The 72,089-nt window shown below is 33.6% G+C and overlaps 2 protein-coding genes across 2 annotated transcripts; one reads left to right on the top strand and one right to left on the bottom strand.

Annotated features, from left to right (window-relative positions):
* Window positions 1–10,781: 10,781 nt before the first annotated feature.
* LOC123545510 (uncharacterized) lies at window positions 10,782–13,352 on the bottom strand. Its single transcript, XM_045331832.2, has 3 exons — window positions 13,160–13,352; window positions 12,399–12,512; window positions 10,782–11,166 (listed from the first exon to the last, which is right to left on the bottom strand). Exons 1-3 carry the CDS (start codon window positions 13,218–13,220, stop codon window positions 10,982–10,984), a joined length of 360 nt encoding a protein of 119 aa, XP_045187767.2. The 5' UTR covers window positions 13,221–13,352; the 3' UTR covers window positions 10,782–10,981.
* Window positions 13,353–23,304: 9,952 nt separating this feature from the next.
* Window positions 23,305–53,563, top strand: LOC123534924 (uncharacterized). The gene is made up of 14 exons (XM_053550163.1): window positions 23,305–23,464; window positions 35,841–35,983; window positions 37,714–37,800; window positions 39,485–39,605; window positions 39,935–40,094; window positions 42,025–42,103; window positions 44,099–44,218; window positions 44,687–44,892; window positions 45,164–45,240; window positions 48,397–48,520; window positions 49,999–50,151; window positions 51,043–51,199; window positions 51,685–51,873; window positions 52,327–53,563. The coding sequence occupies exons 1-14, from the start codon at window positions 23,377–23,379 to the stop codon at window positions 52,630–52,632; spliced, it is 2,010 nt and encodes a 669-aa protein (XP_053406138.1). The 5' UTR covers window positions 23,305–23,376; the 3' UTR covers window positions 52,633–53,563.
* Window positions 53,564–72,089: the final 18,526 nt, after the last annotated feature.

Below are 72,089 nucleotides of genomic sequence, written 5' to 3' on the forward strand. Positions count from 1 at the left end.
GTCTAGCTACATTTGAAAAGCGTTAGCATAAAAGAAGCGCTAAGTACTTCCGTTTTAAAAATCTGCACTCAGGTCGGGAGCAACCAGAAATGTTTGTGCTGTTTGTTTTTCTTAATTTCTAAGATATTAAAAATCAACAATACAGTCATTTCGCTAAGCCTTTCGGTCTCAGAGTAGCATGAATTTCGAAAGGATTAAATACGGTGAAAATTATGACATATGTATAGGGCAGACAGGACATTTATAAATTGATCAAATTAAAAACTGCCAACCGATTTCAATGATGGAAGTACCAAAATACATTTAAAACCTGCATTGTTGCTCCATTACAATCAAAATTAGATCTGAAATTGATTTGTCAATGAACAGAATGCATTTTGATGATTTGTCTTCTTTGTTTCAGTTGACTTTTGGGAAGTGAATATAACGTTTTGGCTGAGATGTCTAAAAATACCCTCGACATATCTGAAAAGAAATTAAAACTTTGTTAAGGCAGTTAAGACGAAAGTATATTTTGAATTGATTGGTAACTCATGTTAACCAAGTTATTGGGACTTAGTGAAGATACGGGTTTTCTTTATAAATATTTACGACCACCGTTTAGAAACAATTACAGCCTTCTGAAATGTCATAGAACATCCGCGTAATCGCTATGTGGTCTAAATAATGCATATCCGCCTGGGAAATCAGACCTACAGCAACTACAGGTGGCAGCATATATGTGAAACTAGTAATTACATCATTTAAATACTGAAAATGATTGAACACCAGGGACTTTAGTGATGGAACAATTCTGTGGAAAATGTAACTTTAATTGTCGTAGGACCCGTGTATACATTTTTTGTCTAAGACATAACGTTAAAAATTATTATTATATACAGATGTATCTCGGGTCGGACTGCAACAGGCATCTATTATATTTTTTCGTTCTATCAATTAATGTTACGGATGCGTTCTTATTTAATTTCAAGATCAACGCGTAACATAAACGGATGTTCAAAAATACGTATACTAGCTCTTCAATTTTGTCCTCGTTATTGCTCATTCACAAGAGAAATGGTTGACATTTTACATGGCTGAGCAGATAATATATACAATGGTACTGTCAAAGGCACTCGATTAACTCTAGGGCGTCGCCATCGTGGACGCATGCATATTCATTATGAATAGCCTCTATGTCAATGTGTGTTCATACGTTTTTAAGTTAATCTATTGTGAAATGCAAGTTATTAACCGCAGGCCGGCAAGGAACAATAATTCGTATAGAGTATTAACCCGTGTATATTTGTTAATATAGAATAGAAATTAACAGAAAATGAATAGACATGATAGACTCTGGTCTGAAATAGTCGCTGGACACGTGTTGCTTTTTAGCTGCTATTTACAAATGCTGAAGATCATTTTTGCAAATGCTTCCTTTAATTTAGTTTTTAACTGTCTATGTCTGTTTCTTGCATTATTCATCTTCTGACAGTGTGAAACTTCTGTTTGTCACAGCACAACTACCGCGCGCAATAATAACAACAACAACAACAACAACAACAACAAAATTGGAATTTTGTTTTAAAACAGCGACAGTCAGTAACTTCACAGCTGTGATAGGTATGATAAAATAATTTCATTGAAAAATACCTATTTCATTAACAAATTGATTACCGGACGGCTAGAAAATCCCTTGACGACATGAACATATTTATCATAAAATAAGATTGTTCTTAATTCAAATTGTCTTTAACTATCTTAAACAAAATGTACATTAATTTATTAAAAATTGTGTACGAAACCTGTATTAATGTAGTGCCAATTGCATGTATGTTAAACATTCACTTTGCAGATCTTTTTTAACCTTTGGCAAATTATTTCTTCGTTTAATTCATTTCTCCATTATATACTTTGTCACACATCCGTTTTACCTCGTTTACGGTTTGAATTCAGCCTAGAATTTTTATAGATATATATTGATATATTAGGCAAACAGGAAACGATAATTTAATTTATTCATTGTACTATAATTCCTGAACTAATCGATTACCGGACGCTTAGACAACCGTTAAAGGACAGGCAGTGCGTCCGGTTACCGGACGGCTAAAACGCAGACTAGGCGTCTGGTTACCGAACAGCTGGACACTTCCTTTATAGTAACTTTTGTTTGTAAAAATTGGCAGACAGTATCATAGCATGTGCATGTCACTAATAGCGAGCTCGAAGAGCAGGCCCGAAGGGCCTGCTCGAGAATCGAGCTTTACGGTAACGCAAGTATACTTCCACACTTGGTGATGGATTTGAAAAGTTTCGTCGGAAGTTCTTAAAAAGCGCACCCTTACGGATAGGTGCTCACAGGAAGTACTTCTTTCCGGAGTGAATACAGAACTTCATTCAATTGCTAAAAAATATTCATCACTCAACAATAATGAAAGAATGCTTTCCAGTTGTTTGAAAAAAAAATATTATTTTCATTTAAAAGATCAAGCATCGGCCAGAAAATGGAAAAAATGTCATTAATAAGCAGAAAGAAACGGGAACGCGGTAATGACGTCACCGTCACACCGGCTTCCCATAATTTTTGCAACTTATGATATTCACTGTTACAGGTATGGTGACACTAAATGTAGACTTTTTCAAGTGAATAGGTTCTCCTGAATTCTTGTGAGTAGGGAATAGTTTCTTTGTGACAAATAAATGATGCATAATATTTTTAGCTAAATCCGATTTCTTTGAGCTCGCTTTGAGGCTTTGCCTTATTTCATTTTACACTAACATGCAGATGTTGTGGATAAGGAGATGAACATTTGTTTCAAGATTATGACATTGCCCAGCTTTAATACACCGTCTTTCACCTTTCTCTTTTGTATTTTATCTGTGCTTTTCTTACAAAACGTTGTCTAATCTATGTAACTAAAATTATTATAATTCCGAGAATTAGGACTTTGTATCAGTATTTATTTTTACTCCTAGGTGCTATCCTCAGTAGGTATATAGACAATAGTTATTATTTGATACTTTCAGTGAAGAGGTATCGTGTGATTTTGTTTATTTGTGTCAGACATAAATAACACCGTTTCTTATCTTATGTTAGGATTCGTAATTATGGTCTATTTTAAAGTTATAGTAAACTGTTCTAATTTTTCTTCGAAATGAAGAAATCATATGTGACCTGAAATGAATTTGATTAAATGCACAGACATTAAAACACAATCATTCACGGTTAACCGACAAATGTTGAAACACATAAATATCGTAAACTTGTCGTTAAGATGACAAGTTAATAAGTAATTAGACCAACAGTTAGTTGTAGCGATCATGACTTACGTCAATGACGCTTTAACACTAAAATGTCGCTTCTAATTTATATTGCAAACACACTCCACAAACACTTCAAGATTAAAACATAACACACGTTTTTAAGTTGATGCCACGTTTGTATTACAGTCATAAAACAGTTTGGTCTTTATAATTGAGTTTTGAACTTCTATTGCGTTCAGACATCATACACAAGTCTGTAAAGGAGTGGTAACTGATTTATTATTCTATTTATATTTCTTGTCAATAACAAAACAGCATTCACAATTTTTCTTGTAAGAAATACCACGCACACGATCTTTATCAATGAAGGTAAAATGTTAGGAAGTATCTATTGTATAGTTATATACAGTGTGATGTATAAGTAGGAACGTATTTAATGCTCATTCGTCCATATACTTAATATTAACTGCTCACAAGAACACTTCTTCCAAATTCACTGTTAAAAAATATTTCTAGATATGTACTGTTCAATCAATATATCATATACACAACAGCATTGACAGAAAGTTGTTAATTACCTGTTACAAAGACCAATGTAAGTTTTCTTTAAATCGCTTGAATACAGTATGTTTTTAAGCGAACGTATTAGCATAGAAAATAAAGTGAATAATTGATATCAACATGTCATTACTAATTCTATTGTTTTATCGTAAATGAATAGAGTTCGGGAATATGGAATAACTTTTAAATTTTTTATATTTAGTCAATCATTTTATTCCGACGTTAGCAAGTAGTAATTTAATAGATTTTACATATTTCTAGACTGATTTGTCAGATACAGATATGCATATGTTAATTGTGTACCAGCTAATTTGAAAAAGGTGATGCACTCTTAAGTATTACGCAGAGTTATCACAAAACTGTAAGTGGTAATTACATAACTATGATTAAATCAATACATGTAGTTTACTTCTGTCCAACCGTTCGACGACAGGTCTATCTCTCCAGCTCTGTCTCTTGTACGCATTACTAACATATCCAGTATTGTTCAGGGTGCCTCCGTGGCAGAGTGATTTCAAACCACTTGCCCCTCACCGATGGGGGCTTGATCCTCCCTCGGGGCGCGGAATATTTCATGTGAGCAAACTATCCGGTCGGCTTACGATGAAATGATAATGATATAATGCATGCAGTGGCTCCTTGGGTCTTCCTCTACCATCAAAGCTGGAAAGTAGCAATATGACCTATAAATGTCCATGCGACGTTAAACCCAACGACACAAAAATAGTATTATCAAGATTATGCATGATCCTTTGTGATGAAACATCAACTATTTTGTCTGACAAGCATTTTTTCTTAACGTCATAATCTAACACATTTGTTTTGCTTATTTCTCAAACCAGATATAAAAATTGGTGACTGGGAATATGGACCATTCATCTTGCTTTGACTGCGAACATTGACAAAGCAATAGATAAACTGCAAATTGGCCATTTTGATCTCAAACAAGGATACATTGTATTATTTCTGATAAATTGTAAGGTAACGAAGACAATTCACTTTAGACGATAATCTTTTCTCAAGTTGACAATATTCATGCCATGCTCAGCCGCATATGGTATTTATATATATAAAAAAGTGTTTTCTGGTCATTAAACGACGATTATTGGTGCAAACTACTATTTCAGTGACTTGGCCTCCTTTAAAATAATGAAGTAACTAATCATAGAATATGGGTATTTCTGACACACTGACACAAATGAACAAAATCACATGTTGCTTTTGTTACGGATAGTGTAAGTTGTTCGCCATTATTATATCTGTCCATTGGGGACAACATCTGGGATTCAAAATGGTTACTGAAACGAAAGCATAGTAACTGTACCCAAATGAGTACTTATTTTCAGTTATTCACATGAAAGTAAAGAGATATGTATTAAAAGCAATAACAAAAAAGGGAAGGCGCCAGACGGTCTGAAAAGCTGAAGACATCTGACGTTTTGTAATTAAGGTTGATATTGATACCATGACATCAGTATATATGATTGCGTTAATGACATGCGCATCTGATACGGGTTACAAAGACAGAAAATAACAATATTCAAATTGACATGATAGACTAAACATCTTCATAGGAAGTGCTAGAAGGACAGATACTGTTTTTCCTTGTGTTTTAGGACATGTGCTAATGTTCACTTTTGGCCAAAAAAAAAAAATGACCTAAAGACTGAAAGTCTGTAAATTGTGTAAATTCCAACTTTTCTTTCATCAGAAGGTAGATCTATTGTTTTATCACCCTGCACGCAATATTTTACGATGTGTTCATTATCAATGAAAACGACGGGAATAAATGAAAATACTTTTAATATTACGGGTATGGGAAACCTTCAGTTTTTAACCGAATTTAGATACAAATCTGAACTTTTTAATAAGAAAAACCAATAAATCACCATAAATTCTGTAAAAATTTGTGGTCCTTGTATGTGCTCACTACTAAAAACATCCCTGCGTACCTAAGCATAGCAAATAGTGCTCTTTTTCTAAAAAAAAAAAAGTGATTTCATCTATATTCATGATATTCAGTGTCATAATGTTTTCTAAGTTAATAATAAATTTATTTCTAAAATAACTAAATTCACTATTATAGATAATAAACATTCTGGCAGCAAAGAATGTATATTCTTTCAAACTATAACCAATTTGAAAATGTTCCAAATTGCGTAGGCCATATCAGAGTTAAGGGAAGTTTGTCCTTTATTGAGTGAACTAGACCGGAATCAATATCGGAATAAAAAGTAAATAGAAATCTTTGTGACTAGATAAATAGATTAAAAAGACGGTATTGTCGGCAAATACAAACGACGGAATAGAACCAGCATGTAAACCTGCATTTTGTCCTAATCACCGTGTCACAGAAAATAGAGAGTACGTCGTTAGTCAGATATAAAACTGTTCATGACGAAATGTAATGTTATCATTTCGACAGGACTACTTTAAAATAAAATACGGCTTCCAAAGATTGATTCCATTTTTTTTTTCACGAAATGAGAACATGTTTTAAAAAAGTGAATATATTTTTCTTCGATTTTGATGCAATGTAGTAATTACTCAGTTTATGAATTTTTGCTCTTTAATGTCAGTGTTAAGATTGTTAGGTTTTAGATTGTTTAAACATATTCAAATTCCTAACAGAAGCGCTATACACAGTTATCATAATTATAATGTAATGCTAATCCATAAAATTATAACGTAATACATGTATAGATATGAAATTCAATTTATTGGAAGCTGATAAAGCGCAATAAATCCAGCCAATGGATATCTTCCGTTTATATTACAACATTAGAAACAGGCGTTATTATGCTTCAGTTTTAAACATTTTTCCGTGTAAATCTGTAGTATGTGAAAATTTCATCGAGACTCGTTATATTTAAATGAATATTCATTGATTGAAAGACGGTTACATAGTGACCTCCCTATTTGTTCTGTTGAGGCTCAGAAGATTTTCATGTCGAGTAAAGTTAGTATACATTGTAAGTCATTTATATACAGACTCATGCTTGCCATCATTCTTCATGAGTGTGTGTCTGTGTGTGGGTCTGTCTGTTTGTCAGTCTTCATGTTTACGGCATAATCACAATAAAGTGCGCACATATCATAAAAATATACCATTTTACGAAGAGGTAGGAAATGAAAATTATTTATAATTTTTATACTCTACAATGTCTTATGCATCAGGGCACGTAGTTGGAATAGCACAAATGTATCCACAAAGTATCGAAATTTTGACTTGTTTACACCTACTAACACAAGGGGTCGTGTCCTACACCATCAAAAGGCACTAGAGTATTTTATTCGTTTATTTCATAACAAATCATGGTGAAAATGACACTGGATTTTGTATATGAATAAATGACATCAAAGAAACACAAGTATTAAACAAAATATGTGTTTGAAATAAAAACTGAGATCATTTCATGTACCTGTACTTACGGACCAAGCTAAAATAATGTTACAATAACGTAAATTGTTTAAACATCATTTTCGAATGAAATTCATATGAGCAATATGTTCATGTGTACATTTATAGTTCTGAAAATTTACTTTTCTACCTTATATTACAACATGCTGCATGTCCACGGCTACCTATTTAAGTAACTTTAATATTTGCTAGTTGCCATTCTGACATATATTTCATAACGTTGCACGGTTGATTTGAACAACATTCATGGCAGAAACTACTTAGCGACTTGGTGTACAATTTATTTATAGCACCAGTTGACCTAACGCAGTTAATCTTCAGTATAACAACAACTGTTTTGATGTTTTTTTTATATTTTTGTCAACGTTTTTCTGGTCAATGAACATAAATTGTCTGCGTGATTAGCTACTTTGCTTGTTGTTTTCTGTGTAAAAGTCTACACTTAATTAATCTGCTGTTACAGAATTTCATTAGGTCTTCTGCACTGCCTTGCTACCAATGACAGCTTGGTAACAGGCACATTTCACAGTCGCCCCAAGTCCAACACACACAGATTTACCATGACTTGTTTCAAAAAAAATTAAATATGCTTATTGTTAGTTGCTCACTTTGAGCAAGAAGATGTTAATGAAACGGCTATCTAAAACCTGACTTGAGAACAGTTGTTTTTAGTTTCTCGTTAATAACTGTTTAATGCTTTTATGCATTGTGTTTTCGAACAACAAATTGTTTTTCTTATGTATTGACTATTATTTTGCTTTTATAATTAATAACTGCAATTTATTGTGTATATTTCTTAGTAATGATATTTATGTTTTTATAATTACAGTTCTGTCTATAACATTCAATTTTCAGTATTTTTAATAAAACAATATTTTTTTAATAATATTGATTAGGTAACAACCTTTAAAATGTCTATTTCATGCAACATTTTACCAAAATGTAATTTATGACATTGTAGGATGAAATGGGTAACTTATTAAAACATCTGACTTTGAGGGGCTGTGTCCTGCACGGGGCCGTTCCTACACAAACTACTTTGAATCTGCTTCATAACAGCTATACAAAACCAGAAAGTTAAAAGTTATGTAATTATCTTGGAAGTATTTTCACTGGTAAGAACAGTTCCGCGATATTTCGATTTGTTTTTTCATGTAATTTTTCATTTAGATACATTAAAGGTTGTTATGTTTATCATGATACAACTTACCATAATATGATTACAGGAATGCTAATGATATTTGGGTTTTGTACTGATAACCATCTTGGTTTTACAAAACAAACTTTCATATTGGCACAAATCTTATCGCTTTGCCATAGTTCCACTAGCCCAAAAAGGGGAAAAATATAAAAATACATTAATGTTATTGTCACTGCTGATAACTAGTTCATACTTTAATTCACAGTCAGAAATTACTTGGGATTTGCCAGCTTGTCGTTTGGCGCACTAATTATTATTTTTTTTAAAAAATTTGGAGTATCAAGGGAAATTCGTGTAAGACGATTACGAGTTTTTTATTAGTCAAACCATCTGGGTTGCTATTGTAGCTGTTATTGAAGTCGGGAGTCATGTTCAGAGTGCAATTGTTAAGAGTAGATGAATATAGATTGTAAAATAGTTTTTTAATAACTTTAATTGTCATCAAATTTTTGACTGCAACACACTGATCAAATATTTGTCCGAAACTGTTTACCTGACCCATGGAAAATATTACTTTTAGACCCTGATTTATGCCCATGGACCAAAATTTTAGTTCACATGCCGTTGATACAAATTGGGGCGAGTCAGGACGAAGTTTTAATGCTCATTAATCGCATCCTGTTAAAATAATGTCCAATTTTTTAAAATATATGGACAATGGTTTCCAAAGCTTTATACTTAAACATTGAAAAACTAGTTACACTGTAAATATAAATACTCAAACTTTACTGGAACAGGAAATCTTCGTGGGGGCCGTGTCCTACACGATTTTTGTGGACAGCCCAACTGCTGGTTTTAACACTAAATGGCTTAGTTATATGTGTCTATAGACTTTCAAAGCCATTGAAATTCTTCAACGTCGGTTTGTGTGCTACATTATAACACAATGCAAATTTTCATAAAGATTACATGTCAACCGATAGATACCACCATGTAAACGTCTTCATTGAGAGAAGGTTTGGTATACGCATCACATAATATGCCTTAAGCGCTGTATTTTTTTTATTCAGGTTTTTCCATATTCTGGTATTCCTGTGACAGAAACTGAATAACCAAAGACCAAAATTAGCATTGTTTTGACCAAGATTTACAATTTCAGTTTTAAACATTTATAAAAAGTCCCTGCATAACACAATTTTTTGGCAATTTTTAGTGGTATAAACACGTCATAAAACGCCTGAATGTTGACAGATTCACTCCCCGTTTGTCGTGTTGGTTAAGGAATTGCAGAAAAGTGTAATAAATCACTACAAAACTACTGTTCATCAAAAATACCGTATAACATGCTCAGTCACCAATGTGCGCACTTTATTGTGATACTGCCGTTAGGTATAGAGAAGGAGATAATTATTGTCTTTATGATAGTGAGATATACTAAAAGACAATCAGATTGACGGACGGAAAATAATAATGACAAACAGTTAGACCTTCAATCAAGCAAACATTTAGACAAGGTAATGCTGATCAGAAGGCAGAAAGTGGCAAAATATTTAAGGTAGACAGACAGAGACGGACAGACAGACAATCAGACAGATATACATACTAGTAATTTAAATATCCGAACAGGTTGACTGACAGACAAACAGACTGAGAGATAAGCAATAGGAAAGTGAATTTCAAATTGCCTGACAGAGAGAACAACATACATGTAGAAAGAAAGATAAATAATAAGACAGTCAGATACATGCAGGGACCTCCTCGACTGCGTGTTCAAGGTTTCTGACTTTAAGTCTATTGACCCTCACTGCGCTGTGGAATCCAGCTTGAATTCAATTTGAATTCTCACGAAAGGTAGGTGATTATACTCAGGAGACCATCTACGTATGCAAAATGCCCGGAGGAGTACCTGTGGTTTTCATCCATTCTGCGAATCTACGCAGAATTTATAAATGTGTCAGTGTTACGTTAAGCAAAAAAAGGGCAAAAAAATATTGAATGGACTCATGATCCAAGAAAATAATGCACATTTGAAAATTGATAAAATAATCACAAATCACCGATGTCTTACTTTTTCTTTATTGATATACATATTATTCAGTAGCACGTCAGATAATAAATATTGGATATTATCATAAGTCTTTTTGTTAATATAGCTGAATATATTAATATGCAAAAATATTATTGTAATTCATAAACGCAAGATGAAAATAAACATTTCATTTAAAAGGTGAATAAAGTCAGAAAGTAGTTTTAAATTATTTTTTCATCATATTGTTGTTATAATGCATTGACATTGTTGAATAAAAATAACTTTTATTACTTTCATTTAAATATTCAATATAATATAATTAAATAAAAACTCAAATCCCTTTTTTATAACTCTACAATATGTAAACGGAGACCCTATAAAAAACCCAATTTTTATTTCAGAGCATTGCTGGACATCTAAATACATTTAACCTGGCGTGTCTAATAGAAAACGGATTTTGGCATGGTATCTTCAGGCTGTGCATGGCTGGATAAGTCAAAGTGAATGTAACCAGATTGTTTTTCTTCTAATCTGCTTTATTGACCAAACTTGAAATTCAATAGTGTTTTTGTTATCACGTCGTGTTTCAAAACATCAGCTTCCTCGCTATAAACGCTGTCAAAATCAATAATATCTGGTGTATCTTCATCGTGCTTACTCCATTGCACTTGTCAGAAGTACACGTGCATATTTCATACTCGACGCCATCTTTAGTAACTTTGTTACATTCATCCTTCTTGCCTACGCCGCAGTTTCTTCCAGCATGTCCATCTTTAACATAGAACAATGTTTAATTAGATGCAGTTTTTTTTCATATCTGTTAAACAGTGCGCTCACGCATTCTAATCAGCGTGAAACTTGCCTGCCAATACTTTGTTAAGTTACCTTTTATTCTTTTCAACCATAAACGAACTTTAATCTATTGATGTTATTGTGTATATCGAAAATAGAATAATTATCTTAAACATGATTCTTTTGTTAGTATAGTAATATACTATAAGTGTGTGAAAGAATGTTGTAGATTTTGAGTGCGAAGTAAGATTGCGCAATATTTACGCAAAATAAATCCTACCTACATAATTGGTTCCGTTTCTATTTTTGAACGGAGTTGAGTTGACAATAATATTACATGGCAAATACGTGTAATGAAATTATCTGTGATTTTTTTAAGTTTGTATAAACGCTTTAAAAATTGTATTTTAACTTTTCCACTTTGTGTATAATACATCATATATCCCACCTATAGCGTAGAAGGTGTGCTTTCAGGACCAGTGCACAAATATATATATGCCACTTATAGATTTGAAGTTTTATCGAAAACGGCTAACGATTAAAGAGAAGATTCCCTGGTTTAGATTGTGTAGTTCTCAGGCAACGGAATGACGGTAGGACGGACGGAAAAGACAAAATTTATCCCCTAGTCATAGAAGACGTTATTCATCAGGCATAATTAAGTATAAAAAGCAATTGAAAACAAAGTAGCTACAAAGAAAGTCACGGTACACGCATTACATATAAAAACCTAATAACCTATTATCAAAACTTAAACAGAGTTATTTTTATGCAATATACACGAAATTTTCTTGACACAAGCATAAACGATAAATGAGCCGCGCCATGAGAAAACCAACATAATGGGTTTGCGACCAGCATGAATCAGGACCAGCTTGCGCATTCCGCTCATCTGGATTAGGATACAGCTGTTGTTTTAACGGCCATTTTCAATGTATAGAACCTTAGCGAACAGCATGGATCCTGACCAGACTGCTCAGATGTGCAGGCTGGTCTGGATCCAAGCTGGTCGCAAACCCACTATGTTGGTTTTCTCATGGCGCGGCTCAAATACATCCCATTTTATGCGATAATACCTTTCAGTACGAAAACGCTCAGAAACCAATTAAAAGAAATACAAATATACATTATGTGACATCCTTTGAATGTTCGAAGTAGGTGTAAAATTGCAAAATATAACATCCTATTGAAAGATGAAGTCATACTCTTACCTTTTGTTCCCTTAGTTTTCAAGCAGGATTCATGGCATGCAATTGTCGAAATTCCAGAAGACTTGAATGGGTCATTGCAGTTTTGGCACTTGTAACATTCCAGTCCGTTCACAGCTAATGGGAGTAAAAATAGACATGACGTTAAGGTAGCGCAACCGTAATGACAATCGGTAACTTCCGTGCTATTTCGGAATCATTTGGTCACAGAAAAGTGTCTTTTTTTCGTGGAAAACGCTGACTGGCGAAATCGTAATGTGAGAATACGTAAATGAACGGACAATGCCGATTGTAATTACTGGCCTACTTTCATGTCTCTGCAGATTCATGATTTAAATATATGTATTAAAGTCTTTATTACGCTTCATTTGTTATAACACCAAATAACCCGCAAATAAAATACATAAATTACACTGTTTCGAAACATGTATCGGGGAATCAATGACCGAATCACTTGCCCCTCGTCGCGAAAGGTGCCAAATCCCGAATGTGTCACGTGAAGAATAGACCGCCCGGCTAGTGGGAGTTCCTTATATCGAGACAAATTATTCAATCTAAGGTACATTTTAAATTATCGTACTGATTTTCTTCCGAGTCTTAATTATAATGAGTTAACTTAGAAATGAAGAATGGTATTATCATCCATTGTTATCATTATTCTAACATAAGAAATATTTATACATGCATATTGTCTCTTTAATTTTATGTGCACGTTATTAATTTTTATTAATGAAAATATTCTCTCAAAATTGAATTTTGCTTACCTATTCCAAGAAGATCGAACATACCAACAAGTGATAGCAACAAAATAACATGAGAAGCCATGATTTTAGGCAGTTGCAACAGGTCCAGATGCTGAGAATGAATGATATATCTTTTTTTCTGATAAATTGTCTAGATTTAACAAATTTAATGCAACTTTAATGCAATTATGGTTTCTATATTACAATAGAATTGAAGTGTTTCCGACCTCTTTATATTGAGTGTTTAACGTCCACTTCCGTTAATTCAATTGATAATTAATTGTTCTTCTCATATGAGACATCAGATAGACATATTGTCTCAGTATTGAAACATCGGGTATTTCCGTATTCTCCGTATAATACACTTCTTTTGTGTAGTAAAACGTTCGAGATGATCAGGAGCATATTGTCTTGTCCTTGACGTATAATTGCACGATGACAGGGATGACTAGTTAGTTTCAGTTTTTGTTTTCAGTTGTTCTATGAAATATTTTCGACAAATCGACCTTGGGCCGCTGTCACACAAATATATTTATATTATTATCTTATCACGGGTAATATTTAATCATACCTTTTAGTTATGTTATAATTGTAACATCAATTTTTAAATCGAAACGGTAAATGAATTATCTATTTTAGACCGTTCCAAAGATTTAAAATGTTTCACAAATCTGAAGAAGGGTAAATTACTAAGTGTTAGAGATTTTGTCAGTGTACCTGTAAATGAGCAGTTTTAATCACTAATTTGAAACGAGTAGATTAACATGTAGTTAGCAAATCAGTTAGAATAAAAAAAACGAATACTATAAACTGTTTTAATTTTTACCGATTTTCTAAACTTATAGGCCTACACGTACACGTCTTGAAATATCTGCCGATTAAAAATCTCAATCTGCTAACATCGGAATTCCGCCAAAAGAAATAGATGGCTCTTTTTAGTGTGACAGGTCACGCTTGCATTTCGTTACTCGTTCATGTGAAATACTAATTAGTCATTTCGGTGATTCATATTACATTGAAAGTAATTTTGCTTTCAGTTACTGCAATATTGCGTATTAAAAAGCAACGAAAGACATAAGTATGTGTAGCATTTGTTCTAATAAAAACTCCGAAGTATGAAAATTAAAATTGTGTTGTATAACAAAACTCCGAAGTATGAAAATTAAAATTGTGTTGTATATTAACAAAACTCCAAAGTACGAAAATTAAAATTGTGATGTATAACAAAACCCCGGAGTATGAAAATTAAAACTGTGTTGTAAAACAAACTACTTTAAACCTTAAAAGGTTTTAATAATCATTTAAACAGTTTAAGGATATTTGATTACTTAAAAAATCTATGTTCTAACTTCCAGAAGATAATAACGAAGGGAGTAATAATGAACTGTTGCAATTATAGGTAAAAAAGAAACCTTTTCAAGGTTATTACTACTTAACTGGCCTTTGGTCCACTTAAAATTTTATAACGGCCGTGTAAGATGATAAAGTGGATATTTGGTATTTTTCAGTAAGATTTAATTTGTTGTTTCAACTTGTACTTTTTAAAAAATGGAATTCTTAACAAAAAGCAAATAGTGCTGTCCGGAGACCTTTATTTATTGTCCAAGCTTAAACATGACTCGATGTACACACAGCTTTTAATCGCTGAAAAACAAATTACTGAATGTGTGCAATGCGAGATACAGTATCATTACTTTTATTTAAATAAAAGTCACTTCCAAAATAACTTGTATATTCAGATATAAAAAGAATAAGGTACAAGGGACACACAGACAAGACGGGTCAGATTTCAATACTTTTATTATAATACCGACGTTTCGACTATTCAATAGTCTTCATCAGGGTTCGATACGGTTCTGTGTTACATCTCTAAAGTATTCACAGTCAGCTTTTATATTCAGCTCAGTGTTTTGTAAAACAACTTCACATTCGATTTGCTCATGTCCTAACTTGATAATGTTACATTTTATCCTAAGTCCAAAAGATAAGGGCGAATAACACATTGATTTCCAAATCATATGAGCCGCGCCATGAGAAAACAAACATGGTGCGTTTGCGACCAGCATGGATCCAGACCAGTCTGCGCATCCGCGCAGTCTGGTCAGAATCCATGCTATTCGCTAATGGTTTCTCTAATTGCAATAGGCTTTGAAAGCGAACAGCATGGATCCTGACCAGAGAGTCTGGGTCCATGTTGGTCGCAAACGCACTATGCTGGTTTTCTCATGGCGCGCCTCATATGTCAAATTGTTTCATTCTATTAAATGACAGTATTATTTGTAGAGAGTATCTACCTAGAGATATATGTCTGTATGAGTATAGGTCTGTCAGGAGATACATATTTTTACGTTTGTAGCTACTAAGAACACAGCTTACAGTACAGAACACGAGGGGCGTACAATAAATATTGATACTCCCTGTATAGTTCCGTAATCGGGGGTTGCTTTTGAATGCGGTTTTCAGCACTAATAGAGCAATATATTGGGAACAAAATGCCATATGAATGATAAAAATCGGTAGATTCAAAATAAAAATACGATCATGCTAAGCATGATGAGACGACGTGTCATGCCTAAAATCGGACCCCTAGCTCAAAGGTCAAGGTCACAATTGGAGATCAAAGGTCAACAGGGCTTTTTTTCTTTTCCGGTCCATAACTCTGTCATCCATGAAGGAATTTTAATGTTTTTAGAAAAAATGTTTCCCATGATAAGACGACGTGTCAGGCATAAAATCGGACCCCTAGCTCAAAGGTCAAGGTCACAATTGGAGGTCAAAAGTCAACAGGTCTTTTTTTTCCTGTCCAGTCCATAACTCTGACATCCATGAAGGGATTTTAATATTACATTTTTTTTCCGTGATGAGACAATGTGTCATGTTTAAATCCCGGACCCTTGGCTCATAGGTCAAGGTCACAATGGGAGGTCATATGTCAACAGGGCATTTTTCCTGTTCGGTCCATTACTCTACAATTCATGAAGGGATTTTAATATTTCTCGGCACAAATGTTCCCATGATGAAACAACGTGTCAGTTGCAAAACCTGGACCCCCAACTCAGGGGTCAAGGTCACAATTGGAGATCAAACGTCAATAGGAATTTTTTTTCCTGTCCGTTCTATAACTTTGTCATGCAAAAAAGAATTTAAATATCAGTTTGCACAAATATTTCCCTGGATGAGACAACGTGCCATGCGCAAAACCCGGGCCTTTAGCTGCAAGGTCAAGGTCACACTTGGAAGTCAAACGCCAAAATGGCTTTTTTTTTCCTGACCAGTCTGTAACTTAATAATCCTTAAAAGTATTTTAATATTACTTGGCAAAATGTTCAACACCATGAGGTGGAGTGTCATGTAAAAGAAACAGGTCCCTAGGTCTAATGTCAAGGTCACACTTAGAGGCCAAATGTTAGATACAAGAATGATTTTGTCCGGAGCATTTCTTCTTCATGCATGGAGGGATTTTGATTTAACTTGGCACAAATGTTCACCACTATGAGACGGATTGTCATGCGCAAGAACCAGGTCCCTAGGTCTAAGGTCAAGGTCACACATATAGGTCAAAGGTCAAATTCAAGAATGACTTTGTGCGGAGCATTTCTTCTTCATGCATGCAGAGATTTTGATGTAACTTGGCACAAGTGTTCATCACCATGAGGCACCCTTGTTTTTAGAATTACGTCCCTTTGTTTCTACTATAAATGGATTATATTAACTTTTTTATTACTGACCGTAGGGATAAATCGAGACCACTTTTCTGTGGTAATACATGCATGTTACATCCGATGCTTAGGTGTATTTTGACCTATCTCTACCTGGTAAAGATTTTTTGTGGACTAATATTATATAGATTTTTTTTTTTTTGCATTTTATTATTTATTTTAAGGGTTGATTTCCCTTTATTGTTACTATAATTAACTTATATGATAACTTATAATCGGCCAAAAATTCCATATGAAAACAACTGTAGATTTTATATATCCAAATTTTAATCCAAGTGTTTTGTTTATATATCGTTGATACTGCAGGAGAGAAAATTAGGTGCATTCAAGGAGAGGACTTTGTTTTGCATGGCAATACTTCATTCACTTTTATCTGTGTTTCTAGAGACCACGGAGCCAATTTAATGTTATTCAGTGATAGTGATCCTGTTAAGCTGGTGATAGAGGGCGTAAGGGTGTTGCAAATTTCATTTCAATTCGTGAACAGACTCTATCAAACCGAGTATGCTTTTAGTTTGTTTGGTTCCTTTCTATGAGTCTTACAGAACTTTAAATAGATTTCATTTTCATTTCTTTAGATCTAAGACTGCTATTATTAGAGTTCTTTCTTTTATCACATCATTTCATATATTGTTCAGGGTTCGAACTATTGTCTTTAACGTTAAAGATTAATATTCTTTACGTCAGAGCTGAAAGAAATTCAGTAGCATTACACCTGTAACCTAAAAATGCAAAGACAATCTCCGGAATAGAGGAGAATAAGAATATCTCCTGCATGATGGAATATTCTTCGAAAATTGTAACTGACTAATATCTATATAACCTCTGGAGGGAATTTCAATCGAACACTACAAGATACTGTAAGAAATAGAATAATATGCTTGATCATGACATGCAGAGAAAAGCAGGAAGGCATTAGCAGTAATGTAATATGCCAGAGCATAAATCCCTATAGGACATAAACACCTTTATGTATCATTATCTCCATATTATATCCTGCCCACGTAATTGAATGGCTGCAAGTTACATGCATTCTATTTTACGAAATTACATTTTGTCTTCCTCTTGAACACTGTTTCGCATCCCTAGTGGTTTTGTTTTGCAGATAATTAACCTTCACAGCAGAAGAATTTAGTGCTGAATGTCACCCCGTACTTGCTATTATTCGGTTTGGTCCAATGTGATCATTAGATTCATTCTGTGTCTGTTAATTATAGATTCCACTATATAAGTCGTGAGAGATTGAGGCACTACATTTATAGGCAATTGTAAATGATTAATTGATCGTGTGCAGAGTTCAAGCTAACCCCGTTTATTTGTATATTCTTTGTGTTGTAAATACATTTGTTTTAAATAAAGGTATTACCGTAAGTGGGAGAAGTGGCTGGCAATACGTGTATTTTAACCGACATCTACCATGTCTTAGGTTATTGAACGATCAGTTGTAATGTCCTTATTTTCAACTTGCTCTTTGTCCATACAGTTTTATACTGCATCTGCTGTGCTGTGGTTTTTGAGTGTTAGCTGTGTATTCTTATACTGACTTTCTGTATTATAATGCAATGCTAAATAAAGCAATCCATGATTACAGTGTGTGTCCTTTGATGTGGTTAAGTTTGGTGTGCTCAAAACTTCTTAGAGTTTGCATTTTTTAAATTTTTGTTTTGAATGCAGGCAATCATACGTCATTAATAAATCATTTTTAATGTTTTAGGTTGTTAAATAATTATCAAACACATATAGCATCTTTGCTTATTGTAGATGTTGCGCTGGGAACCCAAGATAAGTTGAAAATGGATACAGCTAGGAGAGCTTTTCAGATATCCTGATATCTGTCAAAAGCAAAATTTGAAACGAAACATTCTATTTAAATCAAAGGAAATACTCATATTTAAGTGAAGTTATTATGAAATAAAAGTCCTCTCAAACAAATTATACATGCACGTATTAAATATTCAACATAATCCTCTGGTCGGATGTCTAAAACGATTTAGAATATTAGGTAATGCGCAGTTTGTAGACTAGTCTCAGACAGATGTATTGGTATCGGCCAATTCTGAACCAAACGACAAAGTTTATATCTCCATGTAGTGTTCAACATGATGGCAATTTTAGCTCCCCCTGTAGAAATGACAGAATGTTTTATTTTTTGTCCTCCAAAATATTGTAAATACACACAAAATAATTTTTGAACGTTTCTATTAATAATTTTACCCAAATCTTTATAAATTATTCAAAATGTAGCAAGAATACCGAACACCTTATCTTTTGTAGCGCAAAATGGACATCATTGACTTTTGCCCCTGTGTTTGATCTCAATTTGACCTTTGAAAGGCTACAGATCCTCCCATGAAACTTTCCCATTTTGATTAAGTTGACATTGTTAATAACATAATAAACATTATAAATTTAACAAAAAATATCATCAAATGTCCTTTCTTGGCCTCACCTTTGGAAATACTGGATATAACATGATGTTTTGTTTGTGGATTGAACAAACAACAAAATTCAATTACGTACGAAATGAAAGCGTCAGTATATTTCTTCTTTTATTTGTGGCCTAATTTTGCAGGTGTATTTATACCCACAATAAAGGTCCGGACGTATAACTAACTAATAAACCATTGTCTTACATGTATCCACCTTTTGATGGTCTAGTGTTGTTGTAAGCATAGGCAAGGAATCAATACGCACATTCTGTCGAAGATTATGTACCTATTCCCTTTTGTCATTAATTTGCGCAAACAGAAATTAAAGTGATTACTCAGCCTGCATTGTGAATCAAATAGTTATAAATCAGTAATATGTTTTATAACAATTAAAACAAAAGTTTTTAAACTATTCACAAAGAAATATGTAAATTGATAGAAATGTTACTTAATTTTCAGTTCATACCAATTTAGTCTGTTTATGTGCTGAATTTGATCCTTCGCCCCCAAAACAATATAACATTATTTATCAACCGCTGTTTTGTGAAACTTCAAACGTTATATAAATGATCTCTTGGTTTTAAAGTATATATGAAAATGAAAGGAGACAGAATGATTATAAAGGCATTTTTACCACCGAAATTATTTACATTTTTGGCATGAAAATTTTCTGTCCAAAGTTAAACTTTCATGGAAAATGTAGATGAATATGCAGTATTTTCTTGAGTACCTAGCAGGTATAGTATACAAATGTCCGCCCTTGTGCCAGGGATAGAAGGAAACAACTTGGCTAAACTAGCGTGCACTTCAGTGACGACACTATAGTACTGTCATGTTTGAGGTCGGGGCTTAGCACTTTATCACAAAAATATTTGGTTTTACCAACAATCTACCTATCTTGTCGACTAGAAGTTTGTTTTACCATACTGTGCCATATCACTGGATACTTAGATTATTCTCCAAAAGTTGTTATTTGTAAAGACATTATAGTAAAAAATAGCTGAACTACGTTAATCCTGGTTATGTTAAATGCCATCTATGGGGCGTTGCAAATGCATCAAAATGAAAATCTGTATAAGTTCTTTCAAAATGATGAGTTTGTTAAGGCGCTTAACTGTCCGAAAAGACTTAGTGTTACAGTAGCTCCTTTATGCAGTCCTTTTCTGGAGTTCACAGTGGCTTACGTTTTCTTATTTCTATTAGGAACATACTCTGTAGGCTGTTCTGTTAAATACATAGGTGATCTGCCAATGTTACAGTTTTACATGAAAGAAAATATCTTAAACTCAATCCTTGCTTTCACTAGCAACTAGGCTACTAGCAACCAATGTAAGTCAAACAATGCTTGTTTGGATCTGTCAAATTTCTTCCTGTTAGGGACATGTTTTGCACACTTGTTTTCAATACGTTGCATCTTACGCACCTCATCGTTATCAACACCATATAGAATGACATTGTAATAGCCGAGATGTGAAATAACTAGGGACAAATCTAAAATTTCAGTGGCTGCTTTGGTTATATATTTTCGGTAGGTAACTCAACATGGCTTTACGACATTTGCGATTTACTAGACCTTTTTAAAGTACATGGTTTCATAAAATAATGCACTATGATATCTAATTGTGCTTTCACGTTTGATATCATCACCAGCAACGTTAATCGAATTTCAAAAACATTTGTTCAATTGAGGTCTGCTACCAACCATAATGAATTCAGTTTTTCAAATGTTCGTTTCAAGTTTGTTTCTGTTCATCCAGTCATTGATTGTAACTGCGCATGTGAATCTTAGAGCATGCTTTTCTCGGGCGAGTCGGTGAGTGAGTAAGTGTGACAGAGCACCTTTCATGCGAATGCGTCTTCAAATTCAGGTATTGGACCCGTAATAGAGTGCCTCCTTTCTGAAGAGTATTCAGTTCCTACCATAAACCTACTTTGACTGCAATTTTCAGTGGTGGGGGTGTGTGTGTGTGGGGGGGGGGGGGGGGGGGGGGGGGGGGGGGGTAGGATTCAAGACTCACTGGGACAAATTTTTTTCCCATATTTTCCTTTTTTTCTTGTAAATTTTTACTTCTTTCAAGACATTATGGATGTATTGTACAAAAGTGGATTTTTTTTCGTTTTATAAGCGATTTTTTTTGCTGTTCAAAGTGAATTTACGTCTGAATCAGGAGGGGTAGAGTTAGACATCTTTAAAAATACTGAGTTACATGCGGTAAAAATTCTCTATTTTGCCTTCATTCTTTCGATTACATATTGTGGAAAAAATGCAGGACGGTTTTACTTCTGCCCCAAGCTTATTTTTGAATGAAGTGAGCAAAATTCAAAACAGACCCACAGGATTCGACCTTAATTTTTCAATGTTGGAGTTAGAATTCTGTCTCATTAAATCTGTTTACTTGAGGCACCATAGAAAAAATGATATTTACAGTTTTATTTTGTGTTTTATAATTGTTTAACAATAGTTTGATGTTTCTTTTATCATAATTAATGCTGTAATGAATTCTGTGCAAACGTTTTAGATAGTGGCCATCACATTGAAATTTGACTCTACTTGAGCTTGAGGAAATACCATGAATTATACAAAATTTACAAAAAAAACATGCACGGTAAAAGTTGTTTAAAATTTGCAACACAGTGTGAAAACATGGTCAACTTTAAGAATATACTAAGCAAATGACATTTTTTAAACATTACTTTTAGGGGTCCAATACCTTAAATCAATATTGGTTTTAAGATGATGATGATTCCATAATGATTCTTCATGGATGTACTTCCTATTCTAACAGTGGCAGTTATGAATTTCCGATTTGCAACACAGTGTGAAATATGGTCAACTTTAAGAATATACCAAGCAAATGACATTTTTTAAACATTACTTTTAGGGGTCCAATACCTTAAATCAATATTGGTTTTAAGATGATGATGATTCCATAATGATTCTTCATGGATGTATTTCCTATTCTAACAGTGGCAGTTACGAATTTCAGATAATCGTTTATACCGAGTCCAGAATATCTTTTTGTCAACATGCCCTGCTTAATATAATTATACATGTACATGTATATTTATAATGTTAACGTTCAGCTATCCCAAACATCGGACAAATATCTTTTAAAATGATGGCAGATTTTGAAGCATGAACAATGTCGCAATTATAAAGATTCTGCCTTGTATATGTACATTTGTAGCAGCATACATTTTAAAATAATAAACAAAGTAAATAAACATGCATATTTTCATTGATATGCCCTTTGTGCACTCATATTTTAATTTATACCCCGTTCAATGAAAATTAATGATATCTCAAAGAAATGTCACTATAAACCGCATAATAAACAAAGTAAATAAGCATGCATATTTTTATTAATATGTCCTCTGTGCACTTATATTTTAATTTATTCCTCCCTTAATAAAAATTAATAATATTTCAACAACAAAAAATATCAGTATAAACCGCAATTTGGCTGAACACGGTGATATTAAAAGTCGCTTTTAAAATATACTTATTTCCCAGCCACATGCAGACCTGCCAGAAGTAATTGAGTGTGTAGTTTTCATTCTAAAGTAGCCAAAGAATATAATATATGCATATACTTCATTCGAGATACTAATTAAATTGCCATTTAAAACTAAACAGAGTTATAAAAGACTATTATATAATAGTTACTCTAGTAAAACATATTATAAAACAGGAAAATAGATACAAAACAAATGTAGTTTGAAAACTATATACCCTCTCATGAGAAGTGGAAGAACATGATAAGCATTATATGACATTATAAGATATTTTTGCACATGCTTCTAAAACTTTCGTACAATCACGCTAACCTTTGACATTAAAATTTACTTTTAAAAAAGAACTTCATATGATTCTTGGAATGACGATTTCCTTTCAAAATAAACAACAACAAAAAACATATGATGAAAGCATAATTTATATTACAATCTTTAAAGCGCAATATTCTCAATTATAATTGATGTAATTAAAGAATATCACATAGTATGCAATCTATTAAGTTTGCGTACGCCGGCTTTCGCTCTTATAATCAAGATATTTATATAGTATCAGCAGTTTGACTTTGGCGGAGACATGGCTCGTACACTCTTACTTAAATTATTTTGTCTGCTTGTGATATTGTCGATGCTAGATAGTGCAGAAGCTCGCCGCAGGAAGAAAGGTAAGATATATTTTAACATAATCTACTGACATGTATGATTAGAGAGCGTGCCTACAAACTCAAAGTGAACACATTTGTTGGCTATAAGAATTAAAATACCAAAGGAAAATGAGGAAAGATTTGTTATTTTTATGTGCTACATGTATCTGTATGCATTTTTTTTTCAGAGTTATTTTTCATTGTTTGTACCTTTAAAACATCATTTAAAGCAATAATGGACAAGAAAGGAAATATAATTGACATAAAATCATATCCTTTTAAATGTTTATACGTTTACAAACTTTAAACAAATCTATGAGGAGATCTTTCGGAAGCTGCTTAGAACGCAACCAAACAACTTGATAGCAGACTCGGTTTGATCGATTCTGTTAATGAGAGGTAATGAAATATGCAACATCCCTCACGCCCTCTTGCAAAAGCCCCGAATTTGCGTTCAATGGACATTTAGTGTAACTAAAATATATCCATCCATTTCATTGCTTTACAATAAAATATAAAAACTAAATGCATGAAAGCCATACACGAAGCGAGAACTCGCGATGGCGAAGCAAGTCGTTACGAACATATCTGAATAATTTGTCGACGAATTGCATTGACCTTTATAAAACTAGCGAAAATTCATAAGAAATGCAAATTAAATTGTCGCTACCCCTTTTTGTCTACCTCGGTAAATATAGATTTCGAAAAAAATTATCCCTTATTATATAAAGCTGTACACAGTTTTAAAACTTGCTTTTTAGTTCATATAGTTAAGATATCCATATATCCATTTAATACAATCAGAAAATTGGACATTCTATAGAAATCAAAATAAATACTCAGTATTTACTGTACTTTTAAATTAAGGGGTGATTATTGCATTTTATATAAAAAAAATTAGGATCTAACCCTTCTTTCTGTTCCTTAAAAATAAGTCTCTAACAGAATATATCAGATGTGAAAACTGTCATAAATTGTTGCTAAAATATAATGACCTAACTAAGAGAATGAGCTTTCCCGATAAGCATGGTATGAAGAAGGCAAATATATGGATCACGTGGCCATGAGTTTGATCTCCGGGCTGGACGTATGTTCTCCGTGATGGCTTGATGAAAAGACTTTGTGTCTGAAGTTATTCCATTCTTCAGCTCTAGTTCGAGAGGAGATATTGGCTGTAACATCACTGGTGCATAATCCAGGAACACTGCCCGTCGTTACATGACTGAATACTATCATTGAGTAATGGCGCTGAAAACAAATAAAACAAACAAGAAAATGAATACCATTTATCATTCTTTTTTATTTTGAAAGAAAAATAAAGCAATTCTGATCAGCATTCAGCACATATTTGACTTTTTCTGACGACGTGACTTTTTATTTTCGTTCTAATCATTTAATACGTTTTTTTTTTTTCAAAATCATTCAGCCCTGGTCATTGTCTGCTAACTACCGAAAAAAAACTGCTTTAAGATGGGTTTACAAGGACATTCGAGGATCATTGAACGGCAGCCAAGACATAAGAAACTATTTACCGGATATTAGCTATTGCTTGCACTATCGACAATTATTTATAATATTTATTGTTTTCGGGTATTGCATAATTTCAATATCGCGACGTATATTGTTTCAGGCGAATTTATACGTATATGCCTTTCTTTCACCATTACTTACATACACATTTTTTCACAGCCCCGCTTAGATTTATCACTTATTTATATATCTGTTGTTTTCCTGTATTTATGTTGTGTCAGTGTACTGTTTTCAGCTTGAACATTTCGGTTTGGGTGGTTCAAATACTCTTGCTTTAATAGGTTTGGGTACTATTTAATCACCCGTTGGATATGGGCCTGCGTTATAATTTTGGCTGTTTCTGTGTATCTGCAGGCTCCATAAACCTGGTTCTCCTGTCTAAATTCCTGTTTGTTTAGTTCTGCTAATTGTTTTATCGTTTAGGGCAAACGTTTCATGAATACATCTACGGATATCTCTTAATTATATTCTTGTACATATAACAGGTGTAAATGTTAAGTGCTGCTCAATCCGGGGCTAGATGGCGGGGAAGGTAGCTTGCATTTCCATTGCCGTCATGAACAGGCTTAATAAAACCGAGCAACATTTTTGTTTATGTCGTGTTGGTTTTCCACTTTTTCTATAATTTTAAAACGGATCAGTGAAATTTTTACTAACAATCTTGCAAAGAATTAACGTAAAACTACATTTTCAGTTTTTGAATTACCCGCTACTGGAAAAAACTTATTGGTGTAATTAAATTACATTTTGTAATGTACATGATTAGTTTACCGTAATCAATAATTAACTGTAAAGGAATTAGAACTATTTTGTTGTTGTTGTTCTCGTCGTCATTCTATATATGTTGTTAACGTAAGTTTGATTTTAGCGTAAGAAATTTAAATAAACAGTACTGTATTGCATCAAGGGTAGAACCCTTAGTTAAACAAGCCCAGAGATGGTTAAAAATATTTTCTTCTGGAAACCAGTAAATGTGGGCACCTCTATGTAATGCACTGCTCATAACCTTATAATAAATAATGTGTTTCGAAACTGCTGAACATGTAAATTTTGCGAGGTGCTTTTTAAATGATGTCAGCTTTACAAAAAGCTATTAATGTATCTTGATGAAGATTCGCGATGTGGTGTTACTACATACAGTCAAACTCGCTTTAAACGAACTCATCCGGACCTGGGAAATGTGTTCGTATCAAACGGAATTCGTATTAATGAATGTATGACTTACCGGAACGTTTGTCCGGGCAAATTGGGCAGTATCACCGGTATCATCGGTGAATAAATTCCGATATATGGAAGTAGTTAATAGTTTTGGACTTATTAAGTTAATTTATTCTTATAACATTGAAATTACTCAACAAAAGTCATACTTATTCACGTAAAACTGTATGCATTTAAATTGCAATGTGCGGTCGAGGTCCAGAGCGTCAAATTATATCCACTGCCAACATTATTTCTATTACGAAGCTTGTGCTATATAATCTTTTGTAAGACACGACCTACCTGCATCGACAATAGAAGGTCAATAATGTGTTTAAGATTATTTACAACTCTCTAAATCTTGACCTGTCAATTTATTAAACTGTTTTAAGTTGACATGATACACAAAGGACCGAGTAGCTCTATTTGTTTTTGAATAAGTGTGAACTCCTCAATTGTCTAATTACCACGCGGTACAATGTTGACAATACAATTATTTTTCTTAGACTAAATATCAGCACTGTACAGTTTAAACTATTAAATAGTCAATCGTAACAATGGCGAAATGGCCGCCGACTTCTAAAATTAATTCCTATTAAAAGATGGAAAGTTATAACATTTAAGCTAATTGGAATTTTCAAAATGTGTTCGTATCTACCGAACATTCGTATGAAGCGAGTTCGCTATTACCGAAATATTTTTACAAAGAAAATAGAAGGACTTTGTTCGTTTTATCAGAAAATTCGTATCAAGCGAGTTTGTATTAAATGGACTCGACTGTATATGTATTTTTCTTGCATGCCGGACTGTTTGACACGCCAGCTTGTAAGATGACTATCACGCAGTAAATGACGTATAACGAACTACAACTAAGTTTTAAGATTTCAAGTTTTTAATTTGTCATGGTCCTTTAAGGGCATAAGACATTTACATTTACTAATAAGACAATACATTATAAGACAACAAAGTACAAAATGATGTTGCAAGTATACTGCAATTAAAATACTGAGCATCCGCGAGGGTCCCGTCCCCGCCGATACCCATGTGGCCCCTATGACTCAAGCTAAGTTCCTTCGTATAACCATACAGAGAGGCACACGAGCACCAGAGAAAGCAGAACCTCGGCAAACGCACGGCGCTCGACAATAAAATATGGCAAATGAATTAACATCAAAAATGAGCAAAATTCTCATATGATGGAGACCGAGAAGTAAAAAAGATTTTCTCTTTAAGTACAATGACATGATTTTCTTTCAAAATATTGCTAGCTTTAACAAAGTATTTCTACCTTCACTGTTCATCAATTCTGAAAACTTTATGGCATTAGGATTTTTGAAATAAATGTTACAGTAATATGTTCGTGCTGTAATTGTTATATTTTACGTAAAACCGGATAAAAATCAAATACCTAATTAGTTCCTCTTGTTCCATCATTATAACACATTTCTAGATTCAAACACGTTATTTTACGAAAACAGTATGACTGAGACAAAACAAAACGTAATTCTTACGTTGCTTATGTCTTTGTAACGTCATGAGCCCATTTAACGCTTAACGTTTACCCTCAACCCGGATATCCCATCTGCACCTACAACCAGTGAACACATCTTATAAATCTGAAAGACTGAGTTTGCTAAACTTGATTACTTTATTTTGCACTTCACGGTGTCTCTTTTATCTGTGAGCGCGTTTAGCTGTTACCTTTTTCCGAAATGTCATTTCTGCTCAAGAGTACGGCATACTTCTGACAATAATTCCTCATTGTAGATGTCGAAGGGCAATACTTTGTGTTAGGCAGCTTTTAAAAATAGTATGTTTTACTATAAAAAAGGTGCTAATATTATTTTTGGAAGTTCATTATTTGGAATAAGTGCTCAAACAGATTTCTTCACGCCGGATATTGATTTTGTATTTCTTGACAATGACTACAGATAACTCCTGTTTAGCATTTTGTTATAAATGAGTATCTATGAAGTAAAGTTTATTAAAATACGGTTTATTTCGTTGAAATAAAATTTCAATAAATAAAATTAAGTTCGCCTAAGTTTGGTACAGCCGAGTAGACAATTACACTTCATAAGTGCGTCGAAATGAACATTATCGGAAGTAGTGTTCCATTAAAACAACGCATTATTCATACGATATTTAAATCTCCTTAAACGCGTAACAGATTCTGCGATCACAATTAATTGGGAAAAAATCCAGACACTATACATAGTAACACTTACAGGCATTGTTGATAGACACTACCAAAGGAGTGATACTTTTAACAAATCACCTTGCAAACACCATTTAACTCTCAGAAATAATGTAGATCATTATTGCCTCTGTTGTGTCCATCTACACACAGCAAATATATATATATATATATTATAATCTGTGCGACATCAACCATTCACATACGGATCCGAATCTTGATTTGTTGCACCTCGTCTCCGCGAGATGCTCCTTTGTGTCGAGTTTGTTTAAACTTTTTCAGTTATTGAGTACGTCAAAGATCCGCCATTCAATATTGTCTCTGTACTTTGAGATGAACTTGCCAATGAAATGGTTTTGAGCGCGATACCTTGTATGTTCAATCTTAATGGAAAAGGACGCAGGAGATCAAACAGGCTCTCTTGTCTACATTTTTCTGTTTCAAGTTTGACCTTGATCTTTCAGCTTATGGCGTGTAATTTTGCATGGTCTCATCACGGTGATCATTCAATGTACGATGGCTACACCATCGCGCATCGCTGTTGCAAATTTGTCCAACGCCATCACACTTTCGCATTTCGCCCTTGCACTATTTCAACGCAAACATATATTTATATATCATCTTCACGTTCCATCATCGCACATTTGTGTAACGCCATAGATTTTTTATGTCGCGATTCGCCTTTGTAAACATCGTTATGATCACAATTTCATCGTGGAATTTCGGCCTTAAGTCAATGCACAGAACACGGTGGCAGAACACGAATGCGTATTTGTGACATGCGAATTACACGACTGAAATTTTCAGAGTTATTATCGTACTCGGCCATCTTTTCATAATGAACATTATAAGAATAATACAAAACAATTCGTCTTACGACGAATGGGGATGGAGTGGACTGGACCCGATGACTCCTACTTGTAATCTGTGGAACATAAGTTAAGGTCGAGTCAAGATGAGTTTTCGGTGTGTAAATAGACTATATATAGTTTTTTCGACATCTGTGTTCTCGTAGTCGACTAGAGAACGGTCATCAAATAAACGTATATAAAAATCAAAGACAAGTATCAAACAGGGAATGTCACGTACCAAAAACGCAGACCCCACTCCCCCCCCCCCCCCCCCCCCCCACCCCCGCCCCGCATTTGTAAGACGAATGAACAGAAACAAATTAACCACTAAGCAGTGCATACTTTGCTGTTGAAGAAAAACTGGACAGTGGACGAATTTAACCCTAAGTCTGAACAGTAAGACGAAAATAACATCTCAACAACTAGAATTCGTTGATGCAGCCTGTATGCCTCTCTGATAAACTGATGAATAGACTTATAACACCACGACCGGCACATTAAGCAAAAGGAGGCTATGCACCATTACTGTTTTTTCTACTACCCAATCCCAATATCAACACTCCGATTATTCACAATCACACTTCATTAAGGAGGGTAAATCCTTTTTATTGGTTGTCTGAAATGTCCCAGTTTCTAGAGAAGCCTGTCCTCATACCCACTATACTACACAATAATTGGTCGTTGACCTAAACAGAACTGAACAACAGGGTGCCGCGAACTGTTGCTGTCCACGGTCATACCTTCTTCGAAACACAGATGTCAACACTTCAAGACAAATGAATAAACATAAATCTTAAAACAAGACTACACATTTTGAAATATACTACTAGACATTACGATAGCCGTGCAATATCCCCTTGAAATCAACACATGTACAGAGAAACAAATGATTGTTTCTGTATTTTCTTAGACTGACATGGGTGGTCATTTTGTCCTACTTTCGTGTTTATCACTTTTCCGTAATCGGTCGGAAATTCTTCGGGATCACGTGATTTTAAAATTAATTCAAACGATTATCCGTTTAAAGACGCGCGACAAAATAACTGTATTTCCATGATGGTAATTATACACGATTTGCATGAGAAATATGAGATGTACAAATTTTTAGTTTCAAATTGACAGTGACATATATTAGGTCAAGAAAATGTGTTTAATTTTATTGAATTAATGTAGCCATATGTATATAAATCAGTGTATTTAGGCAAATTTTAATCACATTTTGTTTCTACAGTGTAAGATAGTTATTCATTTATATTTTTAAAACTATGCTGAAAAGACATTAACTGAAGAAGTTTGCAGACGAAGTTGTGAAAACACTTTTATTCAGGATGGGCCTAAATTGTCCTAGTATAGCTGTATAATACCTGTATCATAAGAATGATTTTCATGAAGTTTTTGTGAGTTACAAAAATGTTGGATTCCCTATGTTAAGTTTGTAAAAATCACGTTATCGTTTGGGCATATAATATATGTTGCATCTATCTATAAAATAAGTATAGGATAGACAACGAGTGCCGTTGTCTACGGGATATATACAACGAGCAAAGCGAGTTGTATATGTCCCGTAGACAACGGCACGAGTTGTCTATCCGACTTAGACCACGTGACATAAAAACTGCAATTATTGAAAACTCTCCCAGGCGTTCAATAGAAATTAGGATTAACGTGTTTTTATAAAAGTAATATCATCTTTGTACCGTTAGCGCTTAATTGTCAGTAGGGCATATGAAATGATGCAGGTTATTTGTATAAATTCAGTTTTACTCAAATACCGGATTTACTAAGATTTAACGTTCATTAACACTTTGAGTCAATTGCAATCACAAAATTAATGCTAAACAGTTAAGTATGGATTTCTCAAAAATACTCAAAATTGGACTGCATGCTGAACAATTAGTTTTTGTGAGGAGTTTGCATGTTGGCGAAACACGATGACAGATACGTTGATTCAAGAAGATAGCCAGGTTATTTATTTTTTTAGTTAGTTAGTTATTTTTTTTATTTGTTTACTTTGTTTATCAGGATATAGTTAGTGGGTAGATGCTCGTAGGACTAGGAATACCTTTTACTATATCGTGCCCTTCTTGTAAGAATGATGTAGTTGTTTTACTTTCTAACTGGGCCAAGTTGTTCGAAACTTTAACGGGCTGTAATTTAGTTTAGCTTAGTTTAGTTTAGTTTATACTAATTTGTTTTAGCTCGAATGTGATGAAAGCTTTAACTGTTTAAGCTTATTGTAACCACTCTCGAGTCAGTTTCCTATGAAAACTAATACTGGGGTCATATGAGAAGTCATGGTCGTGACCCCAATGATGCTCGAACCCACGACCATTGCATTAAGCTGTTAAACTAACCGCCTGTTAAATTTCTATTCAAGATACTAGTCTTGGTGGGTGGGAAACACTAGTATGATATTTTAATTTTACTGTAAAGATGATTTAGTGTTTATAATCCTTAACAAGTACATTTGATTTTCTAAGTTTTCTAAACTGTCGAAATTTACTGATAAAGTTAATCGACCGTTAAGTCAATCGCCTGTTAAAGTTTCGAAGAACTGGATCCAGTTGTTTGCAAATGTAAGGATCGTGCTGACATGTCTTTTTTATAACAAGTGAACATAAAAAGTTACAACTGTTGGAAACATTTCAGTGAATGTGTAAATTACGTTTTTACCCAGTTGGTTCTACACTACAAATATGTAGTTTATTGTAATTCAATTTTATTGATGTCTAATAACATGGGGTCATTTTCACGATGTTAATATTTAGACGATGTCAACTGAATTTACCTCCAAGTCAGTCTTATTTTTTATCCCATTGATAACTGGTGAGAATATTGCAAGGTCATTTAACTCCGGCGTTCGCCTGTATTGTTAGATGGTAAATTGACACGAAATTCACGCGTTTTTTGCCCAAGTTTCCCGCGATATATATACAACGCTACTGTTGTATATGAAATATAGACGGGTACAAGTCTGCTTTGCGATTGGCTATTTACGGATTATCGTGGTCTAATTAATTATAGTCTCGTTTCGGAGGATTCTTCCGAAAAAATCCGAAGATGCGCGACAGGTTCGTAAGCAGTCGGAAAACATACTTTCGGTTTTAAATTGGCATTTTTTGTTTGTTTATTTATTGGTTATTCTTGAACATATTCACAACTACTTGGTCAGATCCGATGTAGTGGGTCATATTTTTAGTAAATAGGAAGTCTCAGCTACAAACTCTGGTTTTCATATAATACTCGCTCGGGTGTTAGTAGTGGATCTTTAAGCATGCATATCATTGGATACCCGGAATGCAGGAAATGACGTTTAAAGAGAACACTGTTTGCTTGGGTGTTAGGGGAGAAAAGGTGTTGCCAGCTTCCGACTGATACGCTACTTTTCAGAATACGTTTTGTTCTATTCTGTTAGAACCATTTATGTTTCATTCTATTCTATTCTATTCTATTATGTGGTGTACAGTTATGTTTGCTGGATGATGTTATACTTCCCGCTGTTGCATAAACAAGTAACTTTTTGTCTAAACAATCGTTCATTGCATTTTTTGTTTAATTTGTTTTGTGATATATTTGTACAGTTTTGTTACATATTCGCGATTTCTTCAGAAGTGCGCAGTATTTGTTTGTGTTTAATTTACATTTTCAAGAACGCTTTATTTAATGCAATTAATAATAATATTAAATAATAATGATTTGCTATATTATGATGCTTAACCTAATCATGATAAAAACAAGAAAAGTAAAACTGTTTTTTTTTCTCTACTTATGCTAATGATTAAGCTGGATTAATTATGTAAATAGTAAAACATAGACATGGTAAATATATTATCATTATACAACTGCGTAAACTTATTAAAACTATTTTATCACATGTTTGACGTCGTTGGAGTGAGATAAAGCCATAATATGAAATTGATAATATCCTAGTTATTTAAGCTTTGACGTTGACGTCTTTTATTTAAAGGAGACGTTGGTCGAACTTATTTGGTCTATAATAGGTAAAGAAAGAAGACGTTTTGATGTTTCAGCAGGAAAGGCTTACATGTGATAAAAAGAATTTAACATTTGTGTCTTTTCATATTGAATTTAGTCAATTGTATCAGTAATCAGTGTACCTAATAAAATCCTCATCTAAATATAATATTCTGTACTATCGGTGCATCGGTTATTATTTTTCCTAATATAACTTCAAACTTATACTTTGTTACGTCATGATACAATGTGGTGCTCATTTCAGTTACATAAGGGGCATTGGTTATCCACCTACAGATGCACTATTTTTCTTTTTATCATATTTTACGACCAATGCTTTTATAAGCCTGTAGTTTGAGTTCAAATTCCGTTCAATTTAAGTTTAGGAGTTTAAGTTTAGGAGATCCAAAACTCTCGTTATGAGGAATGGCTATCATGTCCAGTGAATATACTATCTTGTCAGAGTGACGTATTATTTTGACAAACGATTATCCTATTTTCTCAAGGAACATTCAACCATGTCCAGTGTATATATTATCTTGTCAGGTAGACATACTTTTTTGTTAAATGACGATCCTATTTTCTCAAAGTGACATACTATCTTGTCAAAGTGTAGTACATTTGTGTCAATCGACCATCGCATTTTCTCAAAGTAACAGGCTTTCATGTCCAGTTCATTGTCAGAGTGACGTACTATTCTTCTAAACGACCATTCTATTTTCTTAGAGTAACATACTATCTTGTCAGAAGGAGGTACTATTTTGTTAAACGACCCTCCTGTGTTCTCAAAGTAGCATACTGTCTTGTCAGAGTGGTAACTACTAAGTAAAACAACCCTCCTATTTTCCGAAAGTAACATGTTATACACTATCTTGTCGGAGTGGCGTACGTTTTTGTTAAACAAAAATCCTATCTTCTTAAATTAACATGCTATCATGTCCAGCGAATTTAACTTATTATCTTGTCAGAGTGATGTACTTGATTGCTAATCGAACATCCCATATTCTCAAAATAACATTCTAACATGTCCGGTGTATGTGCTATCTTGTCAGAGTGACGTACTATTTGACGTACGTTACATCTGAAAGCATTGCAAGTCAACATGATAACACAATAGTTAACAAGGCATAACAGGATCTTGAAAAGGTACTAAGATACTGAAGAAGATACCTCGTTTTCATTTAACATGAGACAACTCTGGCGTTCCATAAAATATATTGACAACTGTTTGTATCATTGCGTTCAAGTTGCACATTTATTCAAGAAAAAAAAGCACGCTCTTTCAGCTTAAACAACTATATATCAACATTCACCATCTTTATGAACTACGTAACAGTTTTTCTTAATGATACTCTATCACCGTTTACAAAAACAAGTTTTCCCCAAAACACTTTAACGATGACAGATACATTAGTTTATAAGGAATATTTAACTTATAGATAAATCGTCACATGTAAACGAGGTTTGACAAATGTCGCATAAAAATTAAACCGTTTTGACAGATATGTAGCAATAAATGTTTATAAAAGTTGTTAATTACTTTTATGTAATTATTGTGGAATTGATTATCATAATGATTATATTTCGAAATAGAATTAACGATATGGACTACATTCGAGTGAACTGCGGAATATCCCGCAAATTACCACTATCATGAATATAAGAAATTTCGAAGTTTCAAAATCATTCTGCTGCAATGAATCATATTACATAAATCAATTGTCGACAATTTTGCTAACTTCCAGTTTGATAGAATGACAATTATCGAAATTATGCCCCTTTAAGATAAGTCGCCCATACACTCAAAAACGTGTTAGATGCATAGGATATGCCATTTTGTTTCAATCATGTATCATACATCCTTAGTTTTCTTATTTCTGTTATTCGTTTTCAGGAAACAGCTATAAGGACTCAAAAACTCTTCTCTTTTTTCATTCATATCTTAAATTATGCCTCTGATGTAAAAACAAGTTTTGGAAACCCGCTATAAATCAGCATTTAGCCTATTTTCATGGACATTCAGTTTTTCATGGTGTTGGTAATTATTCAGTTTTAAACAGAAAGTTCTAGTTTTACCTCTGTTGAAACAATTTTCAGGAGTGAATTTAATTTTCCATGATATGTTTAATACTAATTGCCTCCGATACTATTTTCTGTGTAGTAATAACAATATATAACATGTTTCTATTAGCATTTTCAGTCCTTTACTTATTACCATACTACCCATGTTTTGCAAGACTGTCTTAAGAAATATAAAAATCACCTACGCTATGGGGTTGGTCATAATGCAATGAAACCAAGGTCACGTTACTGAAACACCTGATAAAAACGCTTATATTGAGTAGGTAGGCATGAGGAAATGCCTAATTTCACTTTCATTTTACCCAGCAGTTTCGACACTTGGAAGCATAAATCGTAGCTTGAATTAGGGAAATTCCTAGGAAAATAGTACTTAATATTGATACGGACTGCATTCAAGAGGAGTACGGAGGCCTATCCGGCGAATTACTACCACTGCACATAACAGATTTGCATAAATGCAGGATTGGCCTCCAGTATATATGTCCCAGACCCATCAATAAAATTACTGACTGCTAGAAACCCCATGATCATAATTACATTGTAACATGTATATGTTTTCTTTCAGAGAGATCTGGGCATGCTAAATTGTCACGTCGCTCGAAAACTGAAAGATTGTTAGACCTTAAAGTTGGAAACAGGAAACGGTTCCTCAGACTAAAGAAACGTCAGTTGCGGAGAGTTAATAAAAGACTGTCACGCAAAAAATTGGTAATATGCTTTATTAACGGGCAAAATATTTGCTCGGTTGAGTTGTTCAACAATTACTATTTTCACATTTATCTTTCATGGAAAAATATTTATACTCCCTTTTACTAGAAAAAATCATCAGTGAATTTGGTATTTTGGGACAGAAATAAATTTTCCATAAACTATAAGTGACACAGGCTAAAAGACCGTATTACGTTCTCCCGTGCATAAGGCTCCCAAGCTTACCTTAAATCCACGCTCAGTTGTAAAAAACTTTTCGTTTACACTTCTTCGACTTCAGCTTCCAGACAGTAGTAAGGAGAAGAGGTGCACATTTTATTTTGTGCTTATAGACGAACGTTCGTAAAATGCTCTCCTTTATTATACTATATTAAACGCATTGCAAAACGCTCTCTGGTAGTATAGCTTGGAATAACAAATGTATCGCAAATGCCCACTGACTAGATCGGGATCAACCACATCGTAATACGTAAGCATTGTCAAGCAAAATATCAGTAGGGTCTTCTTTGCAGTATTTTCATCCAGGTTTTATATGCAATACTAATGAGACAACTTGTGATCGTTTAAAAACATTTAATATCAAAGTCAGTTATCTTTCTAACAACTACTTCAAACGACGAATATTGAATTATTAAAAAGACTGAATTATTCAATGCAAAAATTCGTTAAACTGACTTGCCTTGTTTATGTTAAAAACGACGGTCTTCACGAATATCTCTTAAATCATGCACACCTTCCATGTTCGTAACGACTCGACACACCACGGTACAACTCAGAAATATGGCAAGTTAAAAAAAACCCACAAACTCATTGATCGAAACAGATACAAAAACACTTTAAAACAAGGTTTAGCAATCATGTAAAAAAAATACGAAAGAAGTATTTTTTAAGGGGAACACAGGTAAAATTGTTGACGAAAAATTAAAATCCTTTAAATCATTGTAGAAAGGACAACTCTCAAATTTACTGCAATGCTTAGATAAAGTAGGTGTATGGTTTGATTCTTCTACGTGTGGGTGCACAGTTTTTATGCTTTAAATTTACTAGCTTTTACGTATGCGAGGTTAGGATAAAACTTAAATTTGCAATGAAATGTCACATTTCACTTTTCTTCATGTATACCATAGAAAGAAAAATACGAGATTGATGGTCATATTCTTGATTTTATGATTTGTCATAAGTTTTCGCGACTTTGCATGTCGTCATACGAGAGCGACTACGATATCAAGAATAGATTCAACAAAACAATCTCTTTTTTTCAACTTGTTTAGTAATTTAAAAACAGAATAAAAATGATGAATCTTTATCACTGAGTATCCTTTTAATGACATGGAATTTACGTTTAGTGTCTGTAAGTGGTCGAACCATTGTGATATTGTGTAATCGGTAGAGTCTTTTCTTCTCGGTGTCCTTTAATAAAAACGCTTTTCTTACATTCACAGATAAGGAAAATATTGACACATCAATTTCTACTGTTAGAAGAAACATTAGCAGTCTTATCAGATAATACAAACAAAACACTAAATGATACAAAATTACTGAACAAGATGTAATTAATGTTCTATATGTTCAAAGACATGTTTTAACTAAAGCAAATATAATCTATTCGGCTAGTCGTCGCATATAAACAAAACTTGGGTAGCCATTTGCAAACCACTGTCAATTTAACAAATCCTTAGAGTTCAGTATATAGCCTGACCATTTTGAAATTTATGAATATATCTTGTCAGGATGTGGGATATTTCTCCTCATCTGATGAAACTGTTGGTTGCTTAGAAGAATGCATAAATGAACTGACAAACCAGAATTGCACAAGTGTAAGTATGTTTTATCCGATACAGCATGGGCAGGAACTAATGAAATTTCAAACGAAATTTATAAAACTTTGAATATTTAATTTTAGGAAACACTTATCTCTATAGCACAGATTTGAAACCTCGTTTAGGACAACGATTTGTGTGTTAGGAAGCAATGGTCTTACCTGCTTCCAGGAGGTCGGTAGTTCTGCCAAGGTAACAGCCACAGTCTGTAAAAATCTTCAGAATTATAACGGGTCTTCCTCCGCAGGAAAGTTGTGCTTATTACTGTAGGTTATGAATAAGGGCCATTTTGCAGGTTTACACTCAGTTAAGAATCTGCGGTAACTTAGGTACCTGGAGTATCTCAGGGTAAGCTTTTGTGATCTCTACTTGTCCGGTGTTCGTCCGTTCTTCTGTTCCAGTTTTCTTTAAAACGACATTGAAGTTCGTCAACAACATGGCAGCACTTTTTCTTACAGTGGGTTCTTTAAAGTAAGACTATTGGTCACATTTTGAAATTATTCCCAATAAATCTTTGGTTTAAACATATTTTATTTCCAAATATGTACATTTCAAATTATTATTTACATACATAAATTCTGGATTGGACTGGAAGCCGGTAGGCTTATTGAAGTCCTCTCCATCCAATAAATCTTTCTTTAATGACCGTCTACCACGATTATTACAATTAATCGAATTCGTAAGAAACATGGCCACCAGAAGGCATAGTAATTTCCCAGTATGTATACAGTTGGAAATTTGCAGATATCTTCTTATCAGGAATTGCTTTTAAAAGTATGAACTCGGTGATTTCTACTGAGATTGCTCAAATTAATTTGAATCAAACCCACATCCAACCAGAAAGAAACAAAAGAGGAAAAAAGAAACAACAACAAAAATTATGACCGCCATTGGGCGTGAATGTGTATAGTTGGTCTTTATAATGTATTTCTGTCAAAGAGAAACAGTTACCGCTGACAGTATTTGGAAAAAAATACAATTATCCTTATTGGGTGACCATTTACCTTGATTGTTTAAGTAAAAAAAAATTGGCCGCCAAAGAGCTAGGTGCTTTTTCTCTAAATCTTTAATCTGGAAAATTTCAAAAATTTTAAAACCTCAATTCTTTACTCGCTTATCTTAACTAAAAATAGATATTTATTACATATCTTGCTGAGAATTTACCAGCATTGAGCAATTACGTATGTTATCAAAAAACTATGCCGTTAGTTCTAAAGATCTTCATCTTACATCACATTCCAGTGGCTGGTTTGAGTGTAGGGTATTGTACAGAAATGTTCATAGGGTGTCTCTTTACCAAGAGGGCAAAATCACGAGAAAATATGCCTATAAGAGGGCATGGTCACTTTTCTTTATATATACATACAGTGACGATGATCAAACCCTGTATGATTTTCTCGCGAAACTTTAATTATTTATTGGCAGAAATAATTCTTAAAAGAAATAGCTGTGAAAGTATGTTGAAAGATAAAGTGCTATCATGGTCCTCTAGTCTATTTTTGGGCATTTAAGCATCAGTTTCTTTAAAAATAATATGGTTTATATTTTAAGAGTTTGCCTTTTGACAAAAAAAATTGCGGAAAGAATGTCCGGTTGTGATGTATGATGCCCAACGAGTCATTCTAAAGGTTATAAGAATACGTGTTTTATAACGACATTTTTCAATCTGCTTTATTTTTAGCGCTGTTTGGAACAAATGCACAACGGATTCAATTACGTTAAGGATAATAAGGCTATAACGGTGGAAAATAATGAGGATAAACTGTTAGTAATGGACACAAATATACTGTTAGACACCAAACGTATGTTTTGTTTGCTTTTTTTGCACATTTAAAGCGTGACATATATTTTTACACAACTAGTGAACCAAATCCCTGATAAAAAGATAGGAGAAACAAAAACATAGAAGAATTCATTTCTTTTGTAATTTGTAACTAAGAAAAAAGTGTTTGTTGTAACATGTAATCGATATTCGGAAGCTAGCCTGGAGGTCATCGTCAGAAATTTGGCCGCCAATATCAAATGTTAAATATATTCAATGTTATAAAATAAAGGAAAATAAGAAGACAATAATTCACAATTTTGTATTAAATAAAATGCAAACATTGTTTTTGAATATTTATATTGTAAGTTGCCCAGCATGAAAAGAAAGTACTTAAAAATGGCAGAGGCAAAGGCAGAGGCAAGAAAACACGTAAGCGGACGGTATTTGTTCCCAACATGGTCGATATACAGAATAGTACAGGAGTTATAAAACTCAGGCTCATGTTGGATTCTAGCTGTATGAAGATGTAAGTATATCTTAATTGTTTGCCGATTAATAGCTGAGTTCTTTACCTGAGGTCTGGAGGATATCATTATTTTAATTGTACATAACGTAATAAGTTGCTTTTTTTTCTTGATTTCGGAAATACGTGTTAACAGATGTTTACATTGGTCCAGCAAACAGCCGTGTTGATTTATCGGTTCAGAAAACGCAGATTTTTATGCCCCCGAAGGGAGGCATATAGTTTTTGAACCGTCTGTCTGTCTGTCGGTCTGTCAGTCTGTCGGTCTGTCCGCAATTTTCGTGTCCGGTCCATATCTTTGTCATCGATGGATGGATTTTCAAATAACTTGGCATGAATGTGTACCACAGTAAGACGACGTGCAGTGCGCAAGACCCAGGTCCGTAGCTCAAAGGTCAAGGTCACACTTAGACGTTAAAGGATAGTGCATTGATGGGCGTGTCCGGTCCATATCTTTGTCATCGATGGATGGATTTTCAAATAACTTGGTATGAATGTGTACCACAGTAAGACGACGTGCAGTGCGCAAGACCCAGGTCCGTAGCTCAAAGGTCAAGGTCACACTTAGACGTTAAACGATAGTGCATTGATGGGCGTGTCCGGTCCATGTCTTTGTCATCGATGGATGGATTTTCAAATAACTTGGTATGAATGTGTACCACAATAAGACGACGTGTCACACGCAAGACCCAGGTCCGTAGCTCAAAGGTCAAGGTCACACTTAGACGTTAAAGATCATTTTTCATGATAGTGCATTGATGGGCATGTCCGGTCCATATCTTTGTCATTCATGCATGGATTTTAAAATAACTATGCATGAATGTGTGACACAGTAAGACGATGTGTCGCACGCAAGACCCAGCTCCGAAGGTCAAAGGTCCTAAACTCTAACATCGGCCATAACTATTCATTCAAAGTGCCATCGGGGGCATGTGTCATCCTACGGAGACAGCTCTTGTTAGGTTGTGCAAAAACTTCTTGGGAATGCTTTATACCAAAACAAGTTGTGACCAATGGGTGAAAAGCTTACAATGATTGAATTTGAAAAAGAAATAAATTGAACTATTTTGCGGGATAATGCTGTTTTTGATCCGTGATGATTTCTATGCAATATGTGAAGTACAAAGGATAATCTCTTCTCTTACAATTTCCGGATCAGAAATCACACTCAAAATATCTTCCTTTTTTTCAAATGGCGACATTTTGAAAATCAAGGCTCACGACGGGTAATTTTTCAAAACAATTAGAAATGTCGAAGTACTTCATTCAATTTTTTTATTTAAAGGGAGTGATTGTACTTGTTTTTTTTATATGATCAAAACAATACAATTTTTGTTCCTGTTAAATGTTTTAAAATTCTATTAATTCTTGACAGGTTTAATGAGAGTTCTTTTGTTAACACCTAAAATTCCAAGTTAATTTGCATGAATAATTAAAACTGTTTTTTCAGGCATCAACTTCCTTTGAATATAGGATTCTGGTGACTCAGAGATACTCCGTGTCAATTTGTAACTATAATTTATGTATGGATGCTTTCTATCGAATATCTACAAGTTCTTTACTAAAGTATATGTAGCACTTATTCAGTTATATTAGGTGTGCGTAGACTATTATTTTCGAAAAATAGTTTCGGATCGCGAATATATATTTGACAAAATTGTTACATTAAGCATCGTACCTTAATTGGTGGTTATATGCGTCATTTGACAATAATACGGCACATCATGTTTGTGCAAACACCATATAAGACCAAAAGTCAGCAAACTCATAAAAATGGTTAAAAATGGTCATCCTTGTGTCTGCGTACCAATACAAAGTGAATACACAAGAAGCAATTCAATTTATGTCCCATACTTTGAACTATACATAAACTGGACCTAACATAATTTTGGATATTGCCATTTTTACTGTACTTTCTGATATCTATTTATAGATTTGTGGACTTTTGTAATGGTGACATACAGGCTGCAAAAGATGAAGTAGAATATTTCTTCGCACTTGCAATGAATCGAGTAAGCACATTTGAATATGGTTCAATTGGTTCGAAAGATGTGAAAAAAAATCTTTAAATGTGTCACACAGATAACAAGATAAACACAGATATGGCTTTTATTGTTTAGGAACTTCAAAAATAAAAATATACTAAAGTATATGTTATTTTGAATGTTTCTCAGCCATTTGCTTTTATTCAAGCCGTATTCAAACCTTTCTTATTTAACGTATTCCTGGTTAGATTTTGAACCCAAAATGTTTCGAAAATTTTACGAAAACAATCACAATTTGAGATCTCTACTAAATTCCCATTTCCATTGAAATGTTGTTGGTATACTAACATTAAAAAGACAGTTTTAGAATCGCACTTTAAGGCAGTTTTTAACACATGTCCATGTTTGTTGCCTAACCAGTAACACGTGATGCCGACATACCAAAGGCGCGGTGATTATCAAAGTAAGATGATGTCATACTAAAGTATATGTTATTTTGAATGTTTCTCAGCCATTTGCTTTTATTCAAGCCGTATTCAATCATTTCTTATTTGACGTATTCCTTGTTAGATTTTGAACCCAAAATGTTTCGAAAATTTTACGAAAACAATCACAATTTGAGATCTCTACTAAATTCCCATTTCCATTGAAATGTTGTTGGTATACTAACATTAAAAAGACAGTTTTAGAATCGCACTTTAAGGCAGTTTTTAACACATGTCCATGTTTGTTGCCTAACCAGTAACACGTGATGCCGACATACCAAAGGCGCGGTGATTATCAAAGTAAGATGATGTCATACTAAAGTATATGTTATTTTGAATGTTTCTCAGCCATTTGCTTTTATTCAAGCCGTATTCAATCATTTCTTATTGTACGTATTCCTTGTTAGATTTTGAACCCAAAATGTTTCGAAAATTTTACGAAAACAATCACAATTTGAGATCTCTACTAAATTCCCATTTCCATTGAAATGTTGTTGGTATACTAACATTAAAAAGACAGTTTTAGAATCGCACTTTAAGGCAGTTTTTAACACATGTCCATGTTTGTTGCCTAACCAGTAACACGTGATGCCGACATACCAAAGGCGCGGTGATTATCAAAGTAAGATGATGTCATACTTGTTTGCATGTGCCATAATGATAATTATATGCTGTAAACATTAGATTTCTTTAATCAGCGGTCATTTGTTTTTGAGACGTTCTGAAAATTGCTTTTGATTTAAACTGATGAATCAATTAGTTTGAAGAGTTGTGACTTTAATAAGGATTAATTAGAGGTAATCGCGATGAGACTGTTGAAAAAATTAACTTCTTGGGGGAAAGCATCATTCGTTCAAAATGTCAGATCGAAATGTGTCGAAACCAGAGATCAATCGTTAGTTGTGGACAACTGTCTCGCATATCATAAGATTAATGGACTGAAATCAGTAAAGCTGGTGTTTCATCCTCCGAATTCACATGTGGAGCAAGGTGTTATAAGGAGCTTAAAAGTCCATTACAGGAAACAAGTGATTACAAGAAAGATTCGCGCTTTAGATAATGGGACTGATGTGTGTATCAGTGTCATATACGTCCCTCCTCATAACTCGAAATTCGGTTATCTCAAAATAAAAAGCATGGTCCCTTGAAATTCGAGATACCGTGTTTCGACTGTACTTGTAAAACTGTTTGCCATAAATATCTATTAAACTTTTTTGAAGTACACTTTGGGACTTTGACATTCATGTGGGCTGGTAGCTAGGTAACAGAAATCCATAAACATAGATTATTAAACACTGCATGAATGGCATTTCATAAATGACCATCTTACGTTCTTCAGCAATTATGATTACGTTTACTAAACTTCATTAAGATAGGAAAATTGTTATATGGTCTACAAAATTGAAAACGGGGTTCGATTTATATATAAAAATATAAAATATGCATCTGAAATGAAGCTTAATTCTCTGCTGTTTCCGTAATTGTATTTTTTTTTTGTTTTTTTTTTGTTTTATTTTTGTTTTCTTTTTGTTTCCAGATTGCCCTGTATTATTCCTCTCTTAAGAGACATGGAATTACCGTTAACGCGACAAATAATGTGACATTTCCACTGGATCTGACTGTTGTCTTGGAAAATATTACGTATCCCTCTTATAATGTATGTACCTTATATGCATCTTATTCCCGCCTACGGAGTATAAACCGCAAAAGAATTTTCACGGTGCTTCTTAACATTCATATTTAGATGAATGCATCTTTAAACATTTTCGTAAATGATCAGAATCGTGAACTGTTGAATAATTAACATATTGTCAATAAGAGGAAGCCATTGAAGTGAACTCTCTTCCTTTATACCTCACATATAAAATCGTTGATACATTTACCTAAAGCTGTGAGATAACTTCATCTGGCGAAAAAAAAACCAACATTTTTACTTAAAAATGTCATGCAATTTATTTTGATAAACTATTTACTTTTCTTTATTTACTTTTTGTTTAAACTGTCTGAGCGGTCAGGCTGCATCAGATTTTAATAATTTATCTATTTATTACTTCAGAATTAGAGCAATTCTTTAGCAAGAACATATGTTTGCTTCAAATAGTAAGTGTTTTCTTTTCTTTGTCAGGAAACTACTAAAAGCTTTCATGACATACTACCGATAGCATTTAACAGACGAGGGGACGGAGAAAACACCTCCTTGGTTATGAACTATCTTTTACATCCAAACGGAACACAGATACGTAGTCACGGACTATTCACAGACTTTGCTTCGTATATGCGCAAAACTTTTGAAGACCCGTTAAGTTTTGACATATTGCATATCATTACAGGGTAATATTCTATAGCAATTCATATTTACAAGTACGTTTATCTGTCACTTGTTTAGAAAATTCAAAATCATTACCAACATTGAATAAAAAAAGTAAAGTTGAATTCGATACAATTTTATATAAAACAGGTAACAAATAAAAAATATCATCAATATCAATTGTCAGATGCAGTGTGCTTAAGCCCATCATTGTGTAAAATTTGTCGTGCGAAAAAAGAAATATTACATTTGCAATATTTTATATTTTAATGCTAGATACTTCATCAATTTTAGGGATGATTTGGTCGCAGAAAAGTACTTTTTACATAACTCTAGGCCTTGGTTTTTCGAACGGGATTCATCAGTTTCCGGTATGTATATAAAAGCATTTTGCTATATCACTGCATACTTCTAGAGATCTTGAATATTTGCATACAAATGTAGGTACCCAGCTAAGTAATTATATATTGCACACGGTTTCCAATGCAGAACCTGCGAGTTCGTACTGCGGGCGAGGCCAATGTTCTCTGTAATAAGTTGGGATGGCCATAAGTTGAGAGTAAATGACAATTTCTGTATGTATTTCTGTTATTAACAGTTAAAACATTACAATAATGTAGATTAAATACTTTGAACTTGTTAATAGTATACATACACACTTAAAGGAAATTGTGGTTTTCAAATTAGAAAGTAGATATTGTCATTATTTCGTTTATCATTTTCGATCAGCAGTACATAAAACGAAGTCACTAGCGGTATATGAAACCATTATTTGCTATTCTATATAATATTGTAATAATGTCACTCGAATATTTTTGGAAAACCCTCGACGAACCTTTTTAGATTGTTCTGATTTATCAAAAAATACAAATCATATTGTAAACATCTCATACACCTTTCCTCCTTAGCTGTTCTTTTTGATCACTGAAATGATTTGAATGAAATGCCTCTTGCGAGCAAGATGTTTAGGTTATGTTTGTTTGTTTTGGGTTTAAATCCGTTTATTTTTTCAACAATATTTCAGTTATGTAACGGCGGGCAGTTAACCTAACCAGTGTTACTGGATTCTGTACCAGTGCAAGCCTGATTTCCACAAGTGAACGACAACTTCCCCACTTGAATCAGGGGAAGAGGACGAATGATATCAGATATAATGTCTTTTATCAAACCGTTAAGGCACGGGAATCTAACTCACGACTCATAGATTTGTCAAAAATCAAACGAGGCGTGGCCATCCTTCATGAGATCGAACTTTTAAGATATTCTTGTTACGAAATCTAAATAATTGTTCATTTTGGTAACCATCTATCACATTATTTCAAATTGTTCTGATTATTCAAACGATAACCGCCTGAGAATGGAATCATTTTTCACTCATATTGTTGAAAATACTCCATGTCAGATATTTCAGGCCAAAGTTCAAAAAAAAATTGTGAGAAGTTTTCCTTTGGTGACCTATCAAAATTGGTAAAGCAAGCTTGATTTATCAGAAAATATTAACACAAAGGAGCGGGGCCACGCTATATGGAAGATTGATTTTTTTTTCTCTGAATGTGAAGGTTCACTTTCAAAGCACATTTGCAGATTTTTTACTTTATGGCTCTTCATTATATTTATTTCCCGTTCAAAAGGACACTTGTCACCACGGGCGTCATATCAAGATCGGAAAAAAAATAAATTGTTCACTCACAGTCTACCTTCGCTACTTCGAAGATGTAGTTGAAAACTTTTTCAGTCTTCTGGTCGTGTCTTTCGCCCAGTCCGTCTGTCGTTCGTTAGACTTTTTGGTTTCCATTCAAAACTGACCTTGGAGCTAAAAACGGTTCTCATAGAAAGCTAAAAAATGCTTTCCCAATAGACTAATAAGCATGATAGTCTATGGTTTTTATGATATTCAGTAAAATTATTCCTATTCGGTGGCAGGAATAATTATGCAAAAGGATGAGGTCGAGTCATTAGATGAACTGACATTTTAATTGCACACAGTTTGTCACCCAGTTACCTCCAACAATGCACGGGGCATATGTGTTTTACAAGCAATTATTGTCGGAGTAAGGAGGTCGGATTTATCCAAATCTCAGCTAACATTTACCTATTGATGATGGAGGAAGACCCCAGGCATTATTTCATCACATGAAGAATTCAACGCCCTGAGTTAGACTGGAATCTACATCTGTTAGGGGCAAGTGATTGAAGGCCAGCGATCTTAACCACACGGCGACAGAGGTTTCTATTGAATAGACGAGTTTATGTCCCTGCTACATATTATTATATTCAGCTTCACCCGAGCTTTCAAAGACATGCTTTTAACGATACGAAATAATCCGAAGGAAATTTGCACAGGGCTACCCCAGGATAAAAATCAGTATTTGTTTATAAACGAATCCATATAATCTAAATCAGAACTACATATTTTGAAAATTATTTTTCCGAAGTTTCAGCTATATAGCCTTGTTAGGAAAGCATATCACGTCTTTGTGATATAGAGAAATGATCCGGAGGGTATTCGTTGAAGTTCACGCAATGGACATGTCTGTAATTTGTGTGTCTTTTTTTAAAAATCAGACTAAAAGATTCTTCATTTTCTGCTATAAATGCCATGTAAAAGAGACATTTCCCACTATCTTGCAGCCATGATAGCTAAGTGATCAATAGGAAGAAAATTGGCAAAAGATCATAAAGAAAACATTTCTATACAATTATTATGATAAATGGCTGATAGATTAATGGCATTTTCCATGTATTACTAAGTACATTAAAAGTATGCCAGCCGCTTGGTTAACATGTTTTTACCTTTAATAAACATATATTTTGACAAAATCATTATTAAATCTGACGAGCGTTAATGAAAATGCAGAATTAAGCCTGTTACGTAACTTATTAAGGGTAAAGTTTAATAGAATCTAATCAGTGGTTTTGTAGAAGTAAACAAAAACTGTTATAGAGCTATAACGTAAAAGAATGTAAGTTGATCGGAAAACTGGCAATACGTAAAAACACATAGACACCGTATGATTCTTATCCGTTTGTAATTCAACGATAAATTTAAAATTGAAGGACTAATAGCAAAAAAAATCAATTTCACTAAAGCCTATGATTTATCATCTTGCCATGCAGATTTACCGTTCTTTAACTGTTACAACAAGAATGAATATCCAAACGACGAGGCAGTCCAATGCAATTATGTAGAATTTAAGATATTATTGATGTGGTATTTCAGTACTTAAGCTTGTAAAATTTTTAAAAGACAAGGAAAACCAAGTTTCTTTACAAATTCGTTATAGTATATTATTTCTGAAATTATGTCAACCGGCGTACATCAAAGTAGATATTTTGTGCAAATCATTTATAATTAGATATCGACTTTGTTTGATACTTTTATACGACACGTTTTCTATGAATGCACTTTGAGCTATCTGCATTTCTATTACTGTCACGCGACACGGGCGTTTTATTTTGTGCAGGTTCTTGCTAATAGAGAGGAAACTGAAATTGATGATAGTGACAGATACAGTATATCTTTTCAGGAATTGCAGATGTAGGGTCGTTCTGTAGTGACTATCAGTCGTTTACATTTGACGGTCGGTTTGGAATTGTCGAATTCTTCACACCGTACTTCGACCGTATTGTTGCGCATGAGCTTGGGCACAAGTAAGTGGTCGTCTTTAAAAACGATCATTTATACGATAATTTGCAAAACATCATTGAGAAAAAAGTAATGGTCCCTAGAGAAGTTGTAAAGGAAATATGAGAAGAGCAGTTGCATGTTTGCTTAGCCTGAAAATGTCAATAATCTGACTTTTCTTTGTCTTTTGCTTCATTCGAGAAATTGACAGAAATGACTACAATATAGAGAAACTCAGTCAATTCCAGTTGACTTTTATAATTATTAAATTTATTCAATTACGTCATATTATATAAACTAATCAACAGTGGAGAAAATATTAAATAAATTGTGCATAATGTTTGAAACAGATTGATCCGATACCTAACTCAATAATGCCAGTATGAGAAAATCAGGGCTAATACGAGAAAATAGGGCCGTTACAGGATTCAATAATTTTGATTTGTTAAATCCTTTAGGGAGTAGTATAATAATAATGAGCATTAATAAAGTGATTCTTTGTTGAAGCTTAAAGATGGAATACGCATTGGTACGTCAATTTCAAAGACTTTGCATTTGTGGTATAAATATTATAGGTTTTTATTGTGATACTCTCTAAAATTTCTGTCTATTGTTATTTAACTATGCAATAACGGAAACAATATTAGAAAGCTTGCGCATATGATATGAAAGAGATGGAGCCAATACCAACCCATTTGAGCAAAATTAAAAAAGGCAAATGCGAAAAACATGAAATAATTTGCTTAAAACAATTCCATTATATATGTACTTTATTATTCATATGCGTAATATTTGATAAAATGTAAGATGTTCATCATGTTCATATTTCAGTGTTCATATTATATAAAACAGATTAAGCAAATGTCAAACTCAGCTGAGCTATATGAAAACGTCAGGACCGATTGGAGAAAATATGGTCAGCAAGGGATTCAAGTGATTTGACTGGTTAAACTGAGGGGTCGATACGGAACTGAATAATGAAATTGCCTTTTAATGGCCATACTGTTTGTAGTAATATTGATTTTCGGCATTCGCCAATACGACCACTCTAGGACAAATAACATGTCCTATATGAAACATTATGTAAAATGGTCATGAAATTTCATTAGCGAAAATATTAACATCTGTATACATGTATGTGCGAGAATGAGACTTAAATAAAGAATAAATAAACTTTTCATAAATTTAGCATATTTTCATTTTTAATAAAAATCCACTATTTCATATCGCATATAATTTATTTTTGGAAATGATTACATTATCATGAATTTAATTATAAAACACATGAATTATCAATTCTTTTTACAAGGAATCGACAGAATATATTTATATATTCTATTTCCATCAGTTTAGTTTTCTTTAAGTGTCAGTTTTTACCGTCATATACTTCCACGATCAAAAATAGATATGTCTGAAAATGAAATTTTTAGTTTCGTTGTTTAAATATTAAGAAAAAATGTTTCCGTTTAGAAAATTAGGAATATATTTTCGACTTTAACTTCAGCCTTGGGGCTCGACATGATGGAAATGAGCGATGTCCAACAAGTGATTTTACACTTATGATGCCAGCTGCACTGCCAAAAGTGAAAAATGTGTCTGCAGAGTATTACAACTTCTCAATTTGTTCTGCAGAGGAGATTGCAAATCATTTATCAAGGTATTCGGTTATTCGTTTTGTGTTGTTGTTTTTTTTATTTTGTTTTTTGTTGTTTTTGGCTTATCAAAATGACTGGTGTAAAAGTTTATTTAAAGGATAGCAAGTTTTATATAACTATCTGCTTCTCTTTAAACACGTAACAACTTGTATAAAATTATCGACCAGCGCTTTTCTGTAATTTTCACTTTCCACGTGATTTCTTAAACTCTCTCTATACAACTCGGAGTAGGCGTTTTGTCATATAATGTCATTTGCAGCTTTCACATAATTAGAGCTACTCTTATATTTTCTTTAGTAAAATCGTCATTTTACATTTTTCTTGATTAATTTACATTCAGTACATATTATGTGCAAAATTGCATATATACATACACGATCACATGATCATTCTTGCCTCTTTAAGCAATTTTGCGTATTATTGGCGGTTGTCAAGAATTTTCCACGTTGTTCCAAATTCTCGACATGTGGCGGTTAGGTCAGCCTCCACCAGTATATCTTAACGTTGTGTAATAAGAAGTTTGTTTGTTTCAAGTATGCTGTATTAGACCTCTGTTCACAGGGCTTCCACATCTGCATTTTAAACTTATACTTCATATCATATGTATTTGTATATTGACGTTTATGTGAAGCTGTGACCAATTTCTGCCAACCATTAATTTAAACGAAATAAGATTCAAATTGCTTGCTATAGTAAAATTGTTAATAGTAAAAGTAATGTATTCATACAACTGTCTTGGGTTGTTCTTCTTTAGTATTATTATTTCTGTGCCAAGCTATCTTCAGTAACGTGTTTTTAATGATTACCATTAAAAACACATTATTATGTATACGGACATATTTATACTCGTACGTAAATGGCTTAAATGAGTTTACTATTTATAACTATTTCAGTTTCACAAGCGACAAAATAGCAACATGTCTGTACACTGAAAAGCCATCCGTTGACGATTTCCTAGACAATTACTGCAAGGGACTGACGGGTTCAAAGTACGATTTAAACGACCATTGCAAATTGTTTTTTGGAAACGAAAGCTACGTGTGCACTGAGGTAAACATTGAAAGAAAAATGTGATGTTTAGTGATTTTAGTCATTCAACAGAGTATAATTTTACCCTAGAGTCGAGATTTAATTTGTAGTATCAATTTTAGTATGTGGTATGGGTCATCACTATATTTAAAAGCATGTTACAGTCTAATGAAATCCTACTGCTATTAAAACATCATAACTACTAGTAGAGACAAAATGAGTTATTTCAATGAGAACTTCATGGTTTGGTTTTACATGTATAAACACTTCTAAGGCCCAGTAATCTGTTTGCATATTTAAACGGTTATACAATGTACATGAGAGTAATTTTCTATATACATCCGTGCTTAATCTTGTTCATTTACCGTACATGAATCTCTGCTTGACGGGTATGTTTTTGCCTGACAACACAGCTAGAAATGTGTAGGTCACATTTATGTGTTTCAGATGACTACACAGCATAAAGAAACCTGTGTGACTTTAATCGCTCTCAATTAATTTTTCAGGGAAATACAGATTTAGAACAAGGCTATTTAGCGCACAATAGCTGCCAACCAGTGCTCGATGCCTTTTACTTGACCGCTCCACTTTTCAAATGCGCAAAGAATAACAAGTGTGAAAACACTACAAACATGATATTCCATGTATTTGATGGATCGAAATGTTTGAATCAGGATGGCACTCAAGGAGACCAGGTATGGTAGCTTTGTAACAGATTTATACGAAAGAACATTTCATGTTATAACACTCGTGTTGTAGTTATTATTTTGACGCCAGAACTAGGCTATACTGGCCACAGATATATAGGCATATATCAATGTATTTAACTACCGTAGGTGACATGGCAGTATCTTTCAGGTTCCTGTAGAAGTTATCAGGTTAAAGATTTTTGCATAATATAGTTTATTCTGAGATTATGTTTTTGTTTTTGCAATTTAAAATCTAGCTAGCTTAAACTTTAATTTAAACTGAAAGTAAAAGTTACACATTTCTAAAAAGAGCAAACAATTGCATGACCTGATTAAAATAGTTTTCAAATGTATTCGGATATATTGATACATTAGATAAAAAGGCAGTCATGCCTTCAATTGAGAACTAAAACATGTGTTAAAATATTAGGAGACGTATTTTATTTCTCTTACTTCTAGGTATGTTTCAATGGGGAATGTACCTCAGAATTTAGACTTTGTAGTAAGATATCAACAGGTGGCAGAAAAGGAAAAAGAACAAAGAATGGCAAGAAAGGGAAAAGGAGAAATAAAACTGAGAAGATTGTAAAAACGAAACAGAAGATTGTAGAAACGAAAAAGAAGATTGTAAACACGAGAAAAACAAACAGGAAGATTGTAAAATCGAAACAGAAAATTGTAAAAACGAAAACAAAATTACAAACAGACAAAATACGGAAAGAAATAACGGGACCTAAAAGGTCAAACAGGAGAAGGTCGGATTGATGGATGTAGAAAATGATCATGAAATTGTTTTAATTTGCAGTGTACATATATGTCTCAAAACATATTAGATAGCGATTCGTCTCGTAAATTTTCGCACACCCCTATGTCGGCTAAATCAGGATTGCGCTGAAATATCATTATTGCAAAAGAACCATGATGTTGCTTCACCGATTACATTTTATGAGTTGAAGTGATATATAGGGGTATGAGAAAAGGTTTGAGACAAATCGGACCTGTATAACAAAAGTATATGTATTTCTTATCCAAATCTCTTGTACTCAGTTTTGTTTATCCCTCCGTTGAATTTGAAGACATGTTTAAGGAAATAAACACTTTGACTAAGCAAAATATTTGATGTACATTTCTTTGCGAATGAATTCCGCTAGTAATCCTTAAGGACTTCTCAAAGAAACTTTAAGTAATGGTAGTGGGAGGAGAGTACAAGAAAAGGAAGATTCTATTCTAGGTGTTTCTCTGGTTCTTTAGCGTGGCAGTTGTCACGAGACACTTATCAAAAATTAAGAGATTTTTATTGGTGGAGTAGGGACTCGAACTCACAAACCCAGATATCATAGTTAGACAGAGAATTTTACCACTGGACCACTGTACGACGTATGACATGCATTGCTATTTATATTAAAACAATTTTGTTATTATCCGGTGTGTTGATGACGATATATAAAGCATAAAGGTAACATTATTTTGAGAATTTCTTACTATTCACCATTTTACATAACTTTTTTTCCATGAAATTTTGAAATTGACTACATACTTGGCGACGACTCTTCGCCAGATATGTAATACAATGACTGGCTTTGTTACCTTACAAATAATAGTATGCAATTAGAAATACATTCAATAAATCTATAGTGTACATGTATAACTTTTGTAACAATAATCAGCTTTTAACATTAAATTACTACTACTGCTACTTGTCGTTGTGATGTAGTCTTTCCTAGAAAATTGTTGTGGTGAGCACTTTATTTCGTAATATTACTGAGATATATTAAACAGTTAGCGCAGTTTTACAAAGACAATACTGAAGAGTGTATTTACTTTAGCGTCACTACTTTTTACCTTTGACCTGTACATGTATATTACTAATGTAACAACACAATGCCAGGCACACGGCGAGAAAGCAATCGGTTGCTATTATTTAATATATGGCGGCTTACCAACTGGTCACATCGGAACGGTACTCGAACCTTCGACTTCCAGTCCCCGAGAAGGATGACTAAATCACCATGCCGCAATGTACGGAATATAGGGATGATACAAGTTCATTTTAACGTAAGCACAAGTGTGCGGGTAATTTTTTTTACCTGAATCGAAGGTCGCTATTCTTGCATAAAAGCACGACATAAAAACACTAAATGTATCGTTTCCATATGTGACGACGTTACGATTCTAGTACCATTCTGTTGTTCTTTGAAACAGAACGGTTAACATGTTTTAAATATCAATAAGCGGGACAGCACTACCAAATGCATGTTTTCAAGTGTTTGCAAACGATTACATTTGTTTTTCGTTATGAAAAACATGACGCTATAACCATATTTTTGCCAATAACTTAAAAATTTCATAAACAAGAACACAATTTCAAGAGTAATAGTTTTACGTACTACGAACAGTGTTTTTGCGGGTTGACTTGCTTCGAAGATTTAAATCAATTGCGTGAGATATCAAATAAGAAACATACCGATTGATACTCAAAAATTGTTGATAGGATTCATAAAATAAACTCGTTTAAGTTAAAGAAGATTCAAGACATTTACTGCTGTCAACGAACTGTTTCTTGATGCCAAAGTCCAAACAGAATAAATATCCGGCACTGACATTGCATTTCAAAAAAAAGAAATCATGTATTAACAGCACGTGGTTTTGCATTGTTAATACAAGGGCAGATCCAGGGCAAAATGGTATTTTATGCAAGAATATAGATTATAATACACGTCTTTTGTGTATTAAAATTTGCAGAAACCCGTGGAACTGTTTGTGATCGAGATTGAAGGTCGAGGCCACATACATATCTCAAGGGCTTCTGAAGACAATAATACACAACACAAACGTGTATTTCGCCATTATTGCATAGAAACCTGACACGGAGACTAAATGTATTGTTTCCATGTGTGATGACATTACAATTTGGTACAATTTTTAATACCATCATGTCGTTGTTTGAAACGGTCAACATGTTTTAAATATCCTTAATGGGGGCCTACAAATTAACAACACTACCAAAAGCATGCATTGAAGGTCTTTAAACTATCTTTTTTTATTTCTCGTTATACAAACATGATATTACCCATAATTCTGCATATCACTGAAGGATGCAGTAAAAATGAACTAAATTTCACAAATAATAATTGTGCATTCGAATTATTTTGAGTACGAACATTTATTCGAATACGGGCGGGTATGAACGTATTAACAAGTTTAATTTTGTGAGAACTTAGAGACAAATATACAAACATCGCTAACACTGTACTTAAAAAACAATCACACAAGTTATACGCTATTCAATACGCTCACGGACGAGAATTGAACAGAAGCCGAGTTCAAAAGAGAGTAAGCTTGTGAACATTCAATGTGTCGTTTCTGTAGAGAGGAGGGCAGTGTGTTTGAGGTTGGTAACTGATACAGCAAAACACACTATGGATCAAACTGCATCTTTTGTGTTATAAAAAGAAGTGTATGGAAGAACAAAACGTAGATACCAGGTGTCCTTCTGTACAGAAATAAATATTTCCAAAATAAAACTGGTGTATTAGCAGCACGTGAATTGTTTTAATACACGATTCTTCTCCCGTTAAGAAATGGGCGGATCCAGCAAACAAAGGAAGTTTATTATGTTTAACGTGTATCGAAATCCAAACAAAGTGGTAAGGACAATTATGAACGTTGTAAAGACTCTGTGGCAAAATTTTGCTGTAAAAATAATCATTATTTTTCCATTGTCAGTAGTTTTCTATCCTGTCTTTACTGTGATGAGTTGTTATGGATGTCCAAATATGCCGCGACTTTCATTATAATTATCTATTTCAACTGAAGAAATTTTATTTACATGTAAAATGTATAATACGGCTTGCGCTACACTAAAACTCATAAGAATGTCTGCTAGCAACAATCAATGAAGGTAGAGAGTCAAACATTATTAAAAAGACAATTACAGTTTTAAATGTAGACGAGATTGCCGAGTTGTTAAATTGATGGGCCGCATTGGTGTAAATCCCTTCCTGATTTAAATATCTTTTTACATATCATAAAGTAACGTTGAATATTCTTAATTAATTAATATGTTTAAAATGTCGATTAAAAAGCATCACGTCGTAATTCAAGTCATTTGTATATAGCAAAAATGTAACCTGCCTACTATTTCTTATAGTACATATGTACTGTATTATTACCCGTTATATCAGAATAAGTCGCTACCACTGGCGCCAGACCAGAAAAAATGCCTCTGTACATCTTATACCCTACCCCTAGGTATTCTATAAGAACCATGGTCATGAACGGGGAAATATACTAACCCGTTTCAATCGCGCATTTCATACCTAAAGCACGGGGTTCGGTAAATGTGTACTTCGGATATCAAACAAGTGGTAATTTATCTTCCATTGTGTACCGGTCACATTTCTTTAAAACTTCTTATCTTACAAAAACAACGCGTAGTTTATAGTTTTTTCAACGTTACACATAAAACTTGCTTGACCTTCCCTGGTGAAGTCCGTTCTAGACTACAAAACTATTCTGATTGGCTCTTGTGAAAATGTATGTCAATCGTCATTTTACTACACGTGTTCGCTAATACGTGAAAATGCAGCATAGATGTGCAAAATGAATACAATAAACAGAACTGATGTAGACCAATGTATGATTTCAAATTAAAAATCATATACAAGATGAATTTCATTCATCATTTCGAGTTTTAATGTAAAATTGTGATTTTCTTTTAATTCTGTTTTTGTTTGTTTACATTTCGCCTAACATGTGCACACTGTCGTGACCTCTAGACTGGATATGCATTAGGGAAGGTCGACGAAAGCATAAAATATGTTGATAATCTCAGCAATATGGAATATTGAGACAATGTGATTGGTGCACGTTGAAAGATAAATTATCGCTTGTTCAATATACTAGGTACCCATTCACCGAACTGCGCGTTTAAGTTGAGAAATGTACGATTGAAACGGGTTAGTATATTTTCCCGTTCATGACCATGGTTCTTATAGAATACCTAGGGGTAGGGTATAACATGTACAGAGGCATTTTCTTTCTGGTCTGGCGCCAGTGGTCGCTCCGTATAACGCAGTGTAAAGGTGTTTTACAACGCGCATATGTAATTAAAGGCAGTGACCTTTTAGATTTTGTCTGAAAATGATCTTTCTTTAGAATTGAAGTTTGGTAATGTCATGAACATTATAACATGAGTTTTCATCTCTAAACTGTCTTTAAAATGTCATAGAATTATTTTAGATAACTGTGTATTAATTATGCTATTTTAGACAATGAACGTACAAAAAGACAGTGTTTTTGATTCAGAAGTTTCAGTTGAAAATTACATACTTTGCCGCAAAGATAGAAATCGCCATGGTGGGGATGTAGCTATATATATCCGTTGTGATATTGCATTCAACAGCCGATATAACCTTGATCACGAGCAGCTGGAGGGGAATTTTGTTGATATTCTTCTACCGAAGACTAAACCTATATTGTGTGGTGTTACGTACGGACCGCCAAAACAGTGTGATTTTCATGAAAGGACTTCGGACACTTTCTATATGAATTTGCCTACTCCAAGAGTGAAAAATAAACTACTAAGAAATAAGTATTTAATTACATATGCCATCAAAATACATATTGGAGATTATTTCTCAAAGTCAAATTTTCAATATTTGTTTCATAGAACAGTGATTTTTGTTCTAAATAGAATTACGTACCCTGTTATATAGATATAAAAAGTGTTTTGCTTTATACAACAATGTTCCCGCTCGTGCATCAAAACCATATTTGGTCAGCATATGTAGATATTTATAATACACATTTTCTGTGACTATTGTGTTGATGCAAGGGGTGGAACAGTACTTTTAAACAAAAAATATAGCTACAGGGTGTTCCCAAATGTAAAGTTACCAATATTTTTTATATTCATTTTCAATAAATTGATAGTCACATATTTTTACATCTATTTGTAACTCAAATACTATACAAATGTTTGAAAGGGTACATGTAAAGTAGTGAAAGAAGCAACTGTAAATTAATTATTATTCGTTGGATTAAATTTTCATCGGCTTATCCTGGTTGTTTGTTGCAGTAGATTGACAAATATGTGCTTTAACATACTTGCAACACACCAGGTAATCTTCTGCATGCCCCCCACCCCTCGCGATGCGCTCGCCACTAGCGATGAGGATGTAATTTGTTTTCCATTTTGTTTTTATTATTTTTTGTATTTCTTATATATTTGTCATTTCTTTATTTTTTCATCTTCTTCTGTGCGTTTATATTTATTTTTTTAGACACATACTAAATGTCACACGCATTCATCACTTCATGTTCTTCCTTCTGTGAAAACTGAATTGAAGACTGTTCTTTGCGGCGGACTAGGCCTAAACACCACAAAAAAGAGGCAATATGTGCACACCAGTTAATCTGATCCTGACTATAGTCTATCCAACAGAAATAACGCTTGGCATTGATATGCCTGTGATGCATAGGTCAAGAACAGTAGCTTCATGGCAGGTCATATCAGTGACGGTTTCACATTCATTGTGATGCCACGAAAGTGATATGTCAAGTCGCTTTCCATGCAGATGGCATATATAATTTCGGCTAGACGCGAAAACGAACTAAAAGGTCCAGCCGAGTTTCAGGTGGATTTTTATGCAGCGAACTGGATACATTTTTATTATATGTTTAAGCCAAATGAGCTGTGCCATGAGGAAACCAATATAGTGCAATTGCGACCAGCATGGTTCCAAACTAGCCTGCGCATCTGCGCAGTCTGGTCAGGATCCATGCTGTTCGCTTTCAAAGCCTATCGGAATTAGACCAACCGTGCGAACAGCATGGACCCTGACTAGTCTGCGCAGATGCGCAGGCTGGTCTGGATCCATGCTGGTCGCAATTGCACTATGTTGGTTTTCTCATGGCACGGTCCATTTGGCTTAAACATGTAATAAAAATGTATCCAGGTCGCTGCATAAAAAAAATCCGCCTGAAACTCGGCTGGACCTTTTAGTTCGTTTTCGCGTCTAGCCGTATTTATATATGCCATCTGCATGGAAAGCCGTATTTATATATGCCATCGATTGGTTTTCTCATGGCGCGGCTCAAATTTTATCTGTGCCACTGGTACTTATCCCAAAGAAGAACCAACTTTACGGCCTTGATAAGATGCCTGCCTTTTCTTAGTATTAATGTTATGCAGCACACAACTATCTTCCATCACTTATAACAGAACTGTACAGACATGTACATGTACCTAAATGACTACCTGAACCACTGTAATAAAACTGACCGGTCACTTATACATGTATACCTATTCACACATGTAATGCATCAATAACTTTACATTACGAAGAGTGTATAGATAAATCAAGGACAGGTTGTTTGCAAAAATATCGTTCTATTTTGTATTTATTTATAGGATTTTAATCTTAAAATGTTATTTTTTTTCCTTAAATAAAATGATTTTGTCACTTTATTCGACTGGATTTCATATATTTAAAACTTCCGTAAAGTGATGACATTATATTTTTACGGAAATTTAACATTTTATTTTTTCAAGAAAATATACCCTGGCCTAGATAAAATAAGAAAAGCATCTTGATAGGAACAGATACAAACCAGTTTCTGATGTAATAAGTTAACTAATACATTGGTTTATCATTGACCCGCAACGATTTGGGTATTGTTTAAATACTTAATGGGAATTTTGCCTTCAAAATGTAGGCTAGAAGCATATGATAGTGTCCGAAGTCCTTTTAGAATCTGTGCTTCTTTTAACATAAATGAGTCTATTTTTAGGTGATTTCAATACAAACACGTAAGTGCCAGTTGATCAGGGCTCTGAAACATGTTTGTGATTTTTTAGTCTAACTCAGCTGATAAAAGACTGTGCCAGAATTTCATCAGGAACATCTTCAACTATTGATCTAACCGTTGGAAATGATGCTCAGAATATTTCGCAGAGTGGTGTTATGGACTGTTGCCTAAGTGAACATCTAATGGCATTTTTTACCAGGAAATTGACATGTAATTTATTTGGTAAACACAATACTATCGAAATTAGATCAGTTAAAAACTACAGTAAGGAAGCTTTTCCTAAAAAAAGTAATTGGCTTAGACTGGAGTGTAGTTTTAAATTGTAATGATGTTTAACATTGCCTGGAATAATTTTAACTCAATTTTCTTATCAGTTCTAGATAACATTGCTCCTGTGAAATTATTTCGTCTTAAGCAACGAACAGAAGCTTGGGTTGGCTCTGAAGTTCTTCAGAAAAAAATGGATAAGGCTTTTTATAAATACAAGAAAAATAAAACTGATGAAAATTTGTCTGCTTTTAGAGAATTAAGAAATAAAGCTAAGATTATTATTTCACATGCAGAAAGGAATTACTTTAAGAACACATTTGAAACTAATAAATATGACTCCAAGTCCTTGTGGAATTCTCTAAAAGAATCAGGTTTACCATCAAAAAAGGGTCAGTCTTTAAGAAATATTGGTCTGAGTATTGGCAATGAACTATGTTTTGAAAGTTGCAGAAAGATTTAACTCATTTTATACCTCTGTTGCTGCCAAACTTGTTAAAAAATTACCAAAGTGTATGAATAAGTTTAGTAGAAACATTGTTTTTAATTTTTCTCGTCTAAAGGTGTTAAGCCTGATAGTTATGGGCTTTCATTTGTAACTGAAGGTAATTTTTTAAAATATTTAAATGGTCTTAGTTCCAATAAGGCAACTGGGCTTGATGGTATCCCGTCTCGTTTTGTCAAGGATTCTGCACCTGTGATTGTCCTCTGTCACACATTATCAACCTGTCTATTATTCAGGGTGTAGTGTGCTGGATGATTTGAAGTCAGCACCAGTTGTCCCTTTGTACAAAAAAGAGATAAAAACCGAAGTGGGTAATTATCGCCCAGTCTCTATATTGATTATACTTTCTAAAAGTTTTAGAAAAGGTTATATATGACCAAGTTGAAGAATATCTTACAACAAATAATCTTCTGGTTTCAGACGCAAGTTCTCTCTTTACGGTTAAATATCTAGGTGCAAACCTTGACCAGAGTTTGTCATTTGAGTCTACGGTTATGTCTGTAATTACGAAAGCCAATGCAAGATTGAAGTTTCTTTATAGAAAACGTGATTTTCTTACCCAGCATTCCAAGAAGTTACTGGTTATGTCCCTTATGCAGTGGCATTTTGACTACGCATCATCTTTTTCGTTTTGTTCTGTTACGAAAGAATTCAGGAACAAATTGCATGTCACGCAGAATAAACTTATAAGATTTGTCCTAAACCTTGATTCCGGGCACATATAGGTAAGGAGCAGTTTTCTAGCTTGAATTGGTTACCTGTGGCCAGTAGAGTTGACTTTCTAACTCTGTGTCATGTCTTTAAGCTGTCTTCCAATACTGCACCATCTTATATGATAGAACAGTTTACCCCTGCTGTTTCTGTTTACAATTATAATACTAGGTTTAGAGTAACATCCACATCATCCCATGATGGTCTATCTCGTACTTTTGCTGATAGTGGTCGTTTCTCTGTACCCAGAGCTTAGGGCTTTGGTAAAAGGTCATTCATGTACCGTGGATGTTCATTATGGAATGAGCTTCCACAACATATCAGAGACAGCAGGTCCTTAGTTAGTTTTATGTCCTGTTTAAAGAGGCAATTGATGGACTAAGACTTTCTTTCTCTTTTTTATTTTTTTTGTTCATGTTCTAGTCATGTTTTTAAGTAAAGATATATTTATCATTTTAATATTGTAGTGATTATCTAAAATATGTGATACATGAAAAAGTCCATGTCTAGTATTTAATAGTGCGCCATACTTTTTCCAATTGAGGTGGTCTTTTTAGTTAATTTTAAGTCCTGTTTAAAGAAGTAGATTTCATTTTCTAGTCATGTTCTTAATTTACAGATAGATTTATCATTTTAATATTGTAGTGATTATCTATAATCTATGATACATGAAAAAATCCATGTCTAGCATTTAATAGTGCTCAATCCAGGGATCGTGGGTTCGAGCCCCACTGGGGTCACGACCATGACTTCTCATATGACACCAGTACTGGTTTTTTCCAGGAAGCGGACTCGAGAGTGGTTCCAATAAGCTTGGAGCTTTCATCACAATCGAGCTAAAACAAATTAGTATAAACTAAACTAATAGTGCACCATACTTTTTCCAATTGCTGAGGTATTTTCTAAAATTGTCTCTCTATGTCAGACTGTTTTGTATTTAAAGGACCACAATGGAAATAAGAGATTCCATGTCTCTTTTTTGTGTCATTCTTTGTAAATTTTGTAGTTGACAGTGATTATTATCACATGTCTGTTTCTGTTTTCATGGAAAATGTATTGTGATGCCATGCTTTATACATTTTATGCAGAAATAAATCTATCTATCTATCCATCTAAATACGCAAAAATACACGGCCTGTTTTTTTGTGAAATTTATTTTCTTACAGTACCTATAATAAATACTTTAAAATCTTTATATTAGAAAGCATTGTCAAGCTCGTTCGTAAGATTCGAAGAACAATACTTAGAAAAATAAAACGATATTAAAGACTTTAGGAATTGAATAAAATACAAAGGTGATATAAAATTTGAATAAAAATTAATGATTTAAGTAATAATAATATGTTATTGTATCGATTGCAGTATGCTAGATGCTTGAATTCACAGTCATGTCATCGAGTAGAAATTTATCGTAGATTAGTATAGGCATTCGATTATCAATGCTACAATGGATCTTGTTAGAATTATTTAAAATTGTATTGTTAGTACATACACTTACCTCTACATTAAAGTAACAAAATATCGTGAACTAGAGATAAGATGCCATGTAATCGAGATTAGATGTCGAACAACCAAAATAATCACACCAATGGAATTAGCTTGCATAATACAATGTTTAGAACGCAATTCGTCGGTAATATTTTATTTTGTTATACCCACGTTATTGAATGTTTATTTTCATGCTGCCAGAAGTAACAACACCTAAACAAACAGACGACTGTACCTATGCGCGTTAACTAAAGCTCATACGTAACTAAAATGACACTTATGTTATTAAAAGGACATATTTGTAACTATTTAGGAAAGAAACGACATAGCACAAATGTAACAAATCGGACACATACATTTATGTAACTAAAATTCTATTTGTAACTGAAACAGGCGTATATCTAACTACTACAATACAGTGCCATATTTTCGACGATCTCATTCACGGTGCTTATCTGGCGAAAATTGTGTATGGCGACGTTGTAAAAACATTCAAGTAAATACATGCATTTTTGATACATTAGGGTATCAGCATCATTTAAAAAAAAGGAATTCACAGTTATGTAGGAACAGCACTACTTTAGATTTCAAATCTCCCAATTAATAGACGTTAATTCTGTTCTGACATATTTTAAAGTCTTGAATAATATGTTTAGTCCTAATTATGATATTTGAAGTCTTAGATAAAACACTTAGTCCTAATCAGGAGAATTTGAAGTCTTCAGTAAAATAACTAAGTCCTAATTAAATATCTACTAGAACATAATGAACTGGCAACGCACGCTCCGGTAGTTGTATATCATATGTACCCAGTTGAACCGCCTGTAACACTGGATGTTAACACGTATCAGCTTATATTGACTAGCTTTCTAGATAAGATTTTGCTATGCCTATAAGTTAATTGAATAATTGGACAATAGTTGCGTTACCATATATTTAGTATTTTAAATACTCCAGCTGTAACGTAGTGGCCTGTGTACCTGAAGTTTTCTTTTAAACACAACACCATTATGACAGTTCTAACATTTTCATTTCCTACGAAGAGCAATGCACAGTTACTTATAAATGTTAAGTGGAATTTCAAAGATATAATCAATGTTCGATACGCCTTTTAAAACAATTCTATTTACAGCTCTATTAACAACATTTCTTAGTTATAAACGTATTTCAGCCTAGCTTTTAACAACGATTACTGAGCTTTAGCTCATGAGAGCGGAACCATGCCCCTAGCCCGTCGCCTGGATTGTTCCCGTCCATGATCACAGTGTATATTGAGTTTATATACGAGAACACAGGAAATCTTTGCAGACACATCATTCAATTTCTGTCATCTTAGTAATTAAACTTAATTCACGGATGTTTAATACCCTCAAGCTACGGAAGATTTGTCAATCTCAAAATGTAAGTTTTGTTTAATTTTTAAATTCTTAAACTTCTGAAAGAAATACCCAAAATTAAATACAAAACCTAGCCATTACACTATACTGCAAATCAAGTTAATTAATTAGTAATGCAAATCTTGCCTAGATGGCTAATTAATATATAATTGGCAGTTGCAAAGCAGACAATAGGCACCTTTTCGTGTTACGATATTTATCGTAATGAAAATACTAAGACATTAACTAGATATTAACCATTAAAATATCGAGTTAGCTAAGTGGTTAGCCAAATTTGAAATAAACCCGCCCGCTTAGCTCAGTAGGTAAGAGCGTTGGTCTACGGATCGCGGGGTCGTGAGTTCGATCCTCGGGCGGGGCGTATGTTCTCCGTGACTATTTGATAAACGACATTGTGTCTGAAATCATTAGTCCTCCACCTCTGATTCATGTGGGGAAGTTGGCAGTTACTTACGGAGAACAGGTTTGTACTGGTACAGAATCCACGAACACTGGTTAGGTTAAATGCTCGCCGTTACATGACTGAAATGCTGTTGAAAAACGGTGTTAAACCGAAAGCAAACAAACAAAACAATTTGAAATATATTTAAGTTTACTAGATAATACCTAGTCAGTGCAGTAATTAACTGGGGTCAGTTTTTATCACTTACAGGGGTATTTGTCGTGTTTACACATTTATCTTATAGGAAATCATACTCTGATATTTAACTAGAATAACATAATTTGTTATCTTCCATTTACTAGATAAATTGCATATATACATAAATGCCGCGAAATCGTTTCCCTGTAACATGTACAAATGAATGAATGACTGAATGAATGTTTTCTGGCACGTCGATACATAAATATGCTATATTGTGCGCGTACAGAATAATGAATTTGATAATGACAAAATAAATCTTATATACATATCACGGTAAAATACATTAACACTATATACATGTACAAATAAATAAATAAATGAAAAATATTCACAATTGAATAAATGATAAAATTTATTAAGTTCAGAGAAATCATTGATGTAAGCTCTTTCTTATTTAATTTATTGACTCGGTAGTACTTTGCTCGCATTGGAGCAAATCCATACAGTCGATCAATATGTGCGTAATTGAAAGCGGTACAAAACAGGGCACAACACACATTCTGGAACAGTTTCACGTTTTAAGAGGTTGAATGGGTAAAGTTCTGCACCCAGCTGAAATAGCTTCTTCTCGACGAATAATACTTTTGCTAGGTTGCCATTTGCTAAGTTTTGGTTTGTTACAATGTAACTTATTGTATGTCAAGATCCCAATACGACTGCCATGAACTAAGAAACAGCTTTATCGGCTTCACCGTTTGCACGAATTCCTTTATGACCAGGAAGCCAACAGAAAACTATAGTATTATCTTTATATGGTATTCAGAATTTGAAGAACAACAGAGTTATCATCTTTCATGTCATCTATGGCGTGAGAGATAAAAAAATAACAAAAAAATAATAAACTGTTTTTTTTTCAGATTCATTAAATGTAGTTCAGTGCCAAATTAATTGTTTTGAGTTCAGCTGAAAAGATGGAGCTCCATTTCGTATTCGGCTCTTAAAAGTGTACCTACCTGTAACAGCAGCTGCAGCCAAGTTGTCTCCAGTTTATACCGATCTGTATTTATGTGACCATAGTTATAGTTATTTCATTAATTTAAAATTTATTTTAAAAAATAGATGAGACTGTTTCGAATTACCTGTTATTAAAAATTTCAAAAATGTTTTTTCGAGTTTTCCAAAGTCCATGATGGAATTTCTGAGAACTTGTACTCCGCTATTAAAGTAAGCTCAATGATTGACATGGAGACCTAATGTTCAAGTAAATATAGTTTTTATCAAAGAGAGATTCATCACTAAGATAAAAAGTAAGATTTACGGCAGGATTAATTTCAAACGAATGAAGTTAAATTGCATGTTGAAGAGCCAGTTTATCATATCTTAAAATAGTAATGGTTCGTTTGCCTATATATAAAGACTGTCAACAGGGAACGTACGAAAGGTATCAAGGGCGAGTCGTAGTTTTTATTTGTGTGTAGGATCAAGCATCGCTTGTCGATCCATAAACAATATATATAAAGCCGTAGTCTAATTTTGATCTGATCAGAGATCTGAAAAGTGTAAGTCAAACTTCCCGATCTGTGCCCCAATTATATTAGCAACAACTTTCAATAAATTAAGTGATTTATTACGCTTAAGATATTTATGATCAGGAACACAAATAAGTTTACTGTTGAAATTCGATCTAAAAATATAGTTTCCTCAACAATAGGTATATATGTTCCACCTTAAGTTAGGTTTGAATGATGGTGATGTTTACCTGCTTCACAAAGATGAATACAATTTGTTTTAAGAAAAGTTTTCATCAGACCAAGTCTATTAAGGCATTGTTACATTTGCCTTTTCAGAATTTTTCGTATTTTTAAAAGGTACCAAATTACAAAATCATCAACATATAAAAAGCAATCAACACCAGCATTTATGTTCTTAACATCATTATTAGTTTCAACATTAAAAGGAGTGACAGAGAATACTAACTTGTCGGATGCCCATCTTCTGACAAATAGAATGAAACATTACTAAATTGTCTGTTTTGGTGTTACAATCCTCTAGTACTAATTTGGTATATTTATTTATTGTATGTTTTTCATAGTTGGATAATGTTTTATTTATATCATAATTTGTTACAGTTGAAGGTATCAATCAATAAAGTTAAAGACGATGTTGACAAAACTTGCGTCTGTCTCATTTATTCCACAGTTGACGGTGACGACGATTGGCAACGACGGTTACGGCGGTTTTGTGATGATTATATAACATATTACGAATCAAACAGATTGACAAGATAATGATAACGACAATGAATTAGGAAAAGTATTTTCATGATGAAAAAAGTTATACGTTTATTATAAATATGCACTGATCCAAACTGCTAACTCGCCATTTTAGATACTGACAATGATAGACATAATTATATGAAATTGTGTATACGACATTGAGGATTATATTTTCAGTAAAAACGGGAAAAGTCACTCATCCGCGTAGATTTGATTTAAATGCTTTATTTGTAAGTGTAGCTCGAGCATATGCGTTAGTTATTTATAAAGAAAAACATAACCATGATAACAAAACGTTATTATAAAATGCATAAGACAACAGCTGAAATCGAAAAATATCTTAAATTTCCGTAAAGCATGAACACTAGTTCATCAGATTGATAAACGTTGATTTAGAATAATTTAATCTGCTGTTTATTCTAATGTATATATTTATCGACACCATAATTATGGCTGCGCAATATTTCAATTCTGTTGCAAAGTCGCGGAATCACGTCACTTTCAGAACCTAGAAATAATGTCCAATTCAAAAATATTTACGATCAAGTTGTTGAGACTAATTTAATTTTTAGACGAAAAATAAGTAGAAAAAGTTATTTTCTGAGAGACTAATACGATAGCTTAATATACAAAATGTGCTTAAATTAAGCATATTGCTTCAACATGGGAATATTTAAGTGATATTAAGTCTAAATAGGGCTGTTTACAATATTTTCATGGTTGAATTATTACCTCTAGTACACGTTTTTCTATGCACTAAAACTACCTATTTCAAACTAATAAAAAAGAAAGTTCAGCATGTTGTCCAGATCAAAGCCTAAGACAACACGGTGAATTATGTAAGGAAAATGATGAATGTCAGGTTAGATCCTTTGGTCAGTATAAATATACTAGATTGAAATATTTATAACATATATTGGAGACTTTCATAAATATATATTATTATTCAACTTTACAATATTACACACTGTATTAGATAAATTACGCACATCATATGAAACAAGTAGAGCTAATACAAAGCATAACTGAGCCAATATGAGCCAATATGAGAAAAGCAGGATTAATACGAGAAAACAAGGCCAATACGGAATTCAAGCATTCTGACTGGTTTAAAAGAGAGGGCCAATGCGAAGAAGTCACTTCCGTTAGATTTTTGGTTTCACATAAAAATTATACATTACAATAGTTTTCGCATTTTTTACAAAAATATTATCTAATATGTTCATGTAATAACTAAGTAAGACTGAGTGGACGTACGATGCCGATACATACGTGTTTTTGTAGACTATAACCATAATATCGGCTTATTCGTTATTGTGTACAAAAAATTCCTGTCAGAAGTTTGACAATTTTCATTGAGAAAATATGCGAAACTCAGATTAATTGAAAGGATGAGACTTATCTTAAACAGACATTTAGATAGTGTGGATTATTTGTGCAATAATACTAGCGATTCGCATGCTGGGAAGTGGTTGCGAATGTCGAATGTCAGTTGTAAACTGCAAACAATTTCGGATAAGAATAAAACGAGGCATGGGGTGTATAATATGTGACTGGTTGGTTGTATGATCTTGATCAACACACATGTGTACAATTTTGTGTCTCGTTGCCTGCAGCCTACAAAGAAATGACATTTAAAGCCGTTTCTATCACAGCTCAAATGGTATGATAGTTAAAGATACTCACTAGAGAAAATAAATACGGTAAGTTCCAGTTATTGCTTGGGCCAATACGACAACCCTTGGACAAATAACAAGGCCAATATGAAATCGCTTGATTAATAACATTATATAATAATCACAAAGTATAGTACACACAATAAAATACATATTGTTCGTCAAAAATCTGTAACACCAACATACACGAAAAAGGTAATGCAATTTCAAATGAACATTTTATTTGTAACTTAATAAAGCATGATATTCAATCAACCGTAACAATTCTAATAATAGCTGCAAATGATTGCATCAGTAGCGTGTGTCCTAATGTAGGGATTTTCTAGACGTCTTAAAAGGGCAAGGTGCTGCTAAAAAGGGACAGGGTGGATTTTGCGCACTGCGCACCTTTGTCTACAAAAATCATCAGGTAGATTTCCAAGGTTTTGGGTTAGAATGTCTACATTGTCAATTACTACATTGTAGATTGTTCAATACAACCTTTATGCAGAACTTAACATTTTATGGTTTTTCTAATGACAAAATATTTGCAAGACAAACAGAATGAATGCAAACATAAAACAAACTGCATGTATTTATTAATGATAATCATGTATATAGACAAACAGGAATAATGGTTTTTCATTCAAATTCATTGCAAGTTTAAAATTAAGTATTAGTCTTTCTGGTGCAAATCTGAATACATTTTAATCAACGTCTTTATACATTCATTATATTACTGAATATACCGTTGATACTCGTGTATAATGCACTGTTTATTTCCCCCCCCCCCCCCCCCCCCGCACCGGGCCCTTCCCGGAATCGTGGATGCGTATTATACACAGGTATAGACGACTTCAAAATAAGCTTGTTTACGATTTTCACCATTTTGGTAAAAGGAACCTACTCTCTGTGCTAACTGTCTATGATAAAATCTAAGATTGCCGTTACGTTCCGTAAAAGATCGAGTGGTTTATTTTTCTTTTAAACAAAATTAGTTTCATATAAATTTAATAGTATTTTGATAACAGAAATATCAAAATATCATAGATATTATGATATTAATTAAAGATCGATCATTATCTTCAACTGAGATCAAATTGTGAACAACAAAACTGACACGAGCGGTCACGCTAATTGCCGATAATTACTTGTCATTTATCGGCAAATAATAAGCAGCAGACTGTTCTAAAATTGTTTTTTTTTCTCCCTTCTTATTCTGTTTTGCAGTTTGCTTTGATTGCATACCTCTCTAATTGTTGTTTGATACGATTCAGTCGGTCATCGTCGTAATTACTGTTACAGCACACACGCCTCGGGCAAGTACACAGCACCTGTGTGTAGTCGGCGGGTGTCATAATTGTGTATCGATTGACGTCTGCTTTTATGATTGACGGGCAGTTTGGTTAGAAATGATTAGCCGCAAAAGGGCGGTGCTGCAACGGCAAAAAGGCGCTGAAGAAAGGCAAAAAGCGGTGATTAGGGCAGAAGTGCGCCGCCGCTAAAAAAGGGCGGGGCGCTGCGCCCTGATATTCCGCTCTTGGAAAATCCCTATAATAAATTCATATTGTACATTGTTGAATAATACACCGTGTCCGAATAAGGGGAGATAAGAGTGTGATAATTATCGTAAAATGATGTAAGTGTGCACTCATTATGAAAGTATTAGTTCAAGGGTGGCGGTCATAGCACAATCATTTTATCATCCAAATCTTATGATATATAATTACAATAAAATGGCCCCAATGCTCCCGGAAATAAAACTATATATATAACTAAAGGTTAACTTTAAGCTGTCACGTTAATTAAACGCGTAAAAATCAATTCTTAAATAAACGAATGCACTATGATGATTTTCGTTTAAAACGCTAACAAATAATAAAATAATAATAAAACATATATTTATAACAGAAGAACTTGAATAATGCCCAGTTATATCTTTCAACCACAGCTCCCTCGATGATTGATGTAATGAATAACTAACAATATGTATCAATTAAATTGACGTACGTCAACTTTCTTGCTGACAGTGCATTTTGAAGTCGAAGGAAACATGGCATGGACACTCTTTTTAAAACTATATTGTCTGCTTGTAATATTGTCGATGCTAGATTGTGCAGATGCTCGGCGGAAGAAAAAAGGTAAGATATTTTAACATTTTATATTGCTATATATAATCAACCAAAGACTGTGGCTACAAATTTAATGGAACATTTTAATCGGTCAAAGTGCATGAAAAAAGCAGGTCGTTTATGAATTATACATGTACATGTATCATATAACAACAGGCATGAAACAAATGCATTTGCCATCTATGTATGTCTTTTATGTCTTTCAGACAGCATGTAGATCATTAAACGACATGACAATTGCCATTAAAACATGTTTTTCTAAATGTTCATATCTTAACAACTACAGTATGAAATGGCTCGAAAAAATATTTTAGATTTGTATGCCTAACACTAATGGGTGTGAAGTTAAAAATTTGATCGACAGTCTTTAATAACTATCAAATATGCGAATGCGATATACGATGCGCGAATTTACGACTGCGAAGCGCAAACATTACAAAAAAGTTTGCGATTTTGCACTTCGCCACCGTGATCTCGCATAGTTTCCTGAAGAAAATCATAGGAATATCAGAAATGTTTCACTAGATTGCATTGACAATTATATATTAAACTGACGTTCATTAGAATTGTAAGTTTGTAAATCCATTAGTACTTCTCTTTGCATATCATGGTTGGGTCAGGTTTGTAAATTAGTTAATTCCGGGGCTATACTTAGTCTAAAGAAACGTTTTATAGATGGGCCTCGCAATGTCGTGTTAGATCACGAGAAATCAAAACATTATCAGAAAATGTCCCTTATACATTATTGACATCTTGCATTTTAAAAGAAACAAGCAAATTCTATGAATTGGTATCCACCGCCGAAAGGGTTTGTGGTGAGGAACGGCAAAACAGTATATCCGGCAAAAGGTTACAGATGTTACTGAGAGGCAAATAATTTCATTAGTCAAAATCAATTTAACAGAAAATGAATGCTATTTTTTGTAGGGTGGGGGCAGCGGGGGTGACTGGGTGAGGGTACAAAACATCATAATGTTGATTATAAATATTGATGGAAAATTAAAATGAAAAATTAAATGGGATGGGGGGGGGGGGGGGGGGGGGGGGGGGCGAGGGGGAGAAGGGCGGGGTGATGCATGCTCTGGGTGGTGGGCATGACTGGGTGGAGGAGTGATGTGGGGGAATGGTACAACTTTGCATGTTGATAAATATTCATGGAAGGTTTGAAAACAAATAAAAAGGAATAAAAATTTATCCTTTTGTGTGTGGGGGTGGAGGGGGGGAAGGGAGTGTGACCAAGTCAAGGTGGTGACCAGTGTGGGTACACAACTTCACATGTTTATAATAAATGTTCATGGAAAAGAATGAAAGACGTTTAATGAAATTCTACAAATTGTTTGGTTTGTTATGTACAAATCTGTAGATTTTTAAACAATTAAAGGGCAATAACTCTAAG

The sequence above is a fragment of the Mercenaria mercenaria genome, chromosome 1, assembly GCF_021730395.1.
Source record: "Mercenaria mercenaria strain notata chromosome 1, MADL_Memer_1, whole genome shotgun sequence".
NCBI classification, from domain to species: domain Eukaryota; kingdom Metazoa; phylum Mollusca; class Bivalvia; order Venerida; family Veneridae; genus Mercenaria; species Mercenaria mercenaria.

Coding starts and splice junctions, on each gene's coding strand:
- LOC123545510 (XM_045331832.2), bottom strand. CDS start 13,220: ATGGCTTCTCATGTTATTTTGTTGCTATCACTTGTTGGTATGTTCGAT. Junction 12,513..13,159: donor GTTCGATCTTCTTGGAATAG/GTAAGCAAAATT, acceptor TACTCCCATTAG/CTGTGAACGGACTGGAATGT. Junction 11,167..12,398: donor GAAAACTAAGGGAACAAAAG/GTAAGAGTATGA, acceptor TCTATGTTAAAG/ATGGACATGCTGGAAGAAAC.
- LOC123534924 (XM_053550163.1), top strand. CDS start 23,377: ATGGCTCGTACACTCTTACTTAAATTATTTTGTCTGCTTGTGATATTG. Junction 37,801..39,484: donor CAAACCAGAATTGCACAAGT/GTAAGTATGTTT, acceptor CTTTATTTTTAG/CGCTGTTTGGAACAAATGCA. Junction 40,095..42,024: donor GATTCTAGCTGTATGAAGAT/GTAAGTATATCT, acceptor ATCTATTTATAG/ATTTGTGGACTTTTGTAATG.